General features: G+C 47.5%; 1 protein-coding gene and 1 pseudogene across 1 annotated transcript; both read left to right on the forward strand.

Moving 5' to 3' along the window:
• Nucleotides 1-32,812: 32,812 nt before the first annotated feature.
• LOC136460667 (succinate dehydrogenase subunit 5, mitochondrial-like) lies at nucleotides 32,813-38,686 on the forward strand (annotated as a pseudogene).
• A 12,020-nt stretch (nucleotides 38,687-50,706) lies between these two features.
• LOC136460668 (uncharacterized) lies at nucleotides 50,707-51,670 on the forward strand. The gene is made up of 4 exons (XM_066460282.1): nucleotides 50,707-50,821; nucleotides 50,937-51,125; nucleotides 51,255-51,446; nucleotides 51,581-51,670. The coding sequence occupies exons 2-4, from the start codon at nucleotides 50,970-50,972 to the stop codon at nucleotides 51,668-51,670; spliced, it is 438 nt and encodes a 145-aa protein (XP_066316379.1). The 5' UTR covers nucleotides 50,707-50,821; nucleotides 50,937-50,969.
• Nucleotides 51,671-72,089: the final 20,419 nt, after the last annotated feature.

Raw genomic sequence — 72,089 nt, forward strand, 5'->3', positions numbered from 1 at the left:
ACGGATTATGGTGGCAGCGGTGGCTCACATCCAAGGTGTCAAACATGAGGTCCAGCTCCTGCAACCACCCGAGTAGCTCCAACAACTTGATCGGACTCTGGATGCAACAATATGAGAGCAGAGAAGATTCAGTGCTAGTTACCAATGGAACCGGCGGCAATAAAAATGGAGGGACCTTTTCTTGGTCGTTGAGGAGGACGGCCTTGATGCATTCCATCTCGGCGAGGACAGGATCGTTGAGGAGGATGGCCTTTTCTTAGTTGTTGAGGAGGATGGCCTTTTCTTGGTCGTTGAGGAGGACGGTCGCGTCATCATCGGTGATGACGAGCGAGGTGGGCCAGGGACGAGGACGACACAAGGCGTGCGCTGGCCAGCTGGAGAAGAAGCGCGCGTGCATGTGGGGCCGGTGACAGCGTGCGCACATGACGAGGTGAGGCTAGGGTGGTCACCTGGGGGCGGCGGTGCTGCTAGATCGGATCGATCTGGTGGAGAAGATGAGGCGACAGAGAAGAAGGCTTGGCGGCTACTGGATCCGGTTGGAGAAGAAGGCGGCAGAGATAGAGAAGAAGAGAACTAAGGGGGAAGGGCGTGGTTTATAAAGGGGGACCTGTAGTCCTGAGTGATGGTTAGAACCGAGACTAAAGGTTCTTTAGTCCTGGGTGATGGTTAGAACTGGGACTAAAGGTCTGACCTTTAGTCCCGGGTGTAGCCACGGCCCGAGAGTAAAGGTGATTTTGGCGGGCCGCGAAAACGCAGCCCATCTTTAGTCAGTCCTGGGTGATGGTTAGAACCGGGACCAAAGGTTCTTAGTCCTGGGTGATGGTTAGAACTAGGACTAAAGGTCTGACCTTTAGTCCCAGGTGTAGCCACGGCCCGGGAGTAAAGGTAATTTTGGCGGGCCACGAAAACGCAGCCCATCTTTAGTCCTGGGTGGTTGGTCCACCCGGGAGTAAAGGTGGGCTGCAGTTTGGCTTCCCGCCAGTTTCTAGAAGTTTTTTCCTTTTTTATATATTTCTTTTATATAAATATGCAGAGAGTTGTTAATTGCCTAGTAAATAAAATATTAGCAAAAAAATTACAAAAAGAATTCCGGGACCTGGTTTTGCATTATTGTACATAAGAAAAATCTATAACCTAAACTCTTTTGTTTTACCGTATAAATATTTAACATAGTGTAAATAATAATCAAAATTTTCACCATGCAAAAATGTACTACTTAATTAAAATCATTAAAACTATTGTTTTTCGATAGAAAATTAGTTTTCACATCTTATTGACGTTGATCATTTGTTTTTTCATCACACATTCTCCATAGGAAATCCACCGTCAAGCAGAAAATTCATTTAAATCGTAGAAAATACGAATACATAACAGAAATATGAATACACTATATATATCAAGCGGGCATAGTAGTGAACTTCTTCTTAACGTATATCCCTTGGTTATGATTGCGTCGTAACCATAGAGTGTCCTCATTATTTAGCTGGATGCTTGGGTCTTTGTTCACTGTGAAGGGTGGAATTCGGTCATCCTTTTCATAATCTTCTGATATGTCTGACTTGTCTTCAATTCCGATGATGTTTCTTTTCCCTGAAAGAACTATGTGGCGCTTTGGCTCATTGATTGGATCGTTGTTGTTTTTCCCTCTCTTCGGTTTTGTAGAACACCTGATTTACATCCTTGGCAAGGATGAATGGTTTGTCTTTGTACCCAATATTGTTGAGGTCCATGGTTGTCATTTCATACTGGTTGTCGACTGCTACCCCGCCTCCAGTCGCCTTTACCCATTAGCACTTGAACAAAGGTACCTTAAAAGTAGGTGCATAGTTTAGTTCCCATATCTCCTCTATGCGGCCATAATATATTTGCTTATTTCCATTAGGGTCGGTGGCATCTATGTGGACACCACTGTTTTGGTTGGTGCTCCTTTTATCTTGGGCTACTGTATAAAATGTATTCCCATTTATCTCGTACCCTTTGTATGTGAGGATATGCCATAATGGCTGCCTAGCCAACAAATACAGTTGCTCATCAATACTCTCATCACCCTGACATTCTTTTCGCAATCAGTCGTTGAAAGTTTCCATATGCTGACGCGTAATCTAAGCTTTAGACTTCCCTAGAAACTCAGATCGGAGCAACTCTTTATGTGTCTCGATATAGGGACCAACCAAGGAGGAGTTTTGTAGAACTGTGTAGTGTACTTTATTAAAATAATTGTCCTACGTACCAATATATGTTTTCTTCCCTAGTGTCCCCTTTCCACTTAGTCTCCCCTCGTGTCGCGATTCAGGAACACCAATTGGGTCAAGGTCAGGAATTAAAGTCAACACAAAACTCAATGACCTCCTCTGTTCCATAGCCCTTGGTGATGCTTTCTTCTGGCCGAGCACGGTTGTGAACATATTTCTTTAGGACTCCCATAAACCTCTCAAAGGAGAACATGTTGTGCAGGAACACAGGACCGAGAATGCTAATCTCCTTGACCAGGTGAACTAGGAGGTGTGTCATGATATTAAAAAAGGAAGGAGGGAACACCAACTCAAAGCTGACAAGACAATGAACCACATCATTCTGTAGTTTAGCTAGATCCATTAGATCGATTGCCTTTGAGAAATTGCATTGAGGAATGCACATAGCTTCATGGTGGCTAGACGTACATTTGAAGGTAGAATTCCTCTTAATGCAACTGGAAGCAATTGCGTCATGAGCACGTGGCAGTCATGAGACTTTAAGTTTAGAAATTTCTTCTCTGGCACATTTATTATACCCTTTATATTCGAGGAGAATCTAGATGGTACCTTGATGTCTGCTAAGCACTCAAACATGCTTTCCTTCTCTTCTTTGTTAAGAGTGTAGCTGGCAGGACTTAAGTAATGGTGTCCATCATCTATCTTCTCTGGATGTAGGTTGTCTCATTCTTTCAAACACCGTAGGTTCTGTCGTGCTTCAAGTGTGTCCTTAGGCTTCCCATACACACCCATGAAGCCTAGCAGGTTCACACAAAGATTCTTCGTCAGGTGCATCACGTCGATCATGCTACGGACCTCTAGGACTTGCCAATAGGGTAGCTCCCAAAATATAGACTTCTTCCACATGGGTGCGTGACTATCGGCGTCGTTCGGAATAGGTTCGCTGCCATGTGCCTTTCCAAATACTATTTTCACATCCTTGACCATATTGAGTACATCCTCACCAGTTCGGTTGCCCGGCTTGGTTTGGTGGTCTGCCTTACCTTTAAAATGCTTGTCTTTCTTTCTTAGGGATGATTCGTAGGAAGAAATCAACGATGGCCAAGGTACATGACCTTTCGATATTTTTTCAGGAATATACCTTTAATGTCATCGAAACAGTACGTGCATGCATTATACCCTTGTTTGATTGTCCTGAAAGATTACTTAGAGCAGGCCAATCATTGATTGTTATTAACAACAATGCTCGTAGGTCAAAGTGCTCCTGTTTGTGCTCATCCCACACACGTACACCTGGTCTGTTCCACAAAAGTAGAAGTTCTTCAACTAGTGGCCTTAGGTACACATCGATGTCGTTGCCAGGTTGCCTTGGGCCTTGGATGAGCACTGGCATCATAATAAACGTATGCTTCATGCATAACTAGGGAGAAGGTTGTAGATACATAGAGTAACAGGCCAAGTGCTATGACTACTGCTTTGCTCCCCGAAAGGATTCATACCATCCGTACTTAAAGCAAACCTTAAGTTTCTTGCATCATTTGCAAACTCCGAGGAATTCTCTATCGATTGCTCTTCCACTGGGACCCATTAGTAGGGTGTCTCAACATATTGTCTACCTTACGGTCTTCTTTGTGACATCGCAACAACTTTGCATGGTCTTTGTTTCTGAACAGACGTTTCAAGCGTGGTATTATAGGAGCATACCACATAATCTTGGCAGGGATTTTCTTCGTGGGACGTTCGCCCTCAACATCACCAGGGTCATCTCGCCTGATCTTATACCGCGATGCATGACATATCGGGCATGCATCTAACTTCTCATACTCCTCGCCATGGTAGAGGATGCAGTCATTAGGACATGCATGTATCTTCTGGATTTCTAATCCCAAAGGGCAGACTACATGTTTTGCTTCGTACGTAGTGGCGGGTAATTCATTATCCTTCGAAAGTATCTTCTTTTGGATTTTTAGTAACTCCCCTAAATCTCTTGTCAGATAAACCATTCTTTTCCTTCTATTGCAGCAATTCCAATGTGGTACCTAACTTTTTTTGCCCCGCATCACAAGTTGGGTATAGCAATTTCTTGTGATCCTCTAGCATGAGCTCGAACTTGATCTTCTCCTTTTCACTTTCGCATTCTCTTTGTGCGTCATGAATGGCCTAACCAAGATCATCAGCGGGCTCATCTTCTGCCCCTACCTTTTCTTCAGCTTCCCCCATTGCAGTATCATTGAAGGCACCATATTCAGCAATAATGTCATCATCGTCCCATTGTTCTTCTTCACCTTCTTTCATTACAACCCCGGTTTCTCCGTGCTTCGTCCAACAAATATAGTTTGACATGAAACCCGACTTCAACAAGTGTGAATGAAGACTCCTTGAGCTAGCATATTCCTTCAAATTCTTACATATGGCACATGGGCAGCACATGAAACCATCGCATTTATTTGCCTTGGCCACATGTAAGAAAGAATGTACGCCCTCAATGAACTCTTGGGAGCGGCGATCAGTATTGTACATCCAATGCCGGCTCATCTGCATTACATGACATATATACCATATTAAAACCTAGAACATAATTAGTTAATTATACGACATGTATGCCACCACACAAGGTATTAATTTATGGAAGTCTTGCTATCATGTAGACAATCCCAACTACCACTAAAAAAACTAAAGCTAAAATGCACTTCAGCAGCATAAGGATTTCACGATCAATCTCAACTAAAACAGACAGATCATGTGTTTGTTCAACATCTATGGGCTTCTTCCGTAGGATCACTGTCTCATCAGCCGCCGTAGCCGCCTGTGCAAGAGAGTTTTGTATGTGTTCAACATACTCTTCCTCCCAGTACCAGCCTGAACATCCAGTGCCATCCCACTGAAATTAAAACAAAAAATTACAACTCTAATCACAATCATCATGAAAATAAGTATAAATTAACCATAATCATCAAATACGATAAAATAACTCACATTGCAATCTGGACACTTATAGAAGATACGGCCCTTGTTGGGACACTCCTTCCTCACCCGATACTCCATCATAATTTTCTCCTCACACTTGTCGCATGCAATGATAGGGAGATCCGGCCTCAGTCGTTTTGGAACCCGATGAGAGGCCGAGGACCCAGAAGCAGTTGTCATCTACTCTCTATACTCATTTTTAATATAATATAAATTTCTCATTTTATAAACAAATAAAATTAAAAAAACTCTAAAATTCTATATATCTCTAAACCATGAAGTGTGTTATGCATGCTAGAAATGAAAGCTAAATACTAGTTTTGAATAACTACTTTAACCTTCCTTCATCAAAATATGCAAACTTTAAAGTGATTTTGTGCTTAAATGGCTTACAAATAAAAAAAATCCACCATAAAAAACCACATATATCTAGTTCACAAAATGAGATATGCTACTGATGAAACATGAGAGTATAAAGTTGGTAACCTTTAGAACTGAAGAATCGATGAGAAATCGAAGAAAGGCGATGAGAAAGAAGAGAGGCCGGCGATGAAGCAAGAACACTGAGCTCGAAGTGGCTCAAGCTCGGGGAGAAAAAAAGGGGTATATAGGAGGGGACCTTTAGTCCCGGTTGAAGACAGAAACTGGGACTAAAGGTCACTTTTTAGTCCCGAACAGAGTCTCCAGCCGGGAGTAGACTTTTACTCCCGGTTGAAGGGACCAACCGGAAGTAAAAGTTAACCTTTAGTTCCGGTTGGTAGCTACAACCGGGACTAAAGGTCCCCTGCAGTAAAAGCCTGCTACGGTAGCCGTTGGGCAGGGACTTTTAGTTCCGGTTAAAGCTACCAATCAGGACTAAAGATTTCTCTAGTCCTGGACGCAAAAAATACCAGGACTAAAATCAAATTTTAAAGTGGATCAGAGATGGTTTCTCTACTTAGGGCTTGTTTGGCACGGCTCCTCCCGAGGGGCTCCTCCGGAGGAGCCGGAGCCGTTTTGGAGGAGCCACAAATTGTGGCTCCTCCAAAACGGCTCCGGCTCCTCTGTTTTTTACTGAAAAACGGCTTCTCCTAGAAAACATTTGGCAGGACTCCTCTGAAGGAGCCGGAGCCGGAGCCGGAGAGGAGCCCTGCCAAACAAGCCCTTAGTGATAGCTGTGGGTGTGGATTTTGATACGGGGATTGAATATCCAGCGGCAGCCAAGTATAAATAGTAGCAGTAGAGCGGCAGCGGCACCGATCGGACGCGACCTCCCGTCTGCAGATGCTGTGAACTTTTTTGCATCAAAATATCACTGCATGCACTGTTCCATTTTCGTGTTTGTTTTGTCTCTTTGCTCTTTAGCTTTTCCCAGAACGAGGACAACTGAGCGAGGCTGCATCGAGCTCTTCTCTGTGTGGTAAAAGAAAAAGGAAGTGCTCTAAAACTAAAAGGTTCAATTTCCTTACACACAGCTGTTGTAAAAGGTTCACTTCATTATTCGGCCGTTTGGAACGGAGGGAGTAGCTAGGTACATGGGATCAGCCAGTATCTATCTATATAAATATAAAACTTTAAATGTGTGCCATTTCACTGCTCATCCGGCGCTCCCCCCCCCCCCCCCCCCCCCCCCTCCCCCAAAAAAAAAACCTAGGTACTGTAGATTGGCAGTATCAGGTACCGGATCCATGTTGAACAGTATCAAAACCACGATGAACAGTGTCCAGCCCGATAAGAAACAGTACACACCCATTGCGTTTTTTTTTCCTTTTTTTCTCACCCTGCTTCTCACGCGAAGCGTGGACACCCACGCTAGTATATATTATATGGCAACCCACAAGTAATAGGAACACATACAATTGTCCTCGCCAAGTAGAAAACGATCGACCAATCAATTAATATTGCCAAGTATTAGTTGCTCTCCTCCCACGATTTGCATATCAGCTGGTACGCAGACACAAAGGAAGGGAAACGAACTTGTGGTTTGGCGGTACACAGAGACATGCATGCAATAATATGAAAGTAGCGCAGATTTCTCCAAGCAGTGCAAGCATACTTGTGGTTTGGGCGTGTGGGGGGAGATCGATCGAGATGTGCTTTGGATTTATTTGCAAATAAATGCCCAGATAGATCCCAGAGGTGGGCAAGGTGAGATTAGTGTGCTGCTATACATAGCGCTGGGCACGTAAAAAGAAGCATGCAGGAAACAACTAAGGGGCTGTTTGGTTCCATGGACTAAATTTTAGTCCATGTTACATCGGACGTTCGGATGCTATTTAGGAGAACTAAATATGAGTTAATTATAAAACTAATTACATAGATGGAGACTAATTTACGAGACGAATTTATTAAGCCTAATTAATCCGTCATTAGCACATATTTACTGTAGCACCACATTGTCAAATCATGGACTAATTAGGCTTAAAAAATTCGTCTCACAAATTAGCCACAATCTATGTAATTAGTTATTTTTTTCGTCTATATTTAATACTTCATGCATGTGTCCAAACATCCGATGGAACAGGGACTAAAATTTTCCTGTAGGAACCAAACACCCCCTAATTAGTGGAGTAGTACAACTGTACTCCTGTCCAAGCTAAGGGCATCATCATATCCGCCTATAGCTAGGTGCTCATCCTAAGGGGGCAGAAGGCCAGCAGCCTTTTCTCGTCGTCCCATCGCCTGTGGATGTATCAGGAGGATGATGGGTGAAAATGGTATGGATATTTTCTGACCATATTCGATATCGAATTTGTTTAGAGGAGTTTAAATTTGTTCATATCTGAGTCTGGATATTCAACATCCGATATCATATCCGTATTCAAATCCTCAAATCACATATTTATGATGTCGATATCCAATCGTATCCTATCCGACTATCCGTATTTGAATCCGAATCCGAACAGAAATATGAAAATAAATATAATATTAATGATATCGCTTCGTATTCGATCTGTTTTCATCCCTAGACCTTGTTTAGATTGAGGTTAGGAATCAGTATTTGGTACTGTAGCACTTTCGTTTGTATTTGACAATTATTGTCTAATCATGGCCTAACTAGGCTCAAAAGATTCGTCTCGTAATTTACAATTAAACTATATATTTAGTTTTTTTTATCTATATTTAATACTCTATGCATATGTCCAAAAATTTGACGTGATGAAGAGGGAGTGAAAAAACTTATAATCTAAACAAGGCCCTAAGGAGATGCATGATGCGCACGGAGTGAAGAGATGGGGAGAGATGGAAAGCAAAGCTATCGAGGGGCGGTGCAGTGGGTGACGAGCAGCGGCCGGCATCGGAGCAGCGAGCTCGTCATCGGATTGAGTTTGCAGGGTGAAACCCGTTGCGCTTGCCCGGCCGGCATGAGTAGAAATCGAACGCAGGGTCCGTTGTGAGCGTAGATTTCTGTTGTGCCCTGCCGCTAAGGCCATGCCCAACGCTCCTACGTGTACTATGGCTTCAAGTCTACCCGCGTGAACCTATTGTCCAGCAGCCTGTTCACTTGCTCGTAAACGATTGTAAATTTTTAGTCAGGGACAGTGTTTTTCTCTCATATCAAACCAGTCAGTAGTAAATAATCCACGATACGATACGGCCTCCCGAACAAGCTGCAGCTCATTTAGTTTGAGTGCTTGCAGGTCGCAAGAGTCACCTGCAGAAGCTGCGGTAGCTTGGTTGGTTGTTTAGCCGTCAAAACTTTGGCCTTGTTTAGATTGTAAGTTTTTTCACTTTCTCTCCATCACATTAAATCTTTGGATACATGCATGGAGTATTAAATGTAGATAAAAAAATAACTAATTACACAGTTTGATTGTAAATTACGAGACGAATCTTTTGAGCGTAGTTAGGTCATGATTGGACAATAATTGTCAAATACAAATGAAAGTGCTACAGTGCCAATACTGATTTCTAACCCCAATCTAAACAAGGCCTTTATACTCTATCACATCGAATATTTAGACACATGTATAGAGTATTAAATATAGACGAAAAAAATAACTAATTATACAGATTATGACTACTTTATTAGACAAATCTTTTAAACCTAATTAGTCCATGATTTAGCAACAAAGTGCTACAGTACACACATGTGCTATTTCGAATTAATTAGGTTTAATAAATTTGTCTCGTGGTTTACTAACCGATTCTATAATTTATTTTTTATTAGTATCCGAATACCTTATTATATCCAACGTGACACCCAAAACCTTTACTACCTAGCTCTAAACACCACTCACTGAGAAAAGCAAGATTTGTCAATCTTGTGTGAGAGAAAAAGCTGAGCAGTGTCAGTGACTTGCAGAGGAGAGAAATAAAATGAGTATTTCTTGCATTGAGGGTGGTCTTAAAAGTGCACTGTATGCCTGTTTAATTCCTAAAATTTTACAAAATTAAGATTCATCGTCACATCAAATCTTTGGAAGCATGCATGAAGCATTAAATATAAATAAAAAATAAAACTAATTACACAGTTTAGACGAAATTCACGAGACGAATCTTTTAAGCCTAATTAGATTATGATTGGACACTAATTATCAAATAATAACGAAAGTGCTACACATTTCTGGAAAAAATTTCGCCAACTTAACCAGGCCGGCTTACATGGACCGTAGCTTTTTTACGGGACTACTACCACTGTATGCTTGCGTTGGTCATGCTCTAATAACCAAAGGTAATGCAATTAATTAAAGGGACGTGTACCACTACTCTGTTTGTCTCACTACTGTCTGTTGTGGCCTACCTGCCGGGGACGAGAACAACCAACCAAAGGTACTACTAACATGCAGCCTATTCGTTTGGTGGTATTCGACTTATAAGTCATGGCTTATCAATCAATAAATAATATTTTTTTCTTATCAAATCAGCCAACAGTACTTTCAGTCATAGCTTATAAAGACAAACAAGCCTAAACGAATAGGACGATAGGAATTGAGACACAGATAGATGGAGACAGACAGAGACGGAAGGTATAGAGAGGAATGAATCCATGTCCATTGTCCAGGGCCTGCTAAGTGCAAAAGCGCTGCATTTTTTGTGCAGTACGGTCCCACTAGGCCTTGTGTAAAGTTTTAGTGTGTCACATCAGATATCGTATGGGAGTGTTTAGATATTAATAAAAAAAATAAATTACAAAATTCGTCAATAAATCGTGAGACGAATTTATTAAACCTAATTAATCTATCGTTAGCGTATGTGTACTGTAGCACTGCTGGCGAGGAGCTAAACGGGGCCTTACTTACTTTTGCAACCGGGAGTCTGGCTCTGGCCCGGCCAGGACCCAGGAGGGGCAGCGCTTGCTGGCTCCGCTCCGCTGGGCATGACAGAACAGCACACACCGTACTTGGATGATGGCGTTAATCTCGATGCCACCCTGACCTGGTGCTGTGGTGCATGCAATGCAAATCCGTTTGCTATTTGATTACATGGGTGTGTTTGGTTTCCGTCTTTCGGCCCTTAGCAAGTTAAGATGGACTTATTTAGTTGCATACACATCTAAGTCTGGTTATTAAACTAGTGTGTTTGGCTGGTTGGTTCGATATGAATAGTCTCCTCTTCCTTGTGCAGGTAACCTCACCCCTTCGAGACGATTCCTCGGACACCTGATGAGCAGGTCCATGGCCATCGCAGGCAGCACAACCTGGACGACGACCGGTGCGGCTGCGGTAACCCTGTTCAACGGTTTGACAAAACCGGCTGCCAGACCGTAACCAGCCTAGGCAAACCCCAACCTCACGGTTACAGTGCGGTCCGGCCCGTGACCCGTCTACCCAGCAAAAGACTTCGACAGCCTTATCCGGTCACGGTTAGAAACCATGGATACGCATGGAAACCAAGAAAAAAACGCTGGCGGCGGCGCCGCAACCACTACGCGAGCGTGGCAGCGGCGGGCACGGGCGCGAGCGCGACAGCAGCGGCCGTGGCGAGCACGAGCGCGACAGCGGCGGCGGCGGGCGCGAGCGGCAGTGGCCGGTAAGCTCAGGCGTCAGGCTACGTGCGTGTGCTCTGTCTTCAGTTCGGTTCGGTTCAGAAGCTTCAGAATGCAAGCGTCTGAATTGCTGCAATACAAAGCAAAGCAAGCAATACGGCCTCTTCATCGGAGTTCAGTAGCCAAGCCAGGAGTTTCAGCTGTCAACCCGTGTTAACCATTCAAACCGGATAACCAACCCAACCCAATAAACTAATCAAAACCGTAGCAATCCGACGGAAACCAGCCCAGACAGCACCGGCATATTTATCTTGGGTCGGTTTGGAAGCAAACCAAAAACGGCAAAAACCAGCCCATGAACAGGGTTAGGCTGCGGGATCATCCATGACTGGACCGCCGGGACACATGCTATCTGCTGGTGCTATCAACTATCAAGCTCCCACTCGACGCTTGGAACGTTTCCAGGCTTCAGCATGTACAGAACACAGGATATGCAACAGATCCGATTTGACAATCTAAGTGTCAGTGTCTTGGACCGGCGGACCATCAACCAACAAGTGAAAATGTACTACGTGCCCCTAATCCCGGATGGTGATGCAAAGAGACACAAGGTTTATAACTGGTTCAGGCGATAGATGCCCTACATCCAGTCTGAGAGATCGATCTTGTATTCCTTGCACCGAGGTGCTTGTAGTAGGGGGTTACAAGCAGGGTGAGAGAGGGAGCATGTCCCAGGTCTCTGCGTGGAGCGGCGTGGATTGTTTAAGATGTTGATCTCAGGCAGCGAGAAGGCGTGCGTATTACAGAGTGTTGCGCGTTGCTTGCGCGTGTGTGTGTTTGAATCTCCGTCTCTCTGTGTTCGTGTCTAGAAACGGCCCCGATCTCTCTCTTTTATAGTTGAAGAGGGGACAGAGGTGATACATGTGTTTGCTACGCGGCGTCCTGTGAGCGGAGGTGGCGTTTCCGAGCCCTATAGTTTGTCACTGTGGCGGCATGGTCGATGGAGCGGTCTTCGTCCTTGATGCACTGGAGCGACGCACTGGTCACGCCCGATCCTGTGCGACGTGGGAGCTCCAGTGATAGCTTGACACAGGGCATGACGAGCGACGTGCCGGTCGCTGTGTGTCGACAGCGTAAAGAGTCGAGGCTTAGTTGTTGCAGAGGCCAAGCCATCGTGGGGGGCTCAGCAGGCGCGAATCCCGAGGCTGCCGAGACCCTGAAATGGATTGCCGAGCCTCGGAAGGAGCAGTTGGTCCTATACACAGATTCAGAGGCTATAGTGACCCGAACTTGACTCCCCACGCCGCGTTGTTCTTGGAGCAGGGGTTAGGTAGCACAGTGCAGTGCGGGCATCAGTCGTGGGCACAGTACCGAGCACAGCGAATAGTAACCCCTGCCCCGTCCCATCCCGTCCCGGACGGCATGGTGTTGATGCGACTACCATTTTGTCAGCCGCTCTGCCGTGTCGAACCGTCGTCCGGCTGACGTCGCGGGAGTGGTTGGTCGCATCAGTTGGATGTGACGTTCTGTCAGGGAAGTCGATCGAGGCGGAGGCGACGGGGTTGTTGCCGAGCCAGCCTCGAGCGAGGCGGAGAATCGGCACCTCGTCCGAGGCTTTATGTGCGGGGCCTCGAGCGAGACGGAGAATCGGTTCCCCGTCCGAGGCCTTACGTGCGAGGCCTCGAGTGAGACGGAGAATCGATACCCCGTCCGAGGCCTTACATGCGAGGCCTCGAGCGAGGCAGAGAATCGGTAGCCTCGGACAAGGCAGGGGTTAGCCAGTAGTTATCTCTTGGCTTTGATTTTGACAGGGTCTAAGCGATTTTTTTAGTTTTCGCTTAGGGGACCCCTTTTATGGTACCTGACAGTAGCCCCCGAGCCTCAAGGAGAGTGTGAGCGCTCTCCCTGAGGTTTTGACGAGACTTGGCTCGCAGCAGCTCCTAGTGGGATGGTGTTTCGTACTCAAGGCCTCGGTGGGTGCGCGTGAGCGCACCCATCGGGTGTATCCCCCGAGGCCCTGGAGGAGTGGATTTATTCCTTTAGGGGCTTTTCTCATGTCGTGCAAGGGGTTTTATTGCGTTTGTTGAGCCCATGAGTGCGAGTTCGGGTCGCTGGATCTTCGACTTGGTTGCAGGAAGAGCCCCCGAGCCTCTGCGCAGAGCAAGAGGGCGATCAAGAGTTTCCCTATCTTTTTTGTGTGGCCCTCACGCATCCTTTTCGTTTGGAAGGAGGGGTGGAGTATGCCAGGCTACCCTCGGTGGGCGCGAGCAAGTGACACCTCCAGTGAGCTGTTATCGGGTAAGTCCGAGTGGAGGCCCGTGCCCCATTCGATAAGGGTCGGCTGGCGGTCCAGAGACGCACCCCAAAAGTACCAGAGGGCTTCTCTAGTGGGTCCTAGGGCTGTTCTATTGGCCCCGGAGGCTCGATGCCTCCCTTCAGTGGGATCCCATTCAGAGACCTCCCTGCTGGTCTCGGACATGACTTAGGGCATCCCGAGCGATCGCTTGCTCGGGCCTCAGCCATGTACGGGCTCGCCCATAGTCATCCCTAACTTTGTTGCCCTAGGGCAACTGTCGAGACCCTCGGGGGCCTAGCCTTTGAACCCCTGGACCGTAACGGGCTCAATGCCCTTTATCGTGTTTTGCCGAGCCTCTGAGTGCGAGCTCGGGGCACTGGCATTCGACCTGGTTGCAGGAAGAGCCCTCGAGCCTCCGCACGGAGCGAGAGGGTGATCCGGAGTTTCTCTGTCTCTTTGTGCGACCCTCACGCATCCTTTTCGTTCGGAAGGAGGGTTTGTTTGCCGAGCCCTCAAGTGCGAATTTGGGTCACTGGGTCTTGGCTTGGTTGCAGGAAGAGCCCCCAAGCCTCTGCACGGAGTGAGAGGGCGATCAGGAGTTCCCCTAGCTTTCTTGTGCGACCCTTGCGCATCCTTTTCGTTCGGAAGGAGGGTTTGTATGCCGAGCCCTCGAGTGCAAATTTGGGTCGCTGGGTCTTGGCTTGGTTGTAGGAAGAGCCCCCGAGCCTCTGCACAGAGCAAGAGGGCGATCAGCAGTTCCCCTGGCTTTCTTGTGTGACCCTCGCGCATCCTTTTCGTTCGGAAAGAGGGTTTGTTTGCCGAGCCCTTGAGTGCGAATTTGGGTCATTGGGTCTCGGCTTGGTTGTAGGAAGAGCCCCTGAGCCTCTACACGGAGCGAGAGGGCGATCAGGAGTTCCCCTGACTTTCTTATGCGACCCTCGTGCATCCTTTTCGTTTGGAAGGAGGGTTTCTTTGCCGAGCCCTCGAGTGCGAATTTGGGTCGTTAGGTCTTAGCTTGGTTGCAGGAAGGGCCCCCGAGCCTCTACATGGAGCGAGAGGGCGATCAGGAGTTCCCCTAGCTTTTTTGTGCGACCCTCGCGTATCCTTTTTGTTCAGAAGGAGGGGTGGAGTATGCTAGGCTACCCTCGATGGGCGCGAGCAGTGACATCTCCGGTGAGCTATTGTCGGGTAAGTACGAGTGGAGGCCCGTGCCCCGTTCGATAAGGGTCGGCTGGCGGTTTAGAGACGCACCCCAAAAGTACCAGAGGGCTTCTCTAGTGGGTCCTAGGGCCGTTCGATTGGCCCTAGGGGCTCGATGCCTCCCTTCGGTGGGATCCCATTCGGAGACCTCCCTGTTGGTCTTAGACATGACTTAGGGCATCCCGAGCAATCGCTTGCTCGGGCCTCGGCCATGTACGGGCTCGCCCATAGTAGTCCCTGACTCTATTGTCCTGGAGCGGCTGTCGAGACCCCCCGGGGGTCAGCCTTCAAACCCCTAGACCGTAACGGGCTCAGTGCCTAGTTCCTTCATCTGAAAGGAATCAGGTGGGGGATATTCCCCTTCCATCGGCTAACAACGGCGGGTGCGCCTTTTGAGGCGGTTTTCTCAAGGAGACTGAACAGTGCCTGCCGTTGCTGTGGTCGGATGCGACGCGGTGTCAGCGGATGGAACGTTACTGTACGCGTGATTAATAAGGAAAAGGTGGGCACATGGGCGGTTGAATCGGATCTGGATTAACTGTGCCAGATTTGAGGGAAACTTCCCCGATTTCATCGCCCGTCCATTTCGCCCCCTTCCTGCAAAAATACATGACGAGCCTCGCCCCCCTCCTCCTTACCTTGCCTGCATCTGTCTTTGCTGCCCTTGAGTCATTGCTAGGAACAGAGAGCACCAGGGAGAAGAAGGGAGAAGGGGGAGATAGAGCGAGCCTTATCGTCATAGCCGCATTCTCCACCGCACCCATGGCCGGTGGCATTGTTGTCCTTCAGGTGGATCCTTGGGGTCCGTCTGACGTGTTGGCAGAGACGCTGCAGTCGCTCGTCGATGATGGCCTCCTTCGCCCGGTTACCGACCCCACCAGGCCGGAGTGGATTGCTCCGGGGGGCGAGCCAGAGCCAAGGCCGCGCGATGGCTACATCGTGAGCTTCATGGCCTTCCACGAGCATGGTCTCGGCCTACCGGCAGACCGGTTCATGCGGGCGCTCTCGTACTATGGCGTGGAGCTCCACAACTTCAATCCCAACTCCATCGCGTAGGCGGCCATCTTCGTCGCCGTCTGCGAAGGGTACCTGGGCATTGTCCCCCATTTGCCCCCCATTGGGCATACCACCAAGCCGACGGGCATGATGGGCACGAGGAAGGCGATGAGGGCCAGTGGCTGCACTCTCCAAGTGCGCCAAGACTGGCAGCACCTTTACATCCTGGCCCAGCTCGCGTCGTCCAATCGCCGCTGGTACAATAGCTAGTTCTACCTCCGCAATGACGACTGCGGACTTCCCCCCTACACCGGGCGGGTCATGGAGAGCCAGCCGGAGAAGTGGAGGTATGGCATCCCAGTGGTTGACTAGCCCAAGCTGTAGCCGCTCTTGGAGGGGCTAGAGAGGCTGCGCAGCCATAGGCTTACAGCGGCTATGGTCGTGGCAGTCTTCCACCGCTGGAGGGTGCTGCCGCTGATGGCTCGGCGGCGGTGCCTGTTCAACATGACACTGGATAAGCCAATCGAGGGCGTCCAGATGTCCGCCGTTGCCCTCTCCGATGAGGAGATTCTATGTCAGGTGAGAGAGACGGTGGAGGGGCGGCTAAGGAGTGGTGGTCTGACCCCGTTCGCGACGCGCCCATCGTGGGGGTACCTCTCCTTGGTAAGTTATGTGCCGCTGTGGCCCCTAAGGCCTCCTCGTTCCTCACCTTTCCTGTTCCCTTATTTGTGTTCACCGTTCCTACAGGGGATGAGGGATGTGCGAGCCTCCCCGCCGCCCGTTCCTGAGGACGTAGAGCTGTGGGCGGTGAACCGGGTGCACACCGAGGCACAAAAGAAGCAGAAGGACGCCGAGGAGGCAAAGCGCAAGAGGAAGAACCTTGAGCATGAGGAGCTGGAGAAATGCCACCGGCAGCAGAGGCAGGACGGTCTCCCGGTGGAGGTGTCTCCATCGCCGTCACTGTCGACGGACTCTTCGAGCGATGGCGACGAGAGCGAGATGGGGTGGGGTCCCCTAGACCATCTCCCTGACATTAGGGGGACGACGCTCGGGGCGTTAGCGAGCAGCCTGGCCTTTTCTGGAGGAGGAGAGGATACCTCGGGCCCGGCCATCGCCCACCCTGGGGCCGAGGCCAACGTGCCCGAGGCACGGGCGTTAGGGAAGCGCACCATCAACCCGGTGGGCTCGACGATAGAGGTGGAGCAGGCAGCGGCGGGGGTGACACAACTACCCCCGTAGAGGGTTGAGGGGGCGCCGGAGTCCGGCGAGGGCCGGCCAGCACCGGTGGACATAGAGGCCGTGCCACCCCACCGCCACCGTCATTGTAGAGGAGGGACGCAGTGCCAAAGCGGTTGTGTCCCCATTCGAGGTGAGTGTTTTTCAGCGGAGTTTGTAGCATCTCCCATTCGTTCCTTGGTCGTATGCTGACCTTATCGATGTTTTGCTTTCAGCCGAAAGCGTTGGGCGAAAGTGCCCGCCTTGGCGCCACATAAGGCGCTCAAGGTGAGCACCAGCTCCACCGCCCAATGGGTGGTGGAGGCACAAGCCGCCATACAACGTGGCGCGGCGTTGGTGAGGGCTGACCCGAAGGAGCCGGTCACCTAGGGAGAGGCTACCGAGGTGGCCATGAAGCAAGCGGAGGAGGAGGAGCCTATGCCCCGTGAGGCCGAGGCCCGCAAGTCAGATGGGGCCAAGGCACCCTCAATCGTCGAGGCTACCGAGGGCGAGGCTGAGGCCCCCCCCCGACTTCCAAGGCCAAGGCGATGGAGGCCGGGGCACCTAGGACTACCGAGGCTGAGGTGGTGGAGGCTAGAGCCCCTGGGACCACCAAGGCCGGCGTGAGCGCGGTGAAGCCAACGGCCTAGGAAGTGGAGATGGAGGCAGGGCAAGCCTCAATACCGCCCTCGGTCCAAGGCCCGCCGCTGTCGTAGGAGAGCACTCAGGAAGTGGAGGTCCATTTGATCTCCTCCGACGATACTTCCCAAGGGAATGAGGTGGCGGATGCCGAGGCAGCCAGCACCATGGAGTAGCTGGTTCCGACCTCTGGTGAGGGAAGCTCGGCCCTCGTGCGGGTACAACCCGAGCCCCACGGGTGGGATCACCCGCGTGTCTTGTGGTGGAGCCGGGATGACCCTGAGGGGGAGCCTCTATTCGCTCTCAAGGACGCGGCCGAGGGGGGCGCTGGAGCGCTTTTGAGCAATACCGCCGTCTGGCGGAGCGGTCGCTGTAGACAGCACTATCCGTCATGGCTGACAATCTGCCCGGCGTCGCCCAGGTACGCGCCTTCTTTTCTAGTGCGGTGTCGTCTTTTTCCGAGTTTTCTCACAGTGCATGACCCCTGATCTGCCTATCCAGGAGCTCAAGGCCCAGTCCCTCGGGAAGTCGTTGTTCCTCCAGCGGGAGAGGGACGTCTAGGATTAGCTTCGGCAGTAGAAGGACCTACTTGTCAATGCCAATGAGCTTTTATCAGCGCGGAGCATGGAGGACCTCTGCCTTCGCTATGCTGATATGAAGGCCGAGGCAGCCACGGCTCGAGAGCAGGCCATCCCTTTGGTGGCGCAGATCAAGGAGCTAGAGGAGGAGCTGACCCGGGTGGCCGATGAGCGGGACACCTTTAGGTCCTAGGCTGAAGAAGCGATGGCCTCCGCCAAGGCCATCGCTGGGTAGCTGGGGGCGGAGCAGGGTGTGCACCTGCTGACGAAAGGCGCCCTGGCGGAGGCCCTCAAGGTGGCCAAGGCCTCCCGGACTGAGGCTTTGGTCTGGAAGGGAAAGGCCGAGGGTGAGTCCTGTTCCCCTTGTTTTATTTGTTTTTCTTGTATTCGACCCCTAACTCCCTGATGTGATGCAGAGCTAGAGAGGGAGGCTTCCAGGGCGGCCGAGGCCTCTCGGGCCGAGGTTCAGCGCTGGAAAGAGAAAGCCGAGGCCTCTCGGGTCAACGTCTAGCACTGGAAAGAGAAAGCTGAGGGTGAGTCCTATAGGCCTTCACCCCTGTTTGGCTTATTTTCTTTTGCGCTTAACCCCGTCCTACTTGTTTTGGCGCAGGGTTGGAGAAGGAGGTCTCTTGGGTAGCTGAGGCCTCTGTCGCAATGCAGGCGGTGCTCGAGGCAGAGATCAGGGAGCACAATGCACTGCAGAGCGCCGCCCGTACCATCTGCGAGGCCCTGGAGGTTGAGGGGGTCGAGTCGGGCAGCTCCCTTAGGAGCCGCTTGACCGCGTTGAGCGGCCAAGTACGCGAGCGACTCTAGGGAGCGCTACACACGGGTGTCAAGCGTGCCCTGGCCGTCGTCTCCTCGCACTACACCGGCGTCGACCTCAAGGCCATTAGTGACGGCTACGTCTTGCCTAAGGATGATGAGGAGGACGATGAGGAGGTCACGAAGCTGATGGAGGCGGCTAAGGGCCCTAGCACGGCGCTGGCCAAGCTGTTCGAAGAGGAGGTCATTCCTCCCACACCGTCCGTCGACGCAGGAGACCCTGAGCCTTGACCTGGGCTAAAGGGTCCGTGTAAACAGATTAGGATTATTATCATACCATGACGTTTGTGGCCGTCGAGGCCTTTTTTAAAGTACTTATGTGTTCTATGCTTTCTAATCATTTTTATGGTATTTCCGAGCCTCTGCCCTCTGTCTCGTTCCTGAACATATCACTTGCAAAAAACTTCCTCGGGACCTAAGCTGCCCCTCGGGGAAAAAGATGGTGAGGGAGTGCCGTAGCCTGGAGGCGTAGGCCGTCTCACGGCTTGGCCGGCCTTTTGGCCCTGAGACAGACTTTCGGTCCTTAGGTTTTTTACAATCGATTTGTCAGAACATGATAGAGAGTTTGGCATAGAAATTTATTTAAAAACGATTAAAAAACAGTGCCTGGGACTTAGGGGGGGTTCCCCCCTTCTAGCCCCCGAGGGAGGCTCGGTTCTGCAGAGGCAGAGCTGAGTCTTGTTCGAGCCTCGTAGTGGGTACCTCTACAGAGGCAGAGCCGAGTCACCCTTATGGTATTATCGTAACGCTGAGCCCCACGATGGGCTAGGGGGTCTCTCAAAAAATTAGAACAACTAAAGAATGCTTCTTTATTGCATTTCAAGAAACAATGTATACAATGCTTGGAAATTTAAGGGTAAAAGCGACGTAGTTGTTTTATGTTCCAAGCGTTGGTGAGGATTTCGCCCTTCTCATTGGCTAGCTTGTAGGTCCTAGGCTTCAGCACTTGGGCGACGATGTACGGCCCTTCCCATGGTGGGGTCAGCTTGTGGTGGCCCTTGTTGTTCTACCTCAGTCTCAGCACCAGGTCGCCCACCTTTAGGTCTCGACTTTGAATGCACCAAGCTTGATAGCATCGTAGGGCTTGCTGGTACTTGGCCGAAAGTAGTAGCGTAACGTCTCGAGCTTCATCTAGTTGGTCGAGGGCATCTTCGCGGGCAGTGCGGTTGCTTTGCTCATTGTAGGCCTATAGCCTCGGGGAACCATACTCCAAGTCAGTGGGGAGGATGGCCTCGGCTCCATAGACCAGGAAGAACGGTGTGAATCCCATGGCTCGGCTCAGAGTGTTCCTTAGGCTCCAGATGACCGACGGGAGTTCGGCAAGCCATTTCTTGCCAAATTTCTTCAACCGGTTGTATATTCTCGGCTTGAGGCCCTATAGGATCATGCCGTTGGCACATTCTACTTGGCCGTTCGTCCTAGGGTGTCCTACGGCTGACTAGGCCACACGGATGTGGTGGTCATCGTAGAACGTCAGGAACTTGTGGCTGGTGAACTGCGTCCCGTTGTCAGTGATGATGGTGTTCGGAACCCCGAACCTGTGGATGATATTAGTGAAGAACAGCACCGCTTGCTCGGACTTGATTCGATTGATCGGACGAGCCTTGATCCACTTGGAGAACTTATCGATTGCTACCAGCAGATGGGTGTAGCCCCCGGGGGCCTTTTGTAGAGGCCCAACCATGTTGAGCCCCCACACGGCGAACGGCCATGTGATAGGGATGGTTTGGAGGGCTTGGGCTGGGAGATGCGTCTACCGCACGTAGTACTGGCATCCCTCGTAGGAGCGTACGAGCTTAGTGGCGTCAGCAACTGCCATTGGCCAGTAGAACCCTTGGCGGAAGGCGTTTCCGATGAGCGTCTAAGGCGCTGCATGGTGCCCGCAGGCTCCCACGTGCAAGTCCCAAAGTAGGGCTTGGCCTGCCTCGGTGGTGATGCATAGTTGGAGGACGCTAGATGGGCTTCGCCAGTACAACTCGCTGCCGCTGAGGACGTAAGTTTTGGCTCATCGCGCAAGCCGTCGGGCTTTGGTCCTATCTGCGGGAAGCTCTCCTCGAACGAGGCAATCAAGGAATGGGACTCGCCAGTCCATGCCTAGGTTAGCCTCGGAAGGCTCCACATTGACTTCCATGACCTCGGGCTCAGCTAAAGGGGTCTCGGTGACAGAGGGGGCCTTAGGCCCTGCGGTGGGCTCGACCGGTGGGCCCTCTTCTGCCGCCGAGGCATAGTCGATGGAAGGCTCGTGGAGGTCTCTGGCGAAGATGTTCGGGGGGGGCCGGGGCCCATGCCGACGCCATCTTTGCCAGCTCGTCCGCGGCCTCGTTAAATTTTCGCACGATGTGGTTGAGTTCGAGACCGTCGAACTTGTCTTCAAGGCAACGTACCAGCTTGCAGTATGCCTCTATTTTGGGGTCATGGTAGTTTGACTCCTTCATTACTTGATCGACGATGAGCTACGAATCACGTCGTACGTAGAGACACCGTACCCCAAGTTTGATGGCGATCTGCAAGCCATTGACGAGGGCTTTGTACTTGGCTGCATTGTTGGAGGCGGCAAAGTGGAGCCGAATCATGTAGCGCATGTGCACTCTGAGGGGTGAGATGAAGAGCAGACCCACGCCTGCCCTAGTCTTCATTAGGGACCCATCGAAGTACATGGTCTAGCATTCCGCCTAGACTTGAGCAGGTGGCAATTGGGTGTCGGTCCACTCAGCCACGAAATCAGCCAAGACCTGAGATTTGATTGTTTTTCGAGACGCAAAAGACAGGGCTTCCCCCATGAGTTCGATGGCCCACTTGGCTATCCTACCCGAGGCCTCCCGGTTATGGATTATCTCTCCTAGGGGGAAAGATGACACCACGGTCACCGGGTGGGACTCGAAGTAGTGATGCAGCTTGTATTGAGCTAAGACTATGGCATAGATCAGCTTCTGGATGTGGGGGTAGCATGTCTTGATCTCGGAGAGCACTTTGTTGATGAAGTAAATAGGTCATTGGCCGGGTAAGGCATGACCCTCTTCCTACCTCTCGACCACCACGGCCGCGCTGGCCACCTGGGTCGTTGCGGCAACGTAGAGTAAGAGGGCCTCGCCCTTGGCCGGTGGTACCAGGATAGGAGGATTGGTGAGCAATGCCTTGAGCTTGGTGAGGGCTTCTTCGGCCTTGGGGGTCCAAGAAAAGCGTTCCAATTTCCTCAAGAGGTGGTACAGAGGCAAGCCTTTTTCGCCAAGGCGCGAGATGAAGCGGCTCAGGGCTACAAGGCATCCCATAACCCTCTGTACTCCCTTGAGGTCTTGGATTGGTCCCATGTTGGTCATGGCCGAGACCTTCTCTGGGTTGGCCTCGATGCCACGCTCCGAGACTATGAATCCCAAGAGCATGCCTTGGGGGACCCCGAAAACACACTTCTCGGGGTTGAGCTTGATGCCCTTTTCTCTGAGGCATCTAAAGGCTATTTCCATGTCGCCGACGAGGTCACTGGCCTTCCTAGACTTGACCACGATGTCATCCATGTAGGCCTCGATAGTTCACCCGATGTGCTCACCAAAGACATGAGTCATGCACCGCTAGTATGTGGCCCCTACGTTTCTAAGGCTGAACGGCATAGTCAGATAGCAATACATGCCGAATGGTGTGATGAAAGAAGTCACGAGCTGGTCAGACTCTTTCATCTTGATTTGATGGTAACCAAAATACACATCAAGGATAGGGTTTCACATCCCGCAGTGGAGTCAATGATTTGGTCGATTTGAGGTAATGGGAAAGGGACTTTTGGACATGCTTTATTCAAACCAGTGTAGTCCACACACATTCTCCACTTCCCATTTTTCTTCTTAACTAATATATGATTAGCTAACCACTCCGGATGGGACACTTCCTTGATGAACCCGGCCGCCAAAAGCTGCTGCACCTCCTCGCCAATGGCCCTACGCTTTTCCTCGTTGAATCAGCGTAGGCGCTGCTTCATCGGTCTAGAGCCGGCCTAGATGTCCAAGGCGTGCTCGGCGACCTCCCTCGGTATGCCCGGCATGTTCGAGGGACTCCACGCAAATACATCGACATTCGCACAAAGAAAGTCGACGAGCACGCCCTCCTATTTGATGTCGAGGGTGGCACTGATCCTCAGCGCATGATTATCGGAGCCGTTGGGGTCGACCGGGACAAGCTTGACGGCCTCCGTGGGCTCGAAAGTCTTGGCGCGACGCTTGGAGTCAGGCGCCTCGCTATCGAGTCAGTCGAGGTTGACGATGAGGGTCTCGGCCTCCACGAGAGCCTTGGCGTACTCGATGCATTTGACGTCACAGTCGTATGCATGCTCGTACGTGGACTCGACAGTGACGACGCCGTTGGGGCCTAGCATCTTGAGCTTGAGGTAGGTGTAGTTGGGGACCGCCATGAACTTGGCGTAGCATGGCCGCCCCAAGATGGCATGGTAGGTTCCTTTGAACCCAACCACCTCGAAGGTAAGGACCTCCTTGCGGTAGTTAGAGGGAGTACCGAAGCAGACGGGTAGGTTGATGCGCCTGAGGGGTCACGTGCGTTTCCCTGGCATGATGCCGTGGAAAGGCGTGGCGTCACCCCAGAGCTGTGACTGGTCGAGCTCTAGGAGCTCCAGGGTGTTGGCATAGAGGATGTTGAGGTCGCTGCCTCCGTCCATCAACACCTTGGTGAGCTGAGTGTTGCCGATGATCGGGTCGATGATGAGTGGGTACTGCCCTGGGTTCGGGACATAATCGTGGTGGTCGTCCCGATCAAAGGGGATCGCCTCCTAAGACTAAAAGGTCCTTGTTTGGTTTTGGTAATTGAGTGACAACTTAGGTGGACTAATTATGTTTATGTGAGATACACAGGTGATTAGTCCACAGGTACATGTGTGTGAGCAACATATGCCATAAAGGTGAAAATGGCTTGGAGATGTTGCAAAGCTCACACATGTGATCATGAAGGAGCTTAAATGCACATGAGACATGACATTGAGTCATGTGATCAAGGTGGAGAAGATCAAGATAAGACTTGGCTTGATGGACCGGTTGCAAGCGTGAAGGGCAAGTCGAAGGCTTTGGAGTGATGGACCGCGTGGCGGTGAAGCTTGAGCAAGACTTAACGCCGATGGACAAAGGCAACGGTGAAAAACAAGTGATGTCAAGATCGATGAACCAATATGATCACATGATGATATGAAGTGGATCATATCATTGTTGATCATGTTGGTGCATGTGTTGCATCAACATTGGAGGAGATGAAATGGAATGCGCAAGGCAAAGGTATAACCTAGGGCATTTCATTTCACTGATCATAGATGTGTAGAGAAGTTTGTGACCGGGTTTAGGATAGATGGCCATACTATAAAGAGGGGCAAACTTGTTTACATATCGGTCATCTAGTGCCACTCGAGTGATCTAACTTTGCATCGTCGCTAGGATTGAGTGGTGTGGCAAGTTGAGTGGCTAATCCTTTGAAAAATGATTGTGAAAAGCTAACACACATATACATGGTGGTGTACACTTGGTAGTGTTGGCACATTTACAAAGGAGATGGAGTTGGAGTTGATGTGGATCAACTTGGTGAAGAAACTCCACCGATGGAATGTCCGCTCGTAGAGTGCGGACAGTTCGATGGTGCCATCGGCGCCCTACACTGAAAAGACAGAGTCTCACTGAGTGTATCGAACGCTGGCACTAGAAGTGACCAGACGCTGGCAGGGCACGTTCGGTCAGGCTGACGCATGGTAACGCAAGAGCTGGAGTATGACCGGACGCTGGGCTGCGTCCGATCACGTGCGACCGGACGCGTCCGGTCAAGGTCGGTACCTTACTGTAAACAACCGGACGCTGAGGTCCAGTGTCTGGTCAGTTGGAGCTACTGCGTCCGGTCAGAAGATGATTGTTGAGATCGAAAGAATGCCGTTGAACGCAGGTGACATGTGGCTATCATTGGGTGACCGGACGTTGAGATCCAGCGTCCGGTCAACACGACCGGAGCGTCCGGTCGACCCGACAGTTGCCCAGTGAAGGGGTAATGGCTAGTTTAGCCCTTGGGGCTATAAATAGAAGTGGCCTTTGGTCATGGTCGCGGCTAAGCACCCTCACACCTATGTGGCTTGTGTAGGAGTGCTTGGATGCCCTCTAACTCACTTGTGCTTGCAAGAGTGTGAATCAATTGCGAGTGAGTGTGATTCTAGTGCGTTGCATTGTGAGATTGCATCGAGTGGCACTAGGTGATCGAGTTGCAAGCCGGTGGTGCTTGTTACTCTTGGAGGTGGCCACCTCCTAGACGGCTTGGTAGTGGTCTTCGTCGAAGCCCACAAGAAGCTTGTGCGGTGCTCCGAAGAAGAGCTTTGTGAGGGGCATTGTGCTCGCCCCGCGGGAGCCACGAAGAGCAACTCTAGTTGAGCGTGTCATTGAGCTACCCTCACTTTCGGGGTAGGTTCTTGCAGTGCCCGACATGCGGGCTTGGCGGGTGATGCCAATTAGCCATCGAACCACCAAGTGAGCGGTCGACACAACGGGGACGTAGCGTGTTGGCAAGCACGTGAACCTTGAGAGAAAATCACCATGTCAACCTTGTTCTTCCCGTTGGTTTACAATCCCCTTACACAAGCTTGTGATTACTTTTATATATATTGTGCTTGTGTAGTTGCTCTTGTAATTAGTTAGCTTGTGTAGCTCACTAGTTACCTTCTTACTTGTGTAGCATAGAAGTAGCTTCCTTACGTGGCTAATTTGGTTTGTGTAACCTTGTCAGTCACTTTGCTTAGTTTGTGTAGCTAAGTATTTAAGCTCTCTAATTTGACATTGGTTGCCTTGTTATTGAGCATTGCTAGTGAGCTTAGTTGCCTTTGTGCTTTTACTTACTAGCATGTGTAGGAGCTCCCTCATTGCTTGAAATACTAGTGACATAGGTTTGTGTGACCTTGCTCCTAGAATTAGTTAGGTGAGCTTTAGCTAGCCCGACACCTTTGTTGCTTAATTAGTATCTTTGGAAGGTGCTAGAAAATATAGATAGAGGGGTGTAGTCTTGGCTAGACCGATCGTCTTAATTCCACACTTGTTTCGGTTAGCCGACACATTTAATTTTAGAAAAGACTATTCACCCCCCTCTAGTCCGCCATCTCGACCTAACAGAGACCAGTCGAGGTACCGAGGAACAGCCACCTTCACTGAGAAGACCTCCCGGCGCTCCCTCTTTTGCTGGCATGCCGTGAGGCCTGCTGAAGGCCCGCCAAAGATCATGAAGGCGTTGTGCACCTTGGGAAACCCGTCGTCCTTGTCGTTGTCCCGATCGCTGGCGTCCCTCCTCTTGGCCTCGTCGCTGGGGAGCCCGAGCTTGGCGTAGTAACGTTGGAGCATGGTGCACTCTTCGAGGGTGTGCTTTACCGGGCCCTGGTGGTAAGGGCAGGGTTTCTTAAGTATATTGTCAAAGAGCCTGGGGCCTCTAGGGCCTCAGGGATTCTTGCGATCTACGGCCACCACTAGACCGACCTCGAGGACCTCTTGCTTTCCTTAGCGACCCTTTTTCTTTTTCTTGGGGAGGTGGGGAGTTGAGGCCCCAGGGGCCTTGTCCCTCCGCTTCCCCTTGGCATCGTTGTCGGGGAAGATTGCCCCGACAGCCTCTTCACCTGAGGCGAAGTTGGTGGCGATGTCGAGGAGCGCGGTCGCCGAGGTTGGCACGTTCTGGCCTAACTCTTGGACCAGGTCTCGGCAGGTGGTGCTAGAGAGGAAAGCCTGGACAATTTCTAAGTCGCCGTCGCTTGGCAACTCGGTGCATTGCTTGGAGAAGCGTCGGATGAAGTCTCGGAGAGACTCGTCTGGCCCTTGGCGACAACTCTTGAGGTCCTAGGAGTTCCTAGGGCGCACGTATGTGCCCTGGAAATTCCTGACAAAGACCTTTACCAAGTCGCGCCAGTTGTGGATCTACGAGGGAGGGAGGTGTTCAAGCCAGGCTCGCACCGAGTGTGACAGGAACAATGGGAGGTTGCTGATGATGAGCAGGTCATCGTCCACGCTACCTAGTTGACAAGCTAGGCGGTAATCGGCCAGTTAAAGTTTGGGATTGGTCTCGCCGCTTTACTTCGTGAGGCTGGCCGGTTGCCGAAACCGGGCCGGGAAATGAGCAGCGCGGATAGCTCTGCTAAAGACTCGAGGGCCAGGCGGCTCAGGAGAAGGACTACTCGCCCCCTTCATCGTTGTTGATGCGGCGGTTGACGTCGCGAGCCCTCCGCCATCACCACGACCCCATGGCTCTTGCTTGAGAGTGTCTCAGAGCTGCTGTAGCAGGAGTCGATCTTGCTCGACCTTGGCCTGAAGCTCGCGGAGCTGCTCCAAGTAAAGGCGTCAAAGCTCCTCAGGGTTCTTGTTCCACACTGCCGGTGGCTCGATGCGTGGAGGTGTGGTGTCACCTGCCCCTGGCGGAGTGGGGAACGGTTGCCTGCCCCCTCGTCCTCATCGCTCGCTCTCGGCAACTCGAGCCTGATGTGGAAACACTCGCGAGTGGGGGCGTAAGTGTCTTTGTTGTCGAAGTCGGAGTAACTGAAGCAGTAGTCGCTCGCGGCCAAGAAGCGGCGCATAACTTTAGGGTCATGAAGCCCAGAAAAGTCTACTCCAGCCCGCGCCTCGTCCTCCTCTGAGGAGTCAGCACGGGTGTGGGTCGAGGTCATGGAGTCAAGGTCGAGGGCGAAGCGTTGGTGGCGTCCTTAGGGCTCTACGTGTACAGAAGCATAGGCGGAAGCATAGGCGACGACGGTATTGCCAAACCCAAAAGGGTACAGGGATGGTGCCATTGTCGGGCTTTGCTCTACCGGAGTCGACTCCTTAGGAGGTGGCGGGGCAGAGCTTGATGACGGGGCGTCGCTGCACACCACCGGCATTTTTCCCTTGCCCAGGCTTAAGCTGGACAGGTCCCCAACCAGGGACTCTGTACCAACAGCCGGACATGGGGTACTGGTGGAGCACGGTGCGTCACCCTGAGCTTGTGCGCTGTCGGGGTGGTTCCGCTCGCGCTGTGCCTGGCGAGCGTGGCAAGAGCGATGGCCCGGGCACCGCCTGCGCCTGGGCTGCTAGTGCGTGGTGTCGTCCTCGGTCGATGGGGCTCTGGGTGTGAGGAGTACCATATCATACTCACATCCTAGAGACATGAACTCTAAGCTCCTAAACCAGATCACCGTGCCGAGACGCAGTGGTCATGCGGGGTCTGCCATCCAGAACTTGTTGGGATGATGAAGCTGACACGCAGTAGAACCCCTACCTGGCATGCCAATAGTCGGTGTTTTGGACCGGTGGACCTTCAATCAACAAGTGAAAATATACTGCGTGCCCCTAATCCCGGATGGTGATGTAAAGAGACACAAGGTTTATACTGGTTCAGGCGATAGATGCCCTACGTCTAGTCTGAGAGATCGATCTTGTATTCCTTGCACCGAGGTGCTTGTAGTAGGGGTTAACAAGCAGGGCGAGAGAGTGAGCATGTCCCAGGTCTCTACGTGGAGCGGCGTGGATTGCTTGAGATGTTGATCTCAGGCAGCGAGGAGGCGTGCATATTATAGAGTGTTGCGCGTTGCTCGCACGTGTGTGTTTGAATCTCCGTCTGTCTGTGTTCGTGTCTAGAAACGGCCCCGGTCTCTTCCTTTTATAGTTGAAGGGGGGATAGCGGTGATACATGTGTTTGCTATGTGGCGTCTTGTGAGCGGAGGTGGCATTTCTGAGCCCAGTAGCTTGTCACTGTGGCAGCATGGTCAATGGAGCGGTCTTCGTCCTTGATGCACTGGAGCGACGCACTGGTCACGTCTGATCCTGTGCGACGTGGGAGCTCCAGTGATAGCTTGACGCAGGGCATGGCGGGCGACGTGTCGGTCACTGTGTGTCGACAGCATAAAGAGCCGATGCTTAGTTGGTGCAGAGGCCGAGCCATTGTGGGGGGCTCGACGGGCGCGAATCCTGAGGCTGCCGAGACCCTGAAGTGGATTGCCGAGGCTCAGAGGGAGCAGTTGGTCCTATACACTGATTTCGAGGCTACAGTGACCTGGACTTGACTCCCCATGCCGTGTTGTTCTTGGAGCAGGGGTTAGGTAGCACAGTGCAGTGTGGGTGTCAGTCATGGGCACAGTACCAAGCACAGCGGCTGGTAACCCCTGCCCCGTCCTGTCCTGGACAGCATGGTGTTGATGCGACTCCCATTTCGTCAGTCACTCTGCCATGTTGAGCCATCGTCCGGCTGACGTCGCGGGAGTGGTTGGTCACATCAGTTGGACATGACGTTCTGTCAGGGAAGTTGATCGAGGCGGAGGTGACAGGGTTGTTGCCGAGCCGGCCTCGAGCGAGGTGAAGAATCGACACCTCGTCCGAGGCTTTACGTGCAGGGCCTCGAGCGAGATGGAGAATCGGTTCCCCGTCCGAGGTCTTACGTGCGAGGCCTCGAGTGAGACGGAGAATCGATACCCCGTTCGAGGCCTTACGTGCGAGGCCTTGAGCGAGGCGGAGAATCGATAGCCTCGGACAAGGCCGGGGTTAGCCAGTAGTTGTCTCTTGGCTTTGATTTTGACAGGGTCTAAGCGATTTTTTCGGTTTTCGCTTAGAAGACCCCTTTTTATGGTACCCGGCACTAAGAAACTACCAGAATTCATAGGTTTCATAGGTTTGCCATGGGCACACAGCCAAAGAAAAAAACACTCAGCAAAGCATTTGCTGAGTATTACACTCCAAAAAAAAAGAACTCGGCAAAGCTATTTCTGCCGAGTGTTTTTTATCGAGCACTCGACAAATATGTTGCCGAATGCTAAATCAACACTCCATCGATCTAGTGGCCGGTGAATCACTGATCAAAGAGCGAGCAGCCGCCAGGTTTAATGATTTTGTGGGATCCCTAGATGTAGCGGTTGGCGAACCGCTTCTTCTTCCACAAAGATTCAGACAAAACCGAGCTTGGATAGAACTGAAGACACTATGGGATACTGTTAATTTACCAAGTGTGAGTAACACTCGGCAAATAGTGCTACACACTCGGCAAACTCTTTACCGAGTGCCACACTCGGTAAAGTGGACTCGGCAAACAACGACTCGGTGAAGTTATTTACCGAGTGTCCAATATCAGCGCACTCGGAGCATAGAGTTACCGAGTGCTACAATGACACTCGGTAAACAATTATGACTTGACGGTCGTCACCCTCCAAACTGACCGTTAACGGCGACGTTTACCGAGTGTCATTAGCAGCACTCGGTAAATAAATTAGCATTTCGTGATTAAAACAATTCCGCAAATAAGTTTTTTGAATAATGTTTACTGAGTGTAGCTCCTAACACTCGGTAAAATAATAACCATTTTTGTGATTAAAACAATTCTGCAAATAAACTTCAGGAATAATGTTTACCGAGTGTTCCCACTCGGTAAAAAGTAGTCAAATATTTCCGAGTGGGGACGCCGCACTCGGTAAAAAATGGCACACTCAGCAAAATTCATAGAATCAGAACCAATTTGGTTCTGTTCGCTGTTTTACCAAGTGCTACACTCAGTAAAACTGATAGAATCTCTGTTTTACCGAGTGCTACACTCGGTAAAATATGTCCACAGAATTTTTTTGTTTGTTTCAGTGCATATCCAGTCACAATAAGCAACAAAATCACAGGAAATTATAATAACATGACAGATAGGCAATATATATCACATATATGTCCACAAATGTCACATCCACTCACAATAACCAACATATGTCGAAAAGCACCATGCAAAGTCCACAAACACCATCAACATATGTCCAAAGTTCAACCAAGTCCACAGTTCAACATACAAAACTATCAAACAAGGTCGGATGGCCTGTCACATGGTCGGAGGCCTGCGGAGAAACGGAGTCAAGTCCAGGTCTTGATCACCATGCATATCGTTGTTTGATCCAGCTGTAGAAGGTCCCTAGAACGAGATTGCACATGTGAGTTATCTGGATCAAAGCAAATTCTAAGGTCTAAGCTATGGTAGGTCAAACTAAGGTATAAGTCGAAGGTAGCTCTATATGACACGAAAGTGAAGAGTGCATCTAAGTGACTCATAGGAGTGCCGTCGCGCGGAGGTGGAGGCACCAACGGTATCATCAGCGGCGGCGGAGGCGGTGGAGGCTGGCCCATGCTCTGAGAAAAACAGGCCATGTACTCATACCAGTCCTTGTGTGCCTACTGGAAGGCCTCAAGCTGGGTCTGCACTCGCGCCCTCTCCTATGCTAACTCAGCCTGGTGCGACAGCTCGAGGGCCTGAAGCTGGCTCTGTGAGGCCTGCTGTGACTCCTGCAGGGCTTCAATCTGGGCCTACAATTATTTATCACATAGTTAGAATGCAAATAAAGAACGAGTAGAAAATGAATGGACAACGAATGCAACAGAACTAACCTAGAGTGCTACCACCTAGGGCTGTGAGCGTGGGCGTATGGCCGGACTCGAACTCGTGCTCCGGGCTCTAATCTGGGCGAGTGTCTGAGTGTTGGCCGTGTCTATGGTGCTGTTGCCCATATAGTACCGCCCGTGTGGCTTACCTAGTCCCAACCTCATGACGATGTCACCCTCGAGGTCAGCGGTGCTCGGATCAAATTCTAAACCATGGATCTCTCTCGCCATCGCCGTGTACTCGCTGAGGCGCCTGTGCACGCTTGGGTTGCTGTATGCCTCGGGCGAGTCCTCTGGGTTGTAGACGAGGTCGGGGTCCTTTGCCTTGCCTTTGTGTGCCAAGGCATATGCCTTGAATGAGGCGCACTCCTGGCCGGGGTGGAACCACATCTGCAGGAAGAAGCACAACAATAAGATATTATGCATTCAGAAGTTAGCATAGCAACAACGAAATGAAATCCATGTACATATCTGGCTGCATATTCCTTGAGGGTAGTGGGGCCTTGTTTGTGCGAGGAACCCTGCATCATCGCATGGCAACGTGAGCGTACGGCGTGATATTGCTCGTACTCCTCACTCAACCACTTGTCCACAATGGCCTCCCAGCAGTGGTCCATCCCCGCACACCAAGCAGGAGGCACCTGCATGTACATGAGCACATGACAAATCATAAATCAATTTCAGTGCAATTAATCGCAGACGATGTAATCTCATGTTTATCGTCAAGTATTGCTCCTTAGTCAGGGGCAGGTGCACTGCCTGTGCTCTGGTGACTCTGTGTCCTCTGCGGCCATGGTAAATTCTTCTGCATAGGAGCTTTGTCTCATAGAAGAGGTCCTGCACTCGGTGAACATAGACTCTGTTCACCACGTCATCCGCGTCCTCCCTACGTACTCCCTCCGCCAAGGTGTAGTAATCCTACAAGCAAATACAGTCAGTAATATACAATTAATGTGATGTTATTATCAGCATAGTGCGATGAACACGTACCCACAGCTCTTTCATCACCCGGTCGGCCTTGCTGTTATAACACCTGCCAGCTCGATCAGTCTGATCGCTGGCGGCGTGCCAGTGGGACCACTTCATGGCGGGCTGCACAACACCATCGATCCTCACCATCCCGGGGTAGTTTGCCCTGCACAGAAGACCCAAGATCCTATTTACTCGGCGAGAGTGACTCCCTAGGATCACCATTTCCCAATCCCTCCACAAAGTTATTGAGATTGAATATTAGTTTCTGTTATAACTTAAAAACCTATGAAGTAGTGTTAACATGCAAAAATTACTTACTTAGTTTTGGAGGGTTGAATCACTAGCCATCTCTGTATGGGTAAGTCTGGGAGGCGCGACGACCCTCGCAGCCAAACCGTAGGCACCCCATTTTCCTCTGCCAGCAAGTCGGCATCCTCCTCACGCTTGGCCTCATCCTCCCTCCGTGCCTCCTCCACCGCCTCCGCTATCTCCTCCCTGGTCTCCTCCTCCTCATCCTCCTCCATGGCCGCTACGAACTCGTCGTCGTCGTCCTATGGAGGAGGTGTCGGCTCTCGACGCCCTCGTCGTCATCGTCCTCCTCCTCCACCCTAGGCTCCTCCTCCACCCTGGGCTCCACCTCCACCCTGGGCTCCACCTCCCTAGGCATGCCCTCGTCGTCGCCCTCCTCCTCCTCCCTGGGCACGCCCTCCACCCTCAGTCTGTGCACGCCCTCCTCCTCCACCCTGGCTGGACCCCTCGCCACCAGCCAGTAAGGTCATAACCGACCTAATCTTCCTAATTCCACCGCCCACCATCAATCACCTGCAACAAAAGGAATAAACTATCAGTACGCATATACAAAAGTAAATGTGTCATACATGTATAAAAGAGATGCAAAATAAGTAAATGTATCATACATGTATAAAAGAGATGCAAAATAAGTAAATGTATCATACATGTATAAAATTGCCATAAGTACTACAGATCTTACATGTACTAGAAATAATCATCAAGATCATCGATAGGTGGGCCAAAAATCTCATCATCGCTATTGTCGACGTAATTATGATCGTCTCTCAAAGTCTCATCACTAGCGACACTGCCTGAATGGTGTTGCTCAAGTAATCACAAGTCCTTCGCGTTGTGAACCTCCTCTCCATCATTCCCGTCAACAATGACCGTATCATTGTCTACTTCCATTGCGAGATCTACATCTAAGACAATCTCAAAACTCCCTTCTAATCCTTCTTCTTGAAAGAACTCTCCGTCATATGTGTTTGTATCGATGTTATAATCATCATCGTTTGGGACGGGTACTTTACCATGCGGCGATACCTTGTACACAACATCATACGCCTTAAGACGGTCTTTGGTTTGGCACGGATATGAGAGATAATAAACTTGCATGGCCTGTTGGGCCACAATGTACACGTCGTCTCCTAGCAAGACGGATGACTTTAGAACTTCGACTAACCCAAGCTCAGGGGTCTTTATCACTTCTTTGGGATCAAACCAATGGCATTTGAATATGATAGGACGAAGAGGTACACAACCAGGAAACTTGAGTTTGTATATTTCTTCAATTATTCCATAGTAGTCCAACCCATCTGTGCCTGGCGTGAAAACACCGGTATTTGTGGTTCTTCGATTCGGCTGACTCTGCTCATGCTGAGTTGTGTGAAAGCGATATCCATTGACATCGTACACAGAGAATGACTTGACCCTAAATTCAAATCCATTGGCAACTTGCCTCAACTCGGCACTCATAGACACGTCAGTTTTGGCCTGCTAGTTCAAGTAGGATGATTCTTTATATATTTGTCGAGTTGAGAGTTAAGTACAAACAACCAATGAAATTGAACAGTACCTCCTCCTTGAACCAACAAATAAAAGTGGGATTTCGTTCTCCCGCGCCATGTCTTAGAAGGGTTTCAACTTCCGCTTCGGTGGGTTCCCTCCGTGATGGACGATGGTAGAGGAGAACAAATTTGCTGTAACGGCCGTTAACAAGAGGGTTGGACGGGTGCATGCAAAATATTGACAAGAAAAGAAACAAGTTTGTGTAAAACTTACGCAATGTACGGGCCAACCTCTTCAAGGTTCCGCAACACATATAGCTGGATAGAGCGCCACTCTTCTAGGCTCAACATCTTCAAGGTAGGTTCACTTGCACTTCCGAGTTGCCCTCGGAAAAGGCTGAGGGTCGACTGATTGTCGGCAGCATTGTAACGAGGGGGTGGATTATGCACGTTAGGAAGGTTGTCGGCATAGTATCTTGTTGTGAAGTATGACACCTCCTCCACAATGGATGCCTCTGCACAGGAAGCTTCAATTTTGCATTTATTTTTGCATTTTGTTCTAAGAACCTTTAGGCATCGCTCAATTGGATAGCACCAACGGGCATGCACAGGGCCCCCCATTTTTGCCTCATATGGTAGGTGCAAGAGCAAATGTTGCATCGGATTGAAGAAGCCGGGGGGAAAGATCTTCTCCAACTTGCAGAGCAACACCAGGGCCATTCTTTCCATTTCTTCAATCTCGGTCCGAGATATCTCCTTAGCACATAGCTTGCGGAAGAACATGCTCAACTCTGCCATCACTCGCCAGATGTGATCAGGGAAATAGCCATGAACCATCACCAGAAGAAGGCGTTCAATCCATATGTGGTAATCATGACTCTTGAGCCCTGTGATTCGCATGGTACTTAAGTTCACACCCCTCCTCCAATTCACTGCATACCCATTAGGGAACATCAACGATTGGAACCATTGAAGAACTTCTTTCTTTTGGGCCCTTGTTAGGATGAAGTCGGCCTTAGGCTTCTTCCATGACTTCCCGCGTAAGGGAGGCAACATGTTTAGCTTTGGTCTATCGCATAGCGTTGCTTGATCCAATCTAGCCTTGACATTGTCCTTTGACTTTTCCCAATCCATGATTGTGTGAAGGACCGCCTCGGTGAAATTCTTTTTAGTGTGCATTACATCAATGTTATGTGGAAGAAGGAGGTCCTTAAAGTAAGGAAGCTTCCACAAGCATGACTTGTGTGTCCAGGCATGCTCTTTTCCGTATCCCATGAAGCCCCCCTTTTCATTGTCGACCACAAGACCATCTAACATCTCAAGAACCTGGGCACCTGTCATCATTTCCGGTGCAAAGTCTTCCACTGTGACACCTTTTCGAAAGTTCTTCTTGTCTCTCCTGAATGGGTGGTCAAGAGGGAGGAATTGTCGATGTTTGTCAAACAAAGAAAACTTGCCCCCCTTCTCCAACCGAAAGAACTCCACAGTTGACTTGCATATCGGGCATGGCATCTTCGTGTGAACACACCAGCCACAAAATAACCCATAAGCCAGGAAGTCATGCATGGAATAATGGTACCAAATATGCATTTTGAAGTTTGTCTTTGTGAATTGGTCGTATGTCACTACCCCTTCGTCCCATGCACGGACCAAATCATCTATCAAAGGCTCCATGTACACACTCATATTAGCCCCCGGGTGTCCTGGAATTATAAGTGACAAGAAAATATTTTGCCGTTGAAAGGCGACGCTAGGTGGGAGGTTGAGAGGGATGACGAATACGGGCCAACATGTGTATGGTGAAGAACCCATTCCATAAGGATTGAACCCATCAGTTGCCAGTGCAATGCGTACATTACGAGCCTCGTCAGCTTTTGTCGGTATGCTTCCGATCGAAGCTTTTCCATGATTCACTATCGGACGGATGTATCATCTTGTCAGTGTATCGGCGTCCAGTTTTGTGCCACATCATCTGTTTTGCGGATTCCTCGCTCATGAAAAGTCGTTGGATCCTCGGTATGAAAGGAAGGTACCTCAGGATCTTTGCGCCGACTTTTGTTTGCGTCTTCCGACCATCACCAGATTCTAACTCAATGTACCTAGATGCCTTACACTTCGGACAGTAATTATCATTAGCATGTTCTCCCCTGAATAAGATGCATCCGTTCGGACAAGCATGTATCTGCTCGTACGACATCTTGAGTGCACGAAGGATTTTATTTGACTCATATGTGTTCTTTGGCAAAACGTGATCATCCGGAAGTAGGGTGCCAACTACTGTCAACAGTTGATCGAAGGATTCTCTACTCCAGCTAAACTGGGACTTCACAGCCATTAGACGTGCAATGGCATCCAGTTTAGAAACATTGGTGCGCCCGTGAAGGGGTTGTTGTGCCGCATCCAACATGGCATAAAACGCCTTTGCAGTTTGCTCTGGCTCCTGCTCTGCACTTCCTTCATCGAAAGCCATGTCATGGTCATTTAACATTTCTGCCACCCCGGCTTTAGAATCAAACTCCTCGATCCATTGTCTCATGACCTCTTCTCTCGCACGATGGCGTTCACCATGCATGGTCCACCGGGTATAGTTCTCTACAAATCCATTGTTGACAAGATCTTTACTCATCTCCTCATATGTTTTCATTGCCTTGTTCTTACACTTCCTACAGGGACACCAGACATGTCGCCATCCATTTGCAAATGCCTTCATCATGAAATCATTGGCCTTCTCAATCCATTCATTTGTGTATTGACCCCTCTTCTGATAGCCCGTGTACATCCACTGACGGTCATCCATCCTAACATATAGACGATATTGTAGTTTAGAGCAATAGAGTAGTAGTGCTAGAGAAAAACCATATGAGATGATAAAGAGACATTCATGTTCTTGGTCGATTCACATAGAAGATGTTTGCTAGATTGGATGATGAGTAGTCAAATATTTCGCGAAGAGTGGAGGTGATATAGAATTTGTTCTGATAGTACTCCTTGCATTTAGCTAAATGCTTTTCGGTCAAATATGGCTTTGGTAGTCGGCCTAGTCTTACCTTTTTTTATGATGCTTGTAAAATTCTGCAGCTAATCACGGGCATTGCAGGTTCATCATATAATACTCATTGGTCGAGTTACAGTTTTAGTTGGCAATTAGCATGTATGTCTTTGCCACTTTTTCATAAACCATCTACTGGCATGTATCCTCATAGCCTAGCGCTTAGGTAGGATCCAAATGAGGTGATTAGTGATGTATCTCAGTTCTCAGTTTAACAATACGAGAGAATCTCCGGTAGTGAGAGTTGCCTGGACACACCTGCTCAGATGTGAAATGTGTGGTCCTAGAGCGTTTCTTTCTAGGCTGAATGGACTCACTTTCTCATTTATTGAACACATGCTAGAACATCGGTTACTTGACAATGAGGCCTTTGCTTATGAAGCAACTACACACAAGGTTGTCTAGCCTTTGTTTGAGTATACGGGCTTCAGGAAGTCAGCGACAACAAATCATTATTTATGTTTTTCATGCATGGGATCAGGGGTGCCATGAGATTGTGACTGTTTAGGGTTCGCCCATCCTGTGCTGATGGCTGCAAGGAGGGTTGGTTTGAGTGAAGGTGGAAGGGAATAAGGGACATCTTGTATTTTTTTCACACACCACGTTTGTGGATGGGGGAGGAGGGGGTGTGCTTTTATGTAACATTGTAACCCCAACAGTTCTATTCCAATATATCATGTTCTTAACCATGGACTTAGGGATATAGTCATTAACTAAAAGGGGGATACAAAGGTTGCCTTTTCCATGTTATTTTTCAATGAAAATACTTAGTTAATACTAATCTTTCATTCTAATATAATATGCGCTGAATTATGTGAGAGAAATGGTTAAAGAGGATTCAAAGTGATTAAACTTACTTTAACAAGATTAGATTATTTTATGTGAAATCGTTCGAGTTGTGTATTTTTTTTGTTTGATTTGTGTTTATATATTTGGGAAAAAATGCTAGAAGACTCAATGATGCCTTGTTTGTTTTCATTATGATGTGATTCTAATACTGCACTTCACTTAAAACTTATCATTCTTAATTAGCTTGTCCATGTTATAAGCTCAGGTGGGAACAATCCTCTCTCATGGAAACTGAGGCGCTTCTTCAGTTCAAATGAAAAACACTTGCCTGCAATATCTGACCCAGAGATAGAATCTGCATTTAAGGATTTGTTGGCTGCTAGTTGGAATGAACTTCCAGATTCTCTCGTAGCAGAAGCAAAGAAAGCAGTATCTAAAGCCACCGATGATAAGGCTGGTCAAGAGGCTTTGAAAAATGTATTTCGTGCAGCTGAGGTGTGTGAAGAATTTAGTGGAACCTTGGTTACCCTAAGAATGACTCTTGATGATCTTTGTGGCCTGACTGGTGAAGTTGGTACTTGTTATCTCTATTTCCTCATGCATTTTTTTGGTGTGCTTATATCAGTCTAATCAAGGCAGATCTTTTGCAGAATGTGGGTCCCTTACCTGGTTATATTGAAGATGCTGTTAAAGCTGCATATAATCGCTACATGACATATCTGGAGTCCTTTGGCCCTTAGGAAAATTATCTAAGAAAGAAGGTGGAGACTGAGTTGGGGACAAAAATGATACACCTCAAAATGAGATGCAGTGGCATAGGTTTTGAGTGGGGAAAGGTACGTATTCTAAATGTTACTTGTCCCTGTGGTACAGTTTTACTTCAGTATTGTCTTATGCTGTAGAAAATTAGTAATATGTTGCCTGATACTTCAGTATCGTCGTTTCTCTGACTGTGCCATCCATAGTTCCTTTTAAGACTATGTTCAGTTTTTGTTCCATATGTAGTGTTGCTGCATTTTTAATAGAATTTTATCTTGTTTATTGCTTGACTGATTTTTGTATCATTGAATTTCCCATGCTTGGTATTTTGCCTATCTCAAGAAAATCTATTAAAAACTTTGATCTGTATTTTCCTCAACCATCCATCCATTATTTTCCATACCATGTGTAAGCCCATGATTTCCAGAAACTAGTGTTAATTGTTCAGTTGATAGTGGGATCCTAAACCTTGATATTGATTGTGTTTCACTTGGTACCCCAAAAAAAAAGATTTTAATTTTAAGCAAATTATACAGTAACAACTGACCATAGCTGGCTGTCTTGCCATAAGTGTTCATGCACTGAATGGCATTGCAAGATCTGGCAAGGATTGTCAAATTTGTTTGTCATGTATAGAAGTATAGAACTCTTGGTACTGGAAAATTGCATCCAATTGCACTTTGCATGTGAAATCTGAAGTATCAAATATGGCTCCCCTTCTGTTTGTGACGAGGTGATGGTTGTTTTGTTACCACTGCTTATTTGGTCAAACTAGAAATTTCTTGCACATTCATATTGACTATATCACAAATATTTGTATGCCAAATTAAAAATTTATATTTCGTAGTTCACAAGTGAAATCATGTGCGATTCGATTAGTCTTTGTGTACAGATCTATTGTGTAAACATCACTAGAAAGAGATTGCACAAATGCATATAGTCATAACTCGAAAAAAAGGAAAATATGGTGGCTTAGGGCATTCCGAGTGCCCCGACTTTTGACACTCGATAATTGTCGGGACACTCGGTAACTACACAGTCTCCGGTAGTGAGAAGATTTGGCGAACGAAGAAAAAGGTAAAAGGGTTTCAAATTAATAAAATAGAAGGAGGTTATTCGGTAGCCATCGCAGGTTTCATTACTTTTCTTTCATTTAAATTAAAAAACAAAAAAAATACTTCGAAAAATATATATATATAAAAAAAAAAACCCACCACCACCACGCCGCTGCCGCCACCACGCCTGTCGCCGCCGCCGCCACTCCACAGGCAGCCACGCTGCGTTCGTCCTCTGGCACTCGCCCGTGTACATAGATAGTATATGTCAACGGGGTGGTTTGGACTTGGTTTGGGTGTGCCAATCAAATCTTACAGACTCTTCTTCACTGATAGACAAAATGTAATAAATCCAAAAAGAAAAAAAGAAATTCTAAAAAGTGGACTAGTAATCTGGATTACGTGGAATGAGAGGAGGAAAATGGAAGCAAAGATCACCGGAAGCGGCCTGTCTGTACTCATCTGGCCATCGTTTCACCCCACCCCCCCGCACGCCCGCGAGATCTGCGGGAATCTAGCAGGGACGGGGGAGCATCATCCCCTGCGAACATAGTAGAGATTGCAAGTTAGCAAGTGTGGGATCTACGCCATTACTACCCCACCTCGCAAATCTGCGAAGGGAGAACACGCTTGTCCCGCACCGCTCCCTCCCCGGAATCGAGCGCTGCCAGCTGGGAAGAATAGCAGCACGAAGAAGCAGCGAGACGAGGGCGGAGTTGCCCTCCCCAAATCCACACCCCGCAACAACCAAGAAAAGCAACACCCGTGAAATCCTCGAGACGGCAAAATAAGCGGAATTAAGCGGCAGCCCCCCGGCTCCTCCCATGCCATCGCCCTCAACAGAAACACCACACGACAGAACGCCGCCGCCGCCGCAGCTCCAGTGCCAACAAACACACTCACCTCCGCGGCGGCGGGCGAGCTGCTGCTCTTGTCGCCGCTGCCGCCGTGGCTGTCCCGCTCCGGCGAGAGCCCCCGGTTGCTGACCGCGCGGGCGCGGCAGGAGGAGCGCCTCGGCGGGGCCGACTGTGGCGAGGTGACCGAGGCCGGCTGCGGCGCTGGCGCTGCCTGCTTCTTGCGGCGGCGCCGTATGATCCCGGCGAACCAAGAATGCTTCTTGCACTCCTCGGGGCGCCTTCCTACTGCTGATGCTTCTTCTCTTCCGATCTGTGGTGGTGGTGGCCGAAGAGCGTGGCGAGTGCACGGGAGAGGGAGGGGAGGGACCGGGCGGCCGGGTGATTTTTATAAGGTGCCCAGTTTAAAGCGTCAAATCTAGGGCACTCGGTAAAGCTAAGTTCGTCGAGTGTCAGATCATGGTACCCGATAAATTTATTTATTTGTCAAGTGTTAAATAATTATACTCTGTAAACATATTTTTTTGCCGAGTGCTTAGTTTTTCGAGTTTTTTTTTTCTAGGTTGTTGAGTGTCGAGCTTTGCCGAGTATTTTTTTTTTTGGCTCTTTTGCCGAGTGTAATTAACATACCGAGTGTTTTTCTGGCGGCACTCGACAAACAGTTTCTTTACCGTATGCACCATAGAATGAACTCGGTAAAGATTCTTGCACTCGATAAACTAAGGGTTTCCGGTAGTGCTCGGAAGAAGTCTACAGAGATACACAATCAAAACCTGAATTGCCAACGGAAAGCACATACTATGATTTGTTTTGAGGCCATCCTAAATTGGACGTTAAGAATTTAGATCACGCGTGCTTCTAATTGCACATTGGGATGCGACAATTTTGAGGAGGCGTCAAACCTTGGGGAGCAGAAGACTGGTGATCTAGGAGGTGGAAGATCTTGAGGCACATCTCCCTAGGCAACCCATCCATGACTGGACCGCTGGGAGGAGCCGCAGCCGCGCGTCATGCTCCCCATCCCCATCCCCATCCCCGTCCCCGTCCCCGAGCTCGTGCTCTGGTTCTTCATGCCGCTGTACCGGAAGGTCAGGCCGCGGTCTCCGCTGTTCCGCTCGGCCAACAGCACATCGACTTCCCCCTCCCAGCCTCCCCATCCCCGAGCTCGTGCTCTAGCAGTCTAGCGGGCGGACCGCCGGCGAGCTCGAGCATGGCGCCCGGCAAGGGTGGGGGCAAGCATGGAGGTGCGCCGGAGGGAGGGAAGACGACTCGGGATCAAGAGTAGTGTTTCGAGGGGCGGGAGGTGCTCGGGTGGTGGGAGCAGGGGACGGGTGCGGCCGTTGGCAGTGAGCGCGCTCGTCAACGTTGAGTTCGCCGCCACAACGCAGGCCTTCTCGGCGCGAGTTCCTGCCACACCTGACGGTGAGGCGAATGTGGCATGGATGCTGGCTCGGGCCAGGCTACACAGGAACGACCAGATTGGGCGTTTTTCTAGGGCCAAGCTATGGTGGTACGGTTGGCCAGAGTGAGCCAGGCTCCAGCCCACTTACGAGCAACCAAACAGGCCAAAACTGGCTTCAGAGAACCCGACTAAGGATTAGGCACCCAACCAAGCATACCCTATGTTCTTTTGCGAACGAGGTAGAATTACCCAAGTTACTAGTACTACTACTACAAGTACATCATCATTTTTTTGTCTTTAGAAAAAAGTTTTCCAATCAAGAACCAAGAAGGAATTAGCATGCAACGGTAACTTCACTTGCACTAACACAGCCTTACCTGGACCAGCGGAGTAGGAGATGTTGCAAGCAACAAGTGTCACATGTTCGCTTGATCATTTCTGTGGCTTATAAACCGGCTGATGCTGTTTTGTTGTGAAAGAAAAATACTGTATCATGACGGACAAACATGGTATGTATGTTTGTGCACAAACATACAATACTGTATGGCTGATACGATCAAGCGAAGAACATGGTATGTATGTTTGTGCACAGAGGACCCGACCTATCCGTAATAAACAACGAAATTGGATGCAAGTATATATCGGGCATGCACAGTCCATCTGTTCGTCACCGGGCCATGCACAATGGCCATAGTTAGGCCCCATTTAGTTGCCAAAAAATTTTGCATAGTAACTATCGCATCGAATCTTGCGGCACATGCATGGAGTACTAAATGTAGATGAAAAAAAAAACTAATTATACAGTTGGTCGAGAAATCGCGAGACGAAACTTTTGAACCTAATTAGTCCATAATTAGACACTAATTACCAAATACAAACGAAATGCTACAGTGAGCCAAAATCCAAATTTTTTTGGATCTAAACGCACTCTTAGTCCTAGGAGCGAGCTAGCTAGACGACAGGAGGCATGCTAGGGATGCATGCAGGTAGGGCAGCTTCTTGTCTGTTTGATCTCACGCACGCCAATGATGCTGCCGGAGCAGCCGCAGAGTGGGTAGCAGTAGCACGTACACTTCTCCGGCCGTGCGTCCAGCCTAGACTGCTTGCATTGGACCCTTTGGGCACCAAGCATCACCATCCTATCATATCCCGCTATGGTGCGTGGCGACAGGCAAGGTACATAGAAACTGTAGGGTACGTTAGTGGTGACTGGTGAGTACATATACCATTCATAAAGTAAAGTACGGAGTACACCTGCAAATACCACGTATTATAAACTTGCACAAGAGCACGCCTAGGCCTAGGCATCACTCCACAGTCCGTCCACACGTACGTACACATGGATGGGATCTGATCGGAGCAAGTTTGAGTCCCTAGTAGGGCTCAGCAGGGGCAGGGTACCGTGGAGGTATAGACCTTAGTTTTGCATTTTTTGTGCTTCCACGTGAATTTGAACTTTGAGTAGATCGTCTATTCGTTTGCGTTTCAAAGTGCACCCCCCCCCCCCCCCCCCCCCCCCCCCCCGCGGCCCCGCCGCGCGCGATTTCATCGCGGAATCGACAGCAGAAGAACAAAGGACGATGCCGCTCCGCTGGGCAGGAGGGCGGCTGCTGGCAGATGCGCAGCCTGGCTGTGGCCGGGCGAGACCGGCATCTCTCTGAGCCCTTAATTAGTTGGACTCCAAAATCCAAAAAGTTACTACAGTACCTGTCACATTGAATGTTTGCGGCTCGTGCATGGAGCATTAAATGTAGACGAAAAGAAAAACTAATTGCACAATTTGATGGGAAATTACGAGACGAACATTTTAAGCCTAATTAGTCAATGTTTGGACACTATTTGCCAAATAAAAACGAAGTTGCTACAATAGCCCCAAAATCCAAATTTCGCGAACTAAACAAGGGCCGACTCTCTCTGCCTTCCGGTCTACCTTTAGCGTCATCTCATCACGTTCAGCTTTTGCAGGTTGCCGCGCCCTGTGCGTGGCTCACAGCTAGCAGGGTAACAGAAAATAGCAATGCGTGTTCGTTCCTGGGTTGCAACTTGCATGCATGCATCTTGCCAGCCGGGCCCGGACCCGTATAGCAGCTTAGGCTATCCGCACACTATTCTAGTCATCGAGATTCTCTATTCTATATCTATTTCTCTCGCACCTGTGGTATCTCTATCACATACTCTATACCCACTATTCCATATTTTATTCCACTCTCTCCCTCTTTCTCTCTCACCAACTCTTTGTCTCTCCGCGCTACAGTATTGCTACGGTGTTTAACGTTTTCTCTCTCGCATGCGTGGTCTGTGGCGTTTTTCTGTGCAGTCGGTACGCTCCCGGGCCATTTACAGGCACGCGGTGCGGACACGCGGTACGCTACCACTGGCGTACCGTCGCCTTTACCGCTGTGCGGTGCGGACAGCCTTAGGACTACGCATGCATTATTATCCTCGATCATTACTTTATGAATATGGGCGTGATTGGTTGCTTCGGGGTAGGGTATCCGGGACGGAGGACTGTCCTGGGTGGTGTGATGCAGGTTGAAATCATTCATCTAGGTGTGTTTGGTTGCAATTTTGGGATTGGTACCTGGATGACAGTCAGTTTATTTGGTTGCCAGCTTGCACCAATTTGAGGAATGAGCTGATAGTGCTAGTTGTGTTTGGTTTGACGCATTGCATAAGGTGTGAACACCCATGTATCACTTTGGTGAGGTTACCACCATTTTTATTAGAACAAGCATGTGAACACAAACATTGCCTCAGATCAATTTGTATCATCATCAACTATGACCTTAGGAGTATAAGAGATATTACAAAATAATACAACAACAATGATAAAAGGCAGTTCTTCCCACTGTTTAACAATTTAAAAGATGAGCTCAGATAACAGAGGGAAAGCCACCCATGTATGAACAGACAGTGGTTAACATATTGGCCTCAGATAACAGTTCTTCATCGGTTGACCTTGAGCTTGGAGCATAAGAAACACAGAAGGCAACACACAACAATGGTAACAAACAAACATGAAAACCAAATAGAATAAGACCAGAGTTTCAGTGCCTCACAAGCTCAAGGTCATCAGGTATTTGTAATCCAGTACACATGGCGATTTAGTTATCATCATAGGCTTGACAAGAATATCAAAGCTGCAGTCACCTCATTCTGTCATGGAACTAGAAACAACATAGGGCTTGATTGGTTGCTCGAAGCACTGCAAGGAGGCATTTTAGGGCATAGACCCCAGGCTCCTTTCCCCGATAGGCAACATACCAAGACATGGTATTTTGAGCATCACAGACAGTTGTAGCAACGAGCAAGAACGAACCACAAGAGCACCAGCAACAAAAAACACTGCCCCACAGCCACAACAAATAATACAGGTTTGTTCCTGAGCACCTTTGGTGGAGGATTGACAAAAACTTTATCATCTTTACAACCCATGAACTCTAAGTATGATGCTTCTGTCTCTTCTTTGCTAGGGAAGCTCTTGTAGCTGTTGTTTTTAAAACCAGTTATCTGGGCATTGCATCTAGCCCAGGTTGCATATACCCCAGGAACTCTTCCACGGTACACAACATACCAAGCCATTTGCCCCTTAAAAACACATAAAAGCAAGTATAAGATATTAATAAGATGAGCGGTAGTTCAATCGATTTGCCTTAGATTTAATTGCCTTTTCATTTGACCTTGAACTTGGAGCTTAAGAAACATAGACAGCAGCAAACCTCAAATAGATAGTAGAAAACCAAGATCATGACAATCATGAAACCATGTGAGGCATCCAGCCCAGCCATCAGATCATTAGAATTGTCCAGCTGTTGCTTGGGCATGGATGTCTCACATAGTTTGATTACAGCCATGAGAAGCAGAAGCAGAAGATAGAAGAAACAATGCTCTAGTACCTCACAAGTCCAAGGTCAACAATGTGCTTAATCCATTACTCAAACTGGCACTGTTATCTTCATAGGCGTGAAAAGGATCTCACAATTATATCAGCCTCAGTCAAAAAATGGTTGACATTAGAAGCACAAAAAACGTAGGCCTCAGCTAATGTAAACTGCAATCATCCTAGGTGACAAATAAGAACACAAATTGCTAAGGCAAGTTTATGACTCCCATAGAAGCGTGGGACACATCCATTCCATCCATCCGGTAGGCATGCCTACAACAGTTGCTTGGGAATGGACGTATCCTACGGTTTGATGAAAGACATGAGAAAACACAAGAATAGCATAGGGCTCAGATCAACTATGTGACAATCCATCACTCTTTGTTAATGTCTACACCACACGGATCAATAAAGCCTCACATCCATCACCATGGCTCCTATGCTATTCCAGAATAGGTGTAGCCTTGGTTAGGCGGCAAATGGTTCTTTGTAGCATCAGTTGAGGTAAGTGCTACATATCAAAATACTTCCTACAGCATAAGACAATTAGCATGGCTATATGAAAAAGTGGAGAGGCCAACTAGTATGCATCTAAGCAAAGTAGGTTGTGCTCAGGTAGGTCCTAAGCCACAGGATCCTATGAGCCTCTGTCATCTGAACAAAGCAAAGTCCCTCAGCCTTGTTCTTAGCAGGTAAACCAGGGCAAACATGAGTGCCTCCTGTGAGTACCCAGGGCAGTCCATAACACAGCCATAAAGATCCTGATGCACCTCATTGTGCTGTGGAGTCTTTAGGGCATCTCCTATAGATTCCATAGCCTTGATCATTCCATTCATGAGGTCTATTTCCTCTAGGGCAAGCTTCCTTCTCTTGCCACCCCTTTCATCCTGGCTCTTAGCATCAGAATCCTTAGAGCCTTCCATACCAAAAGGAGTTCCCTTTCCAGAATCAACCTCTTGCCACCTAAGTTAGTGTTGTCCTCAACGGTATCAATATCACCTTAGCCAATGTCGGTTGGAGTACCCAGAGGCTCATTTGAGCCCATTGCATACCTGCCTGTTGCTTGGTTACCACCAAAGATGGCCTCCATCTGAACATAGTTCTCTATTGGTGTGTTCAAGAACTTAGCATCAGCAGGATGGTCCTAGTTAGTGAAACAGATGTAACTATTAGACATATGGGAGCAAAAGAAAAGAAAAGGGATAGCTGAGGTGTTATCCAAACAATTTCTAACCTTGGTGTGGCCAAGCAGGTGTTCATCATCAAGTACTATCATGTGGTGGTCCTCATCCCATAGAGCACCACTCAAATCCTTGAGCCTAACAACCTTAACCCACCTTTGCCTCCACTTTCTCAGGTGATTGTAAATCTGTTGGGTGGTCACATTGACCCCAGCAAACTTAGAGACCATGAGTGCAACCTGCCTAACATGTACCTCCTTGAACCCTTTCTCAGTTTTGACCCCCTGCCCAACCAAATCATGGAACCTCCTAAGCATGAACCCAGACTGGACAGGACTCTAGTGCATAGGGCCATTGGGCTGAGGGGCTGCTTGGTTGCCATCATCAGCAGCAACTATCCCACCCTTGTTCCACCACATTGTCCTCACCACCAATGTTAACAACCTGGTCAGGCATATTGTCCATTTTCTATCCACAACCACCATAACATTGAACAACCAGTACGTAAGGAAAACAAATTGCATGGTATGAAGTACAAGTTCAACAGATCAAATAGGCAGAAAAGGAATAGGTACTACATCATTGCAAAGTGCCATAGGTCTCAGTTAAAATACAAGTTTCTCCAATGCTACTAAACAGTACATACACCATGCCATTACACCCTAGAATTTCCCCTGTTTTGCCACATCTGTGCAGCCCATGCCTCCCTCTGTTGTGCCTAGGTACCATTGTTAGGGACATGATCTGGTTGTGAGGCATTGTCATTGATGTTAGGTGTCCATGTGGATTCAGTAGGCACTATGCTCGTCCTGCCCATGCCTGAGGATCCAATTGTGAAGAATACAACAGGCAAGAACAAGCTTAACTTGAGTCTTGTATGGGTGGAAAGGTTTGTTGTCCAATATCCTAAATCTATTCTTTAGAGCCCCAAAAACCCTCTCAACTGTTACTTTAAGAGATGAATGCCTTAGATTAAAAAGTTCTCTTTGATTTTGAGGTTGGTTTGAACCAAACTCCCTCAAATGGTACCTTGTGGCACGAAATGGCGGTAAGAAACTAGGCCTCACTGCATAGCCAGCATTGACAAGATAGAATTTACCTAAAAATTAGCAGATATGAATATGTTTTAGTAGTTTCATTTAGGATTAAGCAAAGTGTCAAAGGTTTTTTTTGTTTGGATGATACCTAGTGGCACTCTAAGGCCATCATCTCTTTCAAGAGCATCAGACAAGATAAGAGCATCATGTGCAGATCCCTCCCAACCAGCAAGCACATAGGTGAATCTGAGGTCAAAGTCTACGGCTGCCAATCCATTTTGTGTGATGGTGTGCTTCCTGCCTCTAAAGGCAGCTTGCATCTTCACAAGCACTCTAGCTAATATATGAATACCATCAATTGCTCCTATGCAGTCCTAATTGAAAAAAACATAAGTGCAAGTGAATATTGACACTAAACTGATATGCATGAGACCTATGTATGACAAGTTATGGATACCAACCTTGAAATAGGGGTACCACCTTCTGCTCCCAAGGATCCTAGGATGGACATTGGTAGCAGAAGGGACAATCAATCCATTCCTCAGCTCTCCTACCACATATAACACCTTCTAGAAGAACCTACTAATTGTCTCTACGGACCTCCTGAAAGTAAGGTCAACCACCCTAAACCTCTCATTGTGACCAACAACATGCAAGAACATGGCTACTTGTTCTTCAACAGATGCATGTATGCTGTCAGTGACAAGCTCTCTACTACGAAAAATGTCACAAAGTTGGAAAAAGGGGACCCTCCTCATTCTAAGAAGGTTGACATAGTGCACATCATCAGATTCATAGATGTATCTAAGGTTGTTCATCTTCTGTTTGTCCCTCTCAGCCAAGGGACCATAGGTGACTGAGCAGCGAATCTTCAACTCTCCTCCTAAACCACATAAAAAACCAAGCAGCCGCTGCTAACAACCACAATAGCAGGCAGCCCTTCGCCTAGCTTCAAATGCCATGTCTACCAATAGGATGAAGGGCAACATTAGAAAGGGAGCATGCAACATGGGTGTGTACTGCTTAGCAAAGCAAAAATCAGACAAAATGAACTATGAAAGATGCGGCTGCCACACCAAAGGGTGCTCCTCCAGCGTATACTGTTACACAATCCACATCATTGACCTCTAGGCACTTTGCTCAGTTTGTACAATAAAATAGGCATCAACATGTACAAGATCTACATAAAACATGAGGTATAAACCAAATACGAAGCATCACGTACAGATATGAGGATGTCAAACCAAGAACCCTGATTTCTTGGCATTTCAAGCAAAAACCACCAACAAATCAACAAAATTCGACACTGAAGAAAGAGGAGGGGAAGAGCGCAGGTGGCATATATACCGTCCAAGTGCCGGAGGGCCGAGAGAAATCCGCCGGCGAGGGTCGCCTCGGTAGGGCAACCGAGGTCGAGGGGGAGCAAGACGGGAGTTCACACCGGAGCTATGGCGGAAGGAAGAGGCGAAGAGTGAGAGGCAGTAACCCTAGCCGAGACCCAGCGCACGCGCTTTATGGTCTAGACGGCCTCATCTCCCGTGCTCGGCGCGAAGGTTCCCGCCAAGCACCGAGCGAGCCTGTACCGAGAGGAAAGTGGGGATCGAGAAGACGGCGCCGTCCGGGATGGACGAGCGAATCTGCACGAGAGGAAGCAGGAGAAAGATGCGAGTAGGGACAACCAAACACAGGACGAACGCACTGAAAGGATACGGGATGGGCCAAATGACGGTCCGGTTCGGGTAACCAATCTCGGCCCTATATGATCCAAGGCAACGGGCATCGTCATCGAGATTTGAATTAAGCAATGCAAACAAAAGTACATAACTCACACAAACACAGCACCGGCCGGCGGCAAACAAAACAAAGGGCATCAAGAGTTGCTTGTTCTTGTTCCAAATCGATCGATCGGCTGGCCCTAACGTCGTATATCTCTGCGCGCGGTTAGGGTACGTACGGGTTCTGCTGCTTTTGCAGGGCATCTTTTGACCGGGGCGGCCACCCACGCCCCACGAGAGGGATCGGAGTCGGAGAGAGATGACCAGTGGCTTCCTCGCACGCCCATCCCATCCCATCCCATGGTCCATGGAAACACAGCCGGGGGGCAGGCGATGTGGGACCGGCCGATCGAACTCGAACCCATGCATTTTCAAATCGCATCTTCCTCCCCTGGCCAACTGTGGCCTATATATTGCGAGGCTAGCCCTCTCCTCAGCAAACTCTCCTCGCCCGAGCAAGCCCCAAAACCCTCTTCCTTGTGCGGTTCTGCCAGGCCCAAGCGCCATGGTTTCCCTCGTCGTCCGCTCCGCTGGCTCGTGCGTCCTCCCGGTCCGCGGGACCTCGCCGTTTCGCCGGCGGGAGGCTGACTGTCGCGGCCGCCCCGGGCCACCACCGCGCAGGCCTGCTCGCCGGCTGGAGCGTCGGCACCAGCACCGGCCTCGACAGCCTTCGCCCCGGGAAGCTGCTCTCCACGGTTAGCTAGCTCTTGAGAGCGAGCTCCCTCCGGTCATCTTGCTTTTATACTTGTTATTTCTCTACGTTTTCTGTCCGTTAATTTCTTCTCTCGATTCTTGTATTGCCTATGGATTACTATTTGCTTTCCTCTCTTTCTTGATGAAAAATGTGCCTAAGCACGGGCGGGGGAAAAGTTCTTGTCTCTATGCGATATGATTGCGATGGGAGTATTTCTTTTCTGGATTATTAGTTTCTCGGTCATCAACACACAACACTGACTATATATATATGCATGTTTTCCTCCTTTTTCATTCATTTTGGATGTTGGAAGGGCGCGTCTACGTGTACATGGGCACTCAAGGCTGCTGGGCGCCCTCCATCCGTTGCGCCCGGTGACGGCCAGGAGGGGGAAGATGTACTGCCCTGCCACCGGCCATATACATATCTTTGTTTGATTTCGATTTCAACTTGACTTGCGTTTTGTCTCATGCTACTTAGCTTTTTTCTGCTGTGTTCTTTTAATTTTGCAGTCCGAGCTCGTCCGAAAGTTCAAGGTGGCCCTCATGGCAGCCCAATTTCTCCCTGCAGAGCCCAGTTCCATGGAGTTGCCTGAACCGCATTATCAGGTGGAGATTGGGCGCGTGGTCGAGCGTTCTTTTGCTCTGTGGGTGGAGGTGGCCAACCGCCTGAGACCCCCAACTGACACCAAGATCCATGAGGTAGTACTACTTGACTTGCGTCGAACGAATGCATATATTTGCTTGCTTGCTTCCAATTTCTTTGCAGGATCGATCTACTTATGCATCATCTGATGATTGATTCTTTACATGTATGCATATACGATGCAGGGTCTTCACCAGTGCGGCGATCTCTTCGTCGCCGCAAAGGCGAGAAAGAGCGTCATTTCCTGGAAGCGCGCGAGGGAACTGGCGGAGGGCCTGGAGCTTCTAAGGCGGATCGTGTCGTCTGCCCTCCAGGCGCCGCTGCCGCTCACCTGGACGACATGGTACACCGTGGTGCCCATGGAGTATGACAGCAAGGCAAGTGCTCCCAATGCAACCCAGCCATGCATGCAATCTCTGCTTATTTCCTTGCTCGATCGGTTGGTTGTGTTTAATTTGGGCATGCGTGCGTACGTCCAGATTGTATTGATGAACCTTGTTTGCTTGTGTAGGCGGCCTTCTCTATCACGCTTCAGCACACTTGCCGTACCGTCGAGGATGACATCCACTCCATGTTCGACGACGAGCGCACCACAAACTAGCAGCAGGTGCAAGAATGTTGAGGCCGCCACACGCCGTGAAGACTCAAGGAATTACCCGCCGGTTCCACTCTCGATCAAGTACTAGTAGTATACCAGTATGTGGTAGCATGATCATCGTTTCCGTTTCATTTCAGTCAGCCCCCCTGGCCCCTGCAGCTGCAGGTCAGGGTCATGTCGTTCTAGGTACTTCGTCGTAGTATCCAGTAGTATGTTCCTGTTTAGATTCCAAAAAATTTTGCGCAGGACTCGTCATATCGAATCTTACGGCACTATGTATAGAGTACTAAATATAGACGAAAAAAAACTAATTGCACAGTTAGGTGAGAAATCGCGAGACAAAACTTTTGAACCTAATTAGTCTATAATTAGACACTAATTAGTCAAATACAAACGAAAGTGCTACAGTAGCCAAAATCTAAAAATTTTTGGATCTAAACGGGGGCCTATGTATGGAGATGGAGTAGTACTAAGGTGTGCTCATCATGGCACGTAATGTGTACGCCCATGGCGTAAAGCTGTTATCACTGTTCATGTTCTAAACAAGGCCTAGTTTCTGCATCTTTCTCAGTTTGTGAATCTGCACGTATCTTTATTTTTCTTTTCAAGTGTTGTTATTATAGATATAGATATAGAAAACTAACGCTACCTCCGTCCTGAAAAAGATGCGACCGATTCTAGCTACCTCTCTCTGGAATCAAATTATATATACAAAATTTGACTAGTAAATTTATATAAAAAGAAATATCCATATTTATGACGTCCCAAAAATATAATATTTGTTCAATGAAAAAACTACTGCCGTTACTTATTTAGTTCTATATAAGCTTAGTTAATTTGAAAGAAATACATATAAACTTAGTTAAACTTAGAATGCTTAAGTGCTTTGCCTTCCGATCCAACGACGCCAGGCCTCGACTGGAGCCAAGCAGTTCGTCGCCGCCGCGGCGTGCAGGCACGGCTCATGTCCTTGTCGAAGCATTATTTGCATCGGTCGGCAGATTCTCTCTGAGGCACCGCGTCGAATGGGTGCTGCGTGACGACCGAGGCTTTTCCCGTTTGGAACGAAGCCTGCTCAAGCCATCGAGGCGTCTCACCCCGGTCCAATCGTCCAAACAGAACCAAGTGGCCTGACCGTGTCTTTCATTTCGTTCGATCGGCGGGTGAGCCGGCCATGCCCAGAGTACGTACATGGAACTGCACAATCTGATCCAACCAAATCTATGCAAACTATACCTGTAATGACTTGCCAACAGTACCAACTCATCATTAGCTTTGTGCACATGCATACTAATTAATAATTCATTTTATAATCCCTACGGATGTGTTGCATATATCATTAACCAGAACAGCACGCGCGTGCAAGGACTTAGTCATTTCCTAAGTGTTTCGGTTAAAAAGGGTGTGTGCTCGGGTTTTGGATAAGGAATATTGATTTTTTACCGATCGGTCTGGCATTCTCACGGAGGATCCACGGGAACATTGACCGTAGAGGCTAAGTGTTGGTTGTGTGTGCTCTGTGGGTGTTCTCACGAACGGTCCCGGGTTCTGACGGTCGGTCCGCGGGAACAACGACAGAACCTATGTTCTTCACAAGTTCTTGGTGTTCATAGTTGATGTGACTTGGCTTGTGGATGATGTTTACCATACATGTGCAGGGGCTATCTAGGTATGTTTAGGTGATGTGTTGGGCTTGTGAAAGTTAAGTTTTGAGCTTCTAAATGCAAGGTGGTGCTTATGATTAGAGATTAAACTCATCCATAATAAAGAGGAAGAATCCATGAACTTGGGCATGGCAACTTACCTTTGAGATTGGGTGACCCTTGGGCCACCAAGATCATAGTTGAACCTTGCTCTATCACTACAGCAGCCACACGTTTTGCGGAGTGCCCCATGCACTCGGCAAAGGCACCCATGCACTCGACAAATCCTTTGTCGAGTGCAATACTCGGCAAAGAGGCTCCGTCGAACCTTTTCACGGTAAAGCCTGCTTTGCCGAGTGTCAAATCTTGGGCACTCGGCAAAGGCTTTGCCGACTGTCAAGCTGGCACTCGGCAAAGGATTGACGGCCGTTGGCCGACGGCTCACGCCGTCTTAATTTTTTTTAATTTCTTTGCCGAGTGCAACACTCGGCAAAGAATTTTCTTTTTTTTTCAAAATTCTTTGCCGAGTGCCATAGCACCGAGGCACTCGGCAAAGCCTGTTTTTATTTTTTTTAAATTTTCTTTGCCGAGTGCCACTGCCAAGGCACTCGGCAAAGCATTTTTTATTTTTTTTTAAATTTTCTTTGCCGAGTGCAATGGCCATTGCACTCGGCAAATCTGGGAAATTGTTGCTGCTATTTTCCCAGCTTTGCCGAGTGCAATGGTCATTGCACTCGGCAAAGCCACAGTAATTTTTTTTTTTTGTTTTTTGCTTTTTCCATGTAAACAACAGTGCATATATATATATATATTAGAAACCACAATTCAACACAATATATCAGAAACCACATATATATATCACAAATGATCAATTATGTCCGAAATCCACAATATATTACAAACCACAAGTTCAAAGTTCACAAGTTCAATACATAAAGGCATGCCTACATAAAACCGACTCCGGAAACGGCTCACGGCGAATGTGAGGGTTGCGACGCCCCAACTTGCGATGCCGGCGACCCTCCGAGATGGTTCGACGCCACCCCCTGATTGATGTTGCACAAAAGAGAAGAGATTGCACGTGAGTGACAAGATAAAAATGTAAGCAGTTTAAAGAAAAGTTGAAAATTTCGGCAGCATGGGGAGGTTTCCAAAACCTGCAAGAAAAACATTGGCACGAAGGCCGACAACCACATCTCCGGCACGAAAGCCGACACATCAACAAACCCGGCACGAAGGCCCACACATCAACAAATCCGACACGAAGGCCATCACTAGGTTTGACACTAAGCATGAGCATAGAAAGTAAAGTATCCGTACTCATACACACCGGAGTAGAATCTGGACGATGTGGTGGTGGTGGTGGTGGTGGTGCAAGCAGGTTGGCTAGGGATCTCCCAACCTTGTTGCAGCCCAAGTTGTTGCACGAACTGGAGCAAACCTGCTTGCTGGGCCTCCAAAGCTTGTAGCCTCTGACGCTCAGCCTCCCGCTCAGCCAGCTGGGCCTCCTTCTGGGACCGAAGTTTATTTCCCATTATTGCAGATAATACGATGTATCATGGCTACTGTAAGAACAGTTTCTGTCCCGACATGGACGAGGAGTAGGGCCCTGGGCAAGGCATCTCTTGTTAATCCCTCTCTTATGCTTTTGTGGGATTGTGATCATGAGTTGGCACCGTATTTGAACAGTGATGACAGATGTTGGTTTCAAACTTTATTTGCTTCCGCTACTATTTTATCTAAACTTAGTTTGTAATGACTTTTAATCGTACTATGATGTATGAAACTGTATTTGTGAACTTTATGTAACGTGTGACATGTATGTTGAATCATTTACGGTCTTGGTTGTATGTTGGTTGAATCGAGACCCTTCGTGGTACTTGACGGACTACCAGGATTATATGGGCTCAAGTATGATAGTGCGACCGCTTGCGGGCTGCCGTTGTACTTGTGCTCTTATAGATAAAGGTTTTTGTTTTTTCCAAAACCAGTTTTGGCAACTGATATATATATAGGTGTTTAAACCTAAAGTTTGAATCCAAAGTGTGCTAGTGATCACTTCCTTTGTGCCCAGTTAAGGATTTCAGGTGGCTAATTAAGTACTAACTTGGGGGTTTTTATTTTCGTCGTCCATACGACGTGCTATTGTATAGATGCCATTCACTTGAGTGGTAATGTATGGATCAATTGCCTCTACGCCCAAGGTAAGATGCCACTCATCATCATAGTGTCATGACTGCAAGATATGAGCGTGCGGTCTATGGGGAGAGTTAGCTTTGATACTGAAGTATATATATGTCTCATATATATACGGATGTATTTAATTGTGGGTTAACTTTGATATGGCTATATATGCATATTTATATGTATATATAGGACGTATTTACTTTTGGGTAGCTTTAATGTGGAAGTATATATATATATATAGGTGTATATATATATATGGAAGTATTTTGCTTACAACCTAGAGCCTAAATTTTTATTTCTATATATGTATTTGTGGGGTTGGGATGAAATGAAATTCTTGTGCAAGTACACTAACAGCAAAACATGTAGCCCGACCAGCTACGTTATATATGAGAAAACGCATGTTTGCCACCAGTGTATGCCGTTAGAAGTTTTAACTTTTCCTAAGTTTGTGAGGACGTATGGAACGTGCATGCATCATGATAAATCATTTATTACATACTTGCATTGTTCATCCCCTTATAAGTTTCTTATTCAGGTTAAGTAACTCTTTTCTATTATAATGTTGTTCTTATGAGAGTTGCACCATTCTGTTGGTATAGATGGCAGCATCAGCTGGGAACGAGATTTTCCTAGAGATGTTCGGTACCCTTGCCCTACTCTGGAGAGTCCTGCATTACATGGGATATACCGAACCGCCTCTCTGTTTCTAGAATGAGGTATACCTGGAAGGACAGACATGGTATGAGATGCAGCTAACCATTCCAGCTCGTACCCAAGCATCCTTGTGGCAGGAGTGGAAGGTAGAATCTGAAGGAAAAATCCTTAGGAAGGTGTCCAGGTAGTTGCTTTTGAGGTGCTGAGCCAGTTATGTTAGCAACACGGGGATGAGATTACCGATAGTGCCGTTGGTACTTTTCCTCGAGTGGATCCATCCACAGCTATTTGGGCACAACACAACTGCAATGCATTGATCCGAGACCAGGATGAGCGAGCAGATAGTTATAGTCCCGCTATGAGTGCAATGTTTGCCGTGATGAAGATGTTCTATACTCGTCAGGATACCCTGGACTTCTGGTAGGAGTCCTATACCACCTGTATGGATAGGCTCATGAGAGCCAAAGCTACACAGCGGAAGCTGACGAAGCGTGTTCACAAGCACAAGAAGGCAGCAAGTGAGGCTCGATGGGAAACTAATCAAGCATATGTAGCATTGGGAAATCTCCACACTCAAATGTAGAAAGTTGATCAGCAGAGAGTTGCAGCCCAAGAGGCAAGAGCTGACGATCAGGAGTGCTAGCAGGACTATGGGAGCAACTGGAGGCCACCCACGCCGAGGCGCTCATAGCTACGTGCCATCAGATCTAAGCAAACAACCATGAAGCCCTAACAGAAGCAGCACAAAACAGAGCCGAAGCCCTAACCATGTAGTAGGACCGCGTCGAAAAGGAATTGCACCAGCAGCTTGCGCATACCCAGAACGTGGTGGTTGATCTTCAGCACGAGATGCATTATCTGAACAACCAACTACACCCGCTCCTTGATGAGGAAGAAGATCCAGAGGTGTTAGTTGAAGATGATGGTTGTGAGGAAGAATAAGTGGATCTAGAGGATGAGGAAGATGCTATCTCCGACCTCGACAGCGAGCACGCTGAAGAGTAGAACCGTTTAGTGACTAGTTTGAAGCGATAGTTGTATCCCTGCTATTTATGTAACAGACCTGTAGTTTGAACTTCAATACTTGTGATGTAACTTAGGTGTAATATTGGTACTTTGCATGTTAATCCGTGATGGATTGAACTTTGATAAAATTTCAGTTTCATTTTACTAGTGAAATATGACATGCATGTTAACTGTGTTGCGAGTATGATAAGCGATCAAATTGGTGATATTATGTTGCGAGAATGAATTATTGTACCTCTATTTTATTGTATGAATTTAAGATTCTCTCTAGTAATTTAGTTTGACATGATTACACAATTCATCTGCAATCTCTTGACCTCATTCAATAATCATTTATTGTTGTAATTTTGTAGATGACTCGCTCTCAGCGCTAGAGCAGGCACCAGCCAAGGTGGCAATGATGGTCACTTACCACCATCGCTTGTCACCGTCTGCAAATGAGTTTTTCACATAGTTCCTTGGAAATTAGAGAGCAATGGGGAATGCACTACGCCTCATTATGTAGAACACTGCTCACGCCTGACAGCAACATGATGGGCCTAAACCAAATCAGTACAGCTCATTCAAAGACTTCCTAGACACTAAGCCCCCTATCTTCAAAGAGGTCAAAGAACCGCTCCAAGCAGATGAGTGGCTAAACACGATCTAGCAGAAGTTCCACCTGTTGAGGGTTGCTGAGCATCAGAAGGCTGAATATGTGTCCCATCAACTGCAGGGACCGACAGGGATATGGTGGACCCATTTCCTATCTTCTTGACCTACAAATGCTTAGGTCACCTAGGAACAGTTCAAGTTAGCCTTTAGGTTCATCACATTCCCCCGAGGCTGATGCGCATGAAAGCAGCCGAGTTCATGAGACTTACTAAAGGGACCAAGACCCTTACTGAGTACATGCATGCCTTCAACAATTTGTCCAGATACACCCTAGGGTTCGTTGATATAGAGGAAAAGAAGATAGAAAGCTTCAAGAGAGGCCTTAGCACCAAACTGATGAAGGCCATGGCCAACTCAAGGTGTACTACCTATAATGAGTTTGTTAGTGATGCATTAACCCAGGAGAATCAGAACAACTTACATGCAACAGCAAAGGGCCACAAAAGAGCAACTAAGGTAGGTACCTCAGGGTCATCTCAGTCGAGAGCTCCAGTGGCAGCCAAGCCACAATTTTGTCCACCAGCGCCTATGTATAGGCCTCCTCAGCCAAAATCTCAAGCCAATCGCTCTCAGAAGGCATTCCACAAGGTATTCACCATTGCCATACCTAAGAGCAATGCAGGCTAGGGGAGCTCAGCAGGATCAAGGAACAACCAGCCATGCTTCAACTGCAATCAGTTGGGTCATTGGGGCAAGGAGTGTCCCCATCCCAAGAAGAATAGCAATCAAAACTAGAGTAATAAAAAACAGGCCAATCCCAAAGCACGTCCTGGATACGTGCATTATACAACTGTGGAAGAAATCCCTACGAGAGTTGTCACCGCTGGTATGTTTCTTATTAACAAACATCCCGCAATTGTTTTGATTAATTCTGGAGCTTCTCATTCATTTATGAGCCAAGCATTTGTATCTAAGTATGATAAAAAATAATTGAGGTAAACAAGGGTAGTTATAGTATAAGTTTAGCTAGGGCTACTATCTCTACAAATCAAATAGTCAGAGATGTGCTCATCTCGATACAAGAGAGATAGTACACAATGGATCTGATAGTATTGCCCGGATTAGCCATAGATGTGATCTAAGGCATGAGATGGATGAGTGATCATGGAGTTCTCATTGACACATCCACTCAAATAATTATGTTGAGAAAACCAAAGGGGAGTAATGCTTTTCTAGTACCACTTCCCCTAAGTTTTGATCTCCAAAACTTTTCTTGTGCTATCCAAGCCACTACCCTATGTGATATTCCTATGGTTTGCGAGTTTCCTGATGTATTTCCAGATGAATTACTAGGTCTACCGCTTGATGGGGATGTGGAATTTAAGATCGAGTTAGTGCTAGGTACAGCACCTATCTCAGGAAGATCCTATAGGATGCCACCAGATGAGTTAGCCGAACTTAAGATTTAGCTATAGAAACTTTTGGACAAAGGTCTCATTTGACCTAGTTCGTCTCTATGGGGATGTCCAGCTTTATTTGTAAAGAAGAAGGAGAAATCCTTGAGAATATGTGTGCATTATAGGACGCTTATTGCTGTGACCGTTAAGAATAAGTATCCTTTGCCCCGTATCTATATTTTGTTCGATCAACTAGCAAAAGCAAAAGTATTCTCTAAGATTGACTTAAGATTAGGCTATCACCAGATTAAAATCAAACCAGAAGATGTACCTAAAACACCTTTCTCCACTAGGTACGACTTGTACGAGTATTTGGTCATGTCTTTTGGACTAACAAATGCTCCTGCCTACTTCACGTATTTGATGAATTCAGTATTCATGTCCGAGCTCAATAAGTTTGTGGTCGTGTTTATCGATGATATCTTGATTTACTCGGAGAATGAAGCGAATCATGCAGAGCATCTGAGAGTTGTTTTGTCCAGATTGAGGGAGCATAAATTATATGCCAAATTTAGCAAATGTAAATTTTGGTTGAAGAAAGTACCTTTCTTGGGTCACATCTTATCTAGAGATGGAATTTCTGTAGACCCATCTAAAGTACAAGAGGTCATAGATTGGAAGGCCCCGACTTTGATTCATGAAGTTCAGAGTTTTCTAGGGCTAGTAGGCTACTATCGTTGTTTCATTCCAAAATTTTCCAAGATAGCTAAGCCTATGACCAGACTACTCTAGAAGGATGAAAAATTCAATTGGACTTTAGAGTGTGAAGCCGCTTTTCACACCCTATGGATCTTATTAACTATAACTCCTGTTTTAACACAACTCGACATTTTGAAGCCTTTCAGGTTATGTGCTCATGCAGGAAGGAAGATTTATTGCCTATGCTTCTCGGCAATTGAGAAAGCATAAAGTCAATTATCTTAAACATGATTTAGAGCTCACAACAGTAGTTTACGCCTTGAAGATATGGAGACATTACTTGTTGGGAAACGTATGTCATATATACACTGATCACAAAAGTCTCAAATATATCTTCACTCAACCTGAGTTGAACATGAGACAACGTAGATGGTTAGAGCTAATCAAGGACTATAATTTAGAAGTGAACTACCATCCAGGAAAAACTAATGTTTTAGCAGATGCACTTAGTCGGAAATCTCATTGTAACACTATGGAAGCCTTGTTGGAAGATGGATTTAATTTGTTATATCCTGTTGTGTTGCACAATATCACTGTTAGTTGCTCACTTGAGAGCAAAATCATAGAACTATAGAAGACAGATGTATGCGTATTTCACATTAAGAGAAAGATGAAAGAATAGGAAACCAAGCATTTTAGGTTGGATGAAAGAGATGTGCTATGGTTTGAGGACCGATTTGTGGTACCGAAAGACCGAGAACTTAGAAATTAAATTTTAGATAAAGCTCATTCATCCAAGTTGTCTATCCATCTAGGTAGTAGCAACAAGATTTGAAAACCTATTTTTGGTGGACCAAAATGAAGAAAGAGATCGCCGCCTATGTCGCTAGGTGTGATAATTACAGTAGAGTCAAGGCCATTCATTTGAAATCTACTGGATTACTTTAGTCGTTGCCTATTCCAGGCTAGAAATGAAAGGAAATAAGTATGGACTTTATTACAGGCCTCCCGCTGACACAACAAGGTCATGATTCTATATTGGTCATTATAGATCAACTCACCAAGTCAGCACAGTTTGTACCAGTTAACACAAGATATCTAGCTAGGAAGTACGCTGAGCTGTACATTTCTTAGATCGTCAGACTATATGGAGTACCAAGGACCATAATCACAGATCAAGGACCATAGTTTATAGCTCGCTTCTAGGAACACTTGCACCAGGCCTTGAGAACTAAAGTAATCAGAAGTTCTGCATACCATCCACAAACTTCTAGACAGATCGAGCGAGTGAACCAAATCTTAGAAGACATGTTGAGAGCTTGTGTTATATCTTCCAAGGGTTCATGGGAAAAGTGGTTACCTTTAGTCGAGTTTTCCTACAACAATAGTTATCAAAAGAGCATCAAAATGGCTCCTTTTGAAGCCTTGTATGGTAGAAAATGTAGAACTCCTTTGAATTGGATTGAGCCTAGAGAAAGAAGATATTATGGCATTGACTTTGTCGCAAAAGCTGAAGAACAAGTACGTGTTATCCAACAACACATGAAAGCAGCTCAGTCTAAACAAAAGAGTTATGCTGATAAAAGAAGACCACTAACCTTCGAAGTGGGAGACTGTGTACCTAAAAGTTTCACCCATGAAGGGAGTGTAGAGATTTGGAGTAAAAAGGAAGCTTGCGCTTAGATATGTAGGCCCGTATCAGATTATTGAACGGAAGGGAAATGTCACCTATAAGTTACAACTTCCTCCTAAGATGAGTGCTATATTCAATGTCTTCCATGTTTCTCAGTTAAAAAGATGTCTTCGCATACCGGACGAAGCTATTGCACCCACCAACATTAAGCTCCAATCAGATTTGACTTATGAAGAGAAACCAAACCGAGTGCTAGAAGAAAGGGAAAAAGTAACTCAAAGCAAGGTCATTAAGTTCTACAAGGTGGTGTGGAATAGCCATAGTGAACAAGATGCCACTTGGGAATGAGAGGATTATTTACGTGAGGTTTATCCCGCTTTTATGAAAAATGGCATGTCTTGCAAATATCGGGATGAGATTTCTATAAGGGAAGGAGCTATAACACCCTAGTGTCAAGCATTTCATTTGACACTTGCATTTCATGAGCATGAGCATATGAAATTTCATTTCATGCTTTATACATTATCACATGTGATGTTGATTAGATATATGCATATGCTTGTAATCATGTGTGACCAATGTATGAAATGGTTGTGAGGTCATGAAAACACCTTAGGCACATCTAGGAAGGTAAATGGAACAATTTTTGTATTCATGACATGAACCAATTTTACTTCTAAGTGTTGGTTTACTTTGAAATGCTATTTTCGTGATGCTAGTTTGACTAAAGTTGAACAGTAGTTTAGAGAGCTTGCATGGCTATGTGACCTAAATAAAAGTTGTAGTTCACATCATGGGTAACAAACTTTATTTAAGGGTCATGAGCTAATTCAAGGCCTAGTATGGTCAAATAGAGCCCACAAGTAGCAATGAAATGTTGTTTGGTGACTTAAGAATTTTTTCTAAGTGTTGAAGCTGTTTTCAGTTTCAAAGTATCTTGCTTTGGAGCACTATAGTTTGAAAACCGTTGGGAATTAGGCCAAACTCCTTTAAGCATTTTTGTAGTGTTCAAGTAGCTCTACAAATTATATTAATGAAGCTTGCACTGATTTGCCATGGATTAGGAGTACTAATCGCTTGAAGATGCGCTATCAGTTAGGGTTTAGGGTGGATTGAATCGATGCCACGCGCGCGCATCATGGCCAACCGATATCAGGCCACGCCCACTGCGTGGTGTCTGTACGCTGGTGTCGGCCCCACCCGTTAGGCCAATGCAGGCAGACAAGCACGCCACTCCCTCCCACTCTCTCTCACACGCTCACTCGCCTCTACCTCACCTCCCTCTTTCGCTGTTGCGCTCACCGAGCTGAACCGTAGCGCTACCAGTCACCACCGCACCTCTGCCCCGCTCGCACGCCATCCACCACCATGCCATTGTGTGATTGCTCACTGCACACCACTCGACCATCACCTCCTCTACTTCATTGACCTGTTATTCGTGCCAATCGAGCCAAGATAAAGGCCTACGGGCAAGTTCGCCCTCGCCGCGCCCTCGCCAGAGCACCGCCGAGCTTCTACTTGCCGTGGCCATGCTCCACAGAGCCATCTTGCTCATGCTTTTCTCTTGTTAGGGTTAGCCTAGGGTCACATCTAGCTCACGCCCCTAGGTTGTCGAGCCAACACCAGCACACCGGCGCCGGAACGCGGCTACGCACCGCTGTGCTCGCGTCGCCATGCACGCGACCAAGCTTCGCCACCACTCCACCTTGACCTAATCCATGCCGTAGAGCTTTGCTAGGGTTTGTAGATGTCGTAGCCTCGCTCGCCTGGACATGTCATCACTAGGGATGGCCGGAGGACCACCACGCACCACCGCCAAGCCACCATACTCGCCAGCGAGCTAGCTCCAGTGATCCTCCGAGCAAACCGAGGGTACCTATAGGTGCGGAATAGGATGGGGAACACGTTGGTGCCGACCTCGTAGCCGGTGACCTTGCCGACGACGAGTTCTCGTCGGTCAAAGCCGGTGCTCTGCTCAGATTCACTAACATGTGGGGTCAGTTAACCCACAGGGCCCTATCGTCAGCGCCTCTATGGTGTATAGACCGGGGGCACCTAGCAGTTAGGGTTTAGTTGTTTTTGAATTATTTTTCACTAGATTTGAATACAAACTTCAAAAATTCATATCTAGAGCTAGTAGTGCTTTTATTGAAGCATACTATTTGATAAAAATTCAAAAAAATTGTTGGATTCATTTTGAAGTGTACTATTTGATAAATATATGAAATCTACTACTTAGAGTATTTTTCTGGGAGAATTAAATTGAGCAAGATAAGTGCTTTTAAAGTAGTTTATTTTGTATAAAATGCATAACTTGAGCTAGGAAAGTGATAAAATTGTGATTCTAATTTTGCTAGTCTTGTGTTAACATGCTCTAGCCAGGAAAAATATTAAACCTATAGTAAGCATACTTGAAATATGGTCTTCCTATTTAATCTTAATCAATTGCTAGATTCTAGTTAAATTAATTGGGGTAAAAATACATAACATATGATATTACAAAATTTTACACAATATTCTGGTGCTAAGAGGAAAGTAAGAAAAATATTACATCTGTTGCTTGACACTTTTCATTAGGCTAAACAATTTTCACAAAAGTAAAAATATATAACTTGTCATTTCATTAGAGGTGGCTATACTTATCTAAATGGCATAAAATTTGTACAGTAGACTATTAGGGTCATGTGTAGCCTACTGTAATTTTCTCGGAATTTATTGAGCACTGGAAATATTTACTTTGTAAATCACCTTATTGTCTAAGGAAATTAATAAATAAATATAAATAAATTAGTTAGGCTTAACCATGATGTTTTCTATGGTGTGTGTGATGCATATAATCTGTTGATACTGTTAGTGAGGATTAGAAGCATTTGTTTATAGGCAACTAGTTAATTATTGCTTTATAATTCAACTAGATAACTGTATGTGTAATTTCTGTTGTTGTGATGATTTCATGATGATAATGATCTTTTCTGTAAAACTCGTTAATAACAAAGTTGTAGATAACTTACTTATCTACCTTGTGTTAAATTTTCATAGTCTATTGAAATTTGACGAAGAAGAAGAGGAACAACAGGAGGCACCTCAACCCGTAGCTCCAGAAGGCGAGGAGCAACCTCTTGAAGACTTACCCGAGTGCCAACACCACATGCCAACTTGTTTTCTCAAAGGCAAGCCTCGGAGCATTTTAAGCCTTCTATGTTTTACAAAATATCACTTGAGTCCTTTATGTTTGATGCATTAGGTTATAAGAGTTTATTGAAAACACTTGATGCATAGAACACTTGATGCATATATATATATATATATATATATATATATATATATATATATATATATATATATATAACCCTATGTAGGTCTTGGATTGAATATATGCTTAGCCATGCTTAGACCGATAGAAGTCGGGTGATTTCCTGTCACCGATGAGATATAGGTGGATACCGAAACATGGTTAGCTATATTTGCTATCGTGGAACAGAACCATAGGGTAATGTGACTGGAGGCCGAGCGGAGTCTATGTGTCGGTTGACTCATGTGATTCTGTCTGTGCCAGTTAAGGACCGTACCGTTGTTGGCGCTTATATCGACATTGAACGCATGCCTCTCATTTAGCTGACCAGATAACTCATTCTGACCATAAAGCCAAATAGCTCAACTCAGGCGGGGCCCCGTTCTGTAAAAGTGCGCACTCTAGATGGTAGTAAGGATGTGTGGGGAGCCAAACATGAGCCCAAAGACAGGTCAGGGCCTGAACGTCCTGGAAGTTGGTTGTCCCTGATTGTGAGGTGCTGGTCAAACCCACAAAATATGGACCTAAGTTGTACCAAAGGTGACCTAAGGTGACTGTTGATCTAGGTCTGCCTAGGTTTGTGTTAGGAATAAGTTCCTAACTGGTTGAAATCGATTCGAATCGTTGTCTCTCCCGAACAGTGAGAAACTTGGCTAGTCCCAACATTATAGTAAGTGTATTATGGAATGATGGTTATGAAGAACATGGAATTACTACACCAGCTATGGCTATTATTGTTATGCTACTAAATGATATAGCACATGTTTAGCACATGATAGTTGCTAATATAGAGATGAATAGCTATAATTAACTTGATGACCAAACTATAAAATGTATAGTTGAATTAGTGGCTTTTTATGAAAAATATTGTCAAGCTAGCTCCACCTATAAAGCCTTGCATGATCCTTGGAGTCACTTTATTTTTGATTTATGACGGGATAAGTCTAGCTGAGTACCTTTTTATACTCAGGATTTATTTCCCATTGTTGTAGATAATATGATGTATTATGGCTACTGTAAGAACTATTTCTGTCCCACCGTGGACGAGGAGTAGGGCCCTGAGCAAGGCATCTCTTGTTAATCCCTCTCTTATGCTTTTGTGGGATTGTGATCATGAGCTGGCATTGTATTTGAACAGTGATGACAGATGTTGGTTTCAAACTTTATTTGCTTACCGCTACTATTTTATCTAAACTTGGTCTGTAATAACTTTTAATTCGTACTCTAATGTATGGAACTGTATTTGTAAACTTTATGTAATGTGTGTTATGTATGTTTAATCATGTATGATCTTGGTTGTATGTTGGTTGAATCGAGACCCTTCATGGTACTTGACGGACTACCGGATTTATATGGGCTCAAGTATGACAGTGTGACCGCTTGTGGGCTACCGTTGTACTTGTGCTCTTATAAATTGGACGGTTCTGCTATAGGGAGAGGGATATGGAAGCCCTTAGGCTATTCTTGCTTGATCTCAATGATTACATAGCCTCTCTATTTATAGTCCCAAGTAGACTTGCATCTTAAGTAATCTAACGAGAGAGTCCTTATAGGTTTGGACTCCTCAGGATCCTATCTAATCTAAACCGACTCTATTTTTATTCTATCTATTCTCTTTCCTTTGAGATCCTCCTGATGCAGTAGTTGACGATGAGGTTAGGGGTTGTCCGCGCTGGGTGTGCGCGCCCCCTCCTAGGTGGCGTGGTTGGCCCTCCCGTGGCCGGCCTAGGTGGACCGGGTCCTCTCCTAGGCCCTCCATCATATGTATGACACCACTCCCCCTTCTTCGATCAGCGCAGTCCTCGCGCTGAAGTAGTGTCCAAGTGTTGACACGATCGGGTGGATACGCTTGTCCTAGAAGGATGGCTTCAATGATGGCGAAGAGGCGAACCACAAATTGTGTCTACAAGGATGAAGTTGTCCCTAGTGCATTCCATGACAAACTCAAGGCGATAGAGTAGGTTATCGATGTAGCCGTAGAAGAAGTAGGTGTATGGCCTGATTGCTCCCTCCACGGTCGTCGCTATTCAGGTGGGCTGCTAGTTGCTAGTTGCGGCGGACCACGGCATCGACGGCGAAAGTGCTACATCTCTTTCGGTGGCACCATGAAGTTGTTGGAGTGGTTAGCGATGTTGGGAAGCTAGTAGGTGTTCACCCATCGCCAGATGGTGGTGTTGGAGCGTGTAGCCGGCGTTGTCGTCCTGTCTAGCATGGTACCGAACATGATGTAGCCCTTCTCGAACTCATCAGTGGATAGCCATTGTTGGTCAGAGTTGGGTCGGAGGATAATGAAGATGTTGTCAATGTGGAAGATTTGTCATCCCAAGCTGTCGATGAAGATTACCTGTAGTGGAGGAGACTGTGTCGTGGAGCCATGGGTGACCTAGCAGACTAGCATGTGGGGGTGGCATTGTGGTGGGGAGTCTTGGTGGTGAGTGGCTACCGAGAGCCAGGTACATCATATTAATAGGACCACCTAGTGATGTGGCAGCAAGTAGATCCAGAAGGAGTGGTGATGCAGCAGGGATGTTGAGGCGCCCGTCGAAGAAGAGCAAGCCTTGGTCAATTGACCAGGCCGACGCTACCATCCCTTGGGTGATGTCGAGGGCGAGGTGGTGTATCTCTCTCTGTGGAAGCACGGCCAAGTGTACATTGTCGAAGACCACCGCGATGGTGCCGATGTTGTCGAGGGTGTTGGGGCATCGAGACCAACTTGCCTAGTTCATGATGTCACGGGGTGGTGACGATGGTGCTTGTAGTCGAGGTAGCACTGGTTGTTCCTATGGTGCCCTAGTGATGGGCGGCAATGCCAGGAGAGCGAGAACAATCACCGGTGCGCGTTAGGGTTGTACGTCGGTGAAGGAGATGGAGTGCCTGTTGTGATAGTACTGAAGCTCCATGGTGGAGAAGTCCCGTGTGAAGCGTTCGAGCTCCACCAACCATGACAGTGCCTAGGATGATGTCGACTGTCATTGCTGATGTTGAGGAAGGCATTGACCTATAAGCTTTCCATATCAATGCAGAGTGGCATGCTGAAGGCTCCCGCTCGACATGAGATCTCGTGGCCACTGCTGATGAGGACATGGCACCTTCGGATACGAACAATGATTATAAGGTGTGCTCGTTCCTACATTTGCATAGTGGCTTTGGTTATAATTCACTTAGTTCCACATGTATATGTCACTATTTGATTGTAGGTTCAAATGTGTTTCATAATGGAAGTTCATCAAAGTTGAACTTTCGGTTTAGTCGGTAGCCCGATAGTGCCTCATTGGGAAGGCCATAACTCATCCATCTAGGAGTGCAATTGAGGTCAATAAGCACTTGATAGGAAAGCTTGTTTGATAAGCTTTCAAATAGATCTAGGTTCCATCTCAATATCATGTCGGCAAGGCCTCCAAATCACCAATATATTCTGTCGCTATTTCTGGCGGGAGCTACACTGTCGTCATGGGCTTATTAGACATCCTTGGGACCCTGGCCCAAGTGGAAGCACACCCCAAGGACTTGGAGAACCCACCAAGAAAGCCCTTGGACGTCCTCCTCCTTGGCCACCACCTTAGGAGGCCAGCAAGGGCGTCCAAGCCAAGCCAGAGGCCCAGTCCAATCCGAGTTCGAGTTTGCCTCGGCCATCAGGACTAGTCTACAATAAAACGGACGCCCAGGACGCATTCCGAACTCCGTTTTTGATGATCCACATATGGATGGAAAGATAATTTCATAAGGAAACCAATGGAAGTGTTCCCACATCAAAATTCTATAAGAATCAATGGTAATCGTCGAAACAAGTTGACATCCAGAATCTATCACGGCGCTGCGTCGTCGTCTTTTGGGCCATTGGGCCTTGTAACGTGTTGGGACACCTTTAGGACATGAAGAGGGATCCTTGGACGTCCCTTAGGCTATATAATCAGTATCCACCACCTACATTAGGTTTTGGGTTTTGTTTTAGATCAATCTGTCATTGAACAGTCGCCGTTATCGGTTTGCAAGACCCCAACTTCGAGTGCTGGGACAAAGATAAATCAAGAGAGGGTTCCACTAACAATTGCTCTATGATAGCATGGTTTGTGAAAAAATTTAGTACATTAAGACAAATTTCACCTTCCTGTGAGTGTAGCACCATGAGCATTACCTGTGTTCTTCAGCAGGAGTAATAGGTGCATTGTGAAGTGATGGTTCTGAATTTGCATATGAGGTTGTGAGCTCCTCATTTTCTTCCATGTCATCCTCTCGCTTATATACATTATCCTGTAGAAGGTTAGTTATAGCAAGAGGAATAACAATAGACTCTTCCTCTAAATGGTGCACCTCATCATATGAAGTCAAAATAGGAGGTGGATTAACAAAAGTTTCTCGCATAAGGAGTTTCAGTATCATTCTAAGTTTGAGGTTTATTAGAAGGATCTAAAGACTCCCATCAAGATAAAGCAGAATGTCGCAAAACACTAGTTGCATTTTTTACCTTCCTCCTTGGACACATAAAGCGAGTAGCAAATATGTTATCTATGGCAATTTCCCACTCCATATACTCATCAGCACCTATACCATCATAAGTCGGTGGATACGAACAACCTGTCATTGTTAGAAGACAGCAAAAGACAATACAAAAATATTATCCCTATCAAATAACTACAGTGGTTGCAGTGGTGTCACTTTTGACAGCAAGTAGAAGCGTCTTACCAAGCTCTTACAAAGTTCTTACCAATGCAAGCAGTGGGCGGTACAACCAGCGGCTAGTTCGTGATACCTGTGAGGTAGTGGTACCAAGATTGCAAGGACCTTTTTCTGTACTGATCTGAAAGTATATATGTGGAGCTTGGAAGCATGAAAAAAACAAATATATATATGTGGCACACAAGTCAGTGACAGATAGCAATATTGAATAAATGTCCAGAGCACTTGTCCTAGTTGCTGGCCTATACGTGTTCCTATCACCAGTTGTGATAAACAAGAGAGGAAATAAGGATGAAAGGAAACAAGTATTAAAGGTAGCAACAGATATGAACAAGGCAAAAGGTACCACAAACAATAGAGCTATTGAGTGTTCCTTATGTGCTCCTTTTCGATATCTTCTATTCCTCTTTTACTATTTTTTCTTTTATTTTTTTGTCCTAATCTTTTTTTCTTGCTTTTGCTCTTTTGATATTTTTTTCTCAGCAAGGAGCACACAAGAATAAACCACAAAAAATTGAGCTCAATTGAATAAAAGATGTGGCCTATAGAAAAATAGAACTGTGCTCTAAAAAGCATACCAAAACTTATGGGTCCAGAAACTCAATTTTCCTAATCGAATTTCGCAAATCTAATTTTTTCGAAACACTGGGATGAAATAGATCTAAATGCCCATGGTGCTACACTCACAGGAAGGTGAAATTTGTCTTAATGTACTAAATTTTTCCACAAACCATGCTATCATAGAGCAATTGTTAGTGGAACTCTCTCTTGATTTATCTTTGTCCCATGATAGCACTCGAAGTTGGGGTCTTGCAAACCGATAACGGCGACTGTTCAATGACAGATTGATCTAAAACAAAACCCAAAACCTAATGTAGGTGGTGGCTACTGATTATATAGCCTAAGGGACGTCCAAGGATCCCTCTTCATGTCCTAAAGGTGTCCAACACGTTACAAGGCCCAACGACCCAAAAGACGACGAATGCAGCACCGTGACAGATTCTGGACGTCAACTTGTTTCGACGATTCCCATTGATTCTGATGGAATTTTGATGTGGGACCACTTCCATTGGTTTCCTTATGAAATTATCTTTCTTTCCATCCATATGTGGATCATAAAAAACGGAGTTCGGATGCGTCCTGGGCGTCCGTTTTATTGTAGACTGGTCCAGACGGCCGAGACAGACTCGAACTCGGATTGGACTAGGGCCTCTGGCTTGACTTGGACGTCCTTGCTGGCCTCCTAAGGTGGTGGCCAAGGAGGAGGACATACAAGGGCTTTTTTGGTGGGTTCTCCAAGTCCTTGGGGTGTGCTCCCACTTGGGCCAGGGTCCCAAGGATGTCTAACAAGCCGATGACGACAGTGTAGCTCTCGCCAGAAATAGCGACAGAATATATTGGTGATTTGGAGGCCTTGCCGACGTGATATTGAGATGGAACCAGATCTATTTGAAAGCTTATCAAACAAGCTTTCCATCAAGTGCTCATTGACCTCGATCGCACTCCGGATGGATGAGTTATGACCTTCCCAATGAGGCACTGTCGGGCTGCCGACGAACCAAAAGTTCAACTTTGATGAACTTTCATTATGAAACACATTTGAACCTACAATCAAATAGTGACATGTACATGTGGAACCAAGTGAATTATAACCAAAGCCACTATGCAAATGTAGGAACGAGCGCACCTTATAATCATTGTTCGTATCTGAAGGTGCCATGTCCTCATCAACTGCCAACGAGAATGGTGGTGTTTATGCGCTCTTGAGGAGGCCGATAGCACCTACGATGTTGATGTTGATGACATTGTGTGTAACGCCTGTGTCAACCAATATGTGGACGCCGGTGACCAATATCGCCCCTGTAAGAAACATGGGAGCGGAGCTACAAACTGTAGACTGAGTAGTACCGATCATCATGAGTAGGCTGTTGTCAATGCCTTGGTGTGGTAGTCATTGACGGCCGTGATGTTGAAGAGGTTCTTGCATTTGTGGTCACGTTCCATCATCTTCGTGGAGGTGTGGCGTTTGAGGGTGCGTGGTAGATGTGTTGGTGGCGCGCCTGGTGTCGTTGTCGATGTCGGAGCCGAGGGGTCCCTACCGAAAGCAGTTTTGGATCCGCTATCTGTGCAGGAGTGTCGAGGCGAGCGATGAGCTCGCCAATCTTCTTCATCCATTGGTCGGTGATGTCGCGGATGTCGGGGATCTTCTTGGGGGCATGGATGCTCATCATTGCGGCAAGCGTCATTGTCCCCAATCTTGGTGGCGAGGTCGCTATGGAAATGGCTGACGGCGGCGCGGCTGGCTGCATCTTCGCTGTGAGGTGGAGCAGGCAGTGAGGGCATGATGGTGTCAGGCAGCAGCGGGTTGCTGCTGCTGGTGGCGATGGTGGTTGCCCCAAAGTTGGTGATCGGAGCATACTCGTTATCAACGATGTGGTAGAAGTCGTTTCCCTAAGGAACGAACCTGTTGTTGCCGGGCGTGGTTCCCTCAGCGGTGATCTCATTTGTGGAGTTGGTGTCGTGCTTGGTGACCAAGGAGGTTCCATCTAAAGACCCCTTTGATGCATCTGTAGGAGCAAACTTGGGGCTGATTTCAGTGTCGAACCTGCTGAGTGTT

Source organism: Miscanthus floridulus, chromosome 6, assembly GCF_019320115.1.
Source record: "Miscanthus floridulus cultivar M001 chromosome 6, ASM1932011v1, whole genome shotgun sequence".
NCBI lineage: Eukaryota > Viridiplantae > Streptophyta > Magnoliopsida > Poales > Poaceae > Miscanthus > Miscanthus floridulus.

Excerpts from the sequence above, each read along its gene's own strand:
- LOC136460668 (XM_066460282.1), top strand. The coding sequence starts at position 50,970 with ATGGCAGCCCAATTTCTCCCTGCAGAGCCCAGTTCCATGGAGTTGCCT. Across the intron at positions 51,126-51,254 it reads CTGACACCAAGATCCATGAG|GGTCTTCACCAGTGCGGCGA; the intron begins GTAGTACTACTT and ends TATACGATGCAG. Across the intron at positions 51,447-51,580 it reads CCATGGAGTATGACAGCAAG|GCGGCCTTCTCTATCACGCT; the intron begins GCAAGTGCTCCC and ends TTGCTTGTGTAG.